Source organism: Rhea americana, unplaced genomic scaffold (assembly GCF_003343005.1).
Source record: "Rhea americana isolate MKP2758 unplaced genomic scaffold, rheAme1 scaffold_24, whole genome shotgun sequence".
NCBI lineage: Eukaryota > Metazoa > Chordata > Aves > Rheiformes > Rheidae > Rhea > Rhea americana.
This window is the reverse complement of record NW_028186357.1, coordinates 26,372-98,094: the sequence shown is the minus strand read 5'-3', so window position 1 is coordinate 98,094 and position 71,723 is coordinate 26,372.

The window sequence follows — 71,723 nt, the reverse complement described above, 5'->3', positions numbered from 1 at the left end:
TCTGTTGCATGAAGCAAGCTGTATAGCGCACAGGGAACTTCCAGATGAAGGATGCTACYTAACGGTAAAGATATTACTGTGATTATTTTTGCAATAGCATATTGCTCTGTGCATTCTAGACTCTGTGGACCACATCCACGCCTGGTGTAACGCCATGTTAATTTGCTGTGGCAATCATTAATTGGGTAAGGAACAGCTGGTGCTTTGCTTTAAGTGAAGCAGATTGGGTCAGTAAGTAACTGTTTGGTTAAATGATGTACAGCAGGTACAGCCCTGCCTCTTCAGCCCTCCAGAGTGGTTTCACTTCTTGTCCCAGTGACCCTTGGAGGAATCAGCAAGATTTGACCATGAAACATTAGGGAGCTTTAATCAGTGCAGTTCCTTTGGACATTATTACCTGAATTTTAATATTTTGAATAATAACRGATTATCTTAAATTAAATTTGCGGGCTTACCATCTGTGTGTGTTTGGCCTTGTTTTCCTCTGCTTTGGCAGTCTCTTGGCTTTTTTCCTTCCAAGTGGAAACAGAAGAGGAAAGGAAGAGAAAGGGGAGGAGACTATCAGTGTAGGAACCTTTTGCTATTCCCTTTGCCCTGTAAGATTTTTACAGCTGCGGGAGCCCTTAATGTGGGTTTGTTGTACAACGCCGAAAGTCCAGACAAAGCTCAGTGGAGTAAGAGCTCCTGAGTGAGCAAAGCAGCAAAGTGTGAGACAGGGATGCAGCACCCAGCACATGGTCAAGACCACAGAGTATGAAGTATATTCGCTCTGTGGCTGGACGGGACAGTACACATTGGGTGGTACTAACGAGAAGTGTGAAGACACTGACATGGGGAGGATGCGTTAGATATCCAGGCATGGAGAGTGGCTGCTTTAGGCTGACTCAGTGCCTGSAGAGAGAAGCTGGTCCTCAGATGAGTCAGGATGTGGATTCATATTACAAGTTGAGCTGAATTCACCTCGTGCTGCTGCAAAGAGGCGATGCATCGCCTCTCCCACCTCTGCTGGGCCACCTGCTTCCAACCCACACCTCAAGCTAGCTCTGATGCTCACTTGCCAGCATGGTAAGCTTTTTTAATCCACTACAGCGTGGCAGAAAAATAACAATCAAGGAATACAAACTAAATGCTTCTTTGCTGACAAGTCAAATTAGCTTTTCTTGTGATCAGACAAATGCTAGAGCTAGTGCAAGGGAGGCTGGGAATTGCACCTGGGGCTGGGGAGGATAGGATGGACTGGTCCCTTTCCGTGATGAGGAGCTGCTGATTCAGCAGCTACCAAGAGAATAACCTCATGTCTTTGCCCAGTCAGGGGCCCTTTGACCACCCTCGGGATAAGGGCTCTCCCCTGGTGCAGAGCACCATCACTGCTATCAGAGATGCTGGGTAGTCACGGCAAAGAGCTGCGGGATGTCTCAGGAAAGCCAAAACCCCGGGACRCGGGGCTCCTTGCGGGAATCCTGGGCCCCCGCGCCGAGCCCCGGGCTGCCCCGCCAGGCTCTGCRCGTACAGGGCTCCGTACAGAACCACGCGCAGCCCGCCTGGTCCCGGGCTCCGGCCCCCCACGCACAAAGCTCAGCGCCGCGTTACCTCCAAGCACGGCGGCTTTCGCTGGCTGAGGCGTGCGCGCGCCGCCGGGACCCATCCGCGCGGTTGCAGCACCGTCGGGCAGCCTGTCCTCGAAACGGCAGCAATGACGAATCCACCAGGCCTCTGGTGARGGCGAGAGCCTCGGACGAGCGTCACCGGGGGGCTCAGCGAGGCTATTTCAAATGGCGGGAAAGGGGGGAGAAAGATTTCTTTTTATTAAGAGGAAAAACAAACCCAAACCACCCAGCCTGACTCAACAGAACAAAATCACCCCAACAAGTCCCTCGGAGTCAGAAAAACCTTTTAAAGCCTCATGAATATTTAGCTTGTCCTCATGTAAAATATATGACTTTATGTAAGGATCAGGCAAAGGAGGTGCATGATTTTTTTCTGATTTATGGACCCAGCAACGGATTATTCATAGCAGAGCAGCTGTGTGGAAAGATTCATCCACTGCAAAATGTGATTGTACATCAGGCAGTGTGAGGGAACAGAGCTATGACTAATGGCTACTTTACATATAAATGAGAAGGTTTGCGCTAGGATCTGTAAAAAAAAAAAAAAAAATACAATCGCTCAGCTGACGGGCCCGGCCTCTTTATCGCGGGCGCTGCGCAGGGGCTGGGGAGAGACAGGAACAAGCCTGCCCGAAGGCGCTGCCTTCCTTCGCATCCTCCAACACGCAATAAATAAGGCAACAGCAGTCGAGGCTTCCGAGGGCCAAATTCGTTGCCGGTGTCGGTCCCCGGGCTGCAACGGCGGAAGGCAGAGGCGGCTTTCGCCGACTCCCGGGCTCGGGTGCCCTTGGAAATCCCTTCTGGCCTCGCCGGGGCAGCGGCGGAAGGGCTGGGGCTCGCGCGAGCCCCGGCGGCCGCCGCGGCGCTGGCGTGGAGCCCCTTCGCTCCCCCGCCCCGCGGCGCTCCCTCCCCCTCGCTCGCTCCCGTATCCGAGACGGGTTGTCTAGACGTTGCGAATGCGGACAGATGTTGGGGCTGTAATTTATAACAATGGCCTCCAGAAGGCAATTCCAATTTGTTTCGCTAAAGCTTTAACTTACAGGCAGCAAGATCTCCTGTAAATACTCTTGACTTACATAGTAACTACATAAGAGAGTTTGCCTGGCGAATGCCCACTTGCCACCGTGGTTATCGCTTTCCCCACTCCTCGGGGGGGCTGGGGAGAGCTGTTACGGCTCACAGGTCCAAAAAGCAACTGCCCTCCAACAAGGACCCAGCACCCACGAGCAACCAGCGGTGCGGGCRCGGGTGACCACACACCTGGTTCAGAGGTTCCTTCTCCATCGCGTATGGATACCTCGGGCTATTCTCGAGTTCCTATCAGCCAGGCCTGGGACAGCTTGTCATAAACACTGCAAATCCTTCTCGCCGCGTCAGACACATATCCCATATTCACTGCCTCCTGCTGCTCTAACCCTCCTGTAAAAAGTGACCGTGGTCTCAGCTTTGCAAATCTGGGCAGATACAACTGAAGGACATATCGACAGCAATGATCCTGTGTCCAGGAGAGAGGAGAAGAGGTCRCCAGGGAGGAGCACAGGTACACCAAGTGGTTTACATCGTTCTGCTAATCAAGGCCTACCAGCTAGGGGCACATCTGACAAGGAAGAGGGTMTTTCCCCAGCACTGTCAAAGGACCCACAGTTCCTCTGCTTGGTTTCAGCACAGCACTTGTATTTTTTGCAAGGTTGGAAAAGACAGAGCAGAAACCCTTGACAACGATTTGCTCATGCAGTCAGGTCCATGCAGAGGTTGTTCYTAAACCAAGCAAGGCAGACATTTTTCACAGCTTCTGAAGGACATGAGGCACTAAGRTACTCTGCAGTAACAATACTGGCACACAGGTGCCTGTGTATCCAGGGAGCTGTATTGAACTTCAGCCCCTGTAGCAACCTCCCATAAATTTGCAAAAGCTGGCACTGACGTGCAGCAGCCAGGCAGGCTCCAGAGATCCCACCCCATGGCAGATTCAGCCATGCTAGGCGCAGTGCAAACAGAGCAGATTGCTCTGCCCTGGAGAACTAGCAAATTCACGATTACTTCAGCCTACATAGACTTTCACATGTGCTAGCCTGTCTATCCTGTTGACCTCTGTGATCCGGATATCATACCGACATTAACCTGCAGAAAAGCTCTGTGCGGGCAAGATCACAGAAGAACAGACATAAGGTTATATCTTGTGTTCAGATGTGAAGGTCACATCTGGAGACTGGGGTCTCCACATAGCTGAAATCCCACCTTCAGGAGTCCCAGCACATGGCTCCAGCAACAACAACAACAAAAAAAAGAACATTTAGATACACACACACGTGTGTGTCTTTCTACACATATATAAATAATGTATTTCAAGGGATCCTACAGTGTGCTATACACAAATAGGACAATGCTGCAAAGAGTTGCACCATGGAAATTCCCGGTTTTCATCTATTTAGAGGTGAAAGTTGGAGCACAGCCAGCCACTGGGGCAATTTCATCCGCAAAGTGAGCACAAAGTGAGGTTGCAGAGACAGAAGACTTTGCAAAGCTTTATAGCCACAAAAATACTTTGATTAAATTCTTTTCCTGTGAGGTTTGGATTTCAAAATGCCCTCCCTTCGGATTTGCAACTGAAAAATCTGCAGCCATGTGACATCCCAGAAGGGTCTGAAAAGAGAAAGCCGCTGGCTCCCAGATGGGTGGGAGACAAAAGCAAACCAGCGCTCTGGAATTTGTCACTTTTGCTCCACAGTCCATGGTTAAAACAATGGGAAAAGGTAGTTTTCAGGATTTTGGCCAAATTAAAGTGTATTCCTCTCCCAACCCCCAAAAGTTTAATTTTAGATTTAATAAAACATTTAATTTGAAGCAATATATCTTAATTTGGAGGAAAGCAACTTTTAAAATTAAAGTAAATAGAGTAATAAATTATTTAGAGTTGTTCTTTAATTTGGAAGTTCTGTTTTCAGCTGAGCAATCAGCAGAATTCAAGGTGAAACTCAGAAGTGTCTCTGTGAGCGCACATTTACCTCAGTCAGCAAATAAATTATTTGCTGCTTGGTTCAGCTATGTTGGGTAGGAGAGGGTCTCACCAGAGGGGTTCAGCCCAAATGAATCAATTCCTGGCTCATCTTTCGGCCACAAACGCACGTTTCCATGTTGCTCTGCACGTACGAGAAGATCAGCGCTGCGGAGGGCCAAAGGCCCTGGGGCTCGTTCTGCTGGCAGCATCTGTCCAAGCCAAGACCGTGAGGTGTGCTCATCYATGGGGATCAGACTTGGAGGCCACYCAGCACCCTAAAGGCTGGTGTGAGACTGAGAGCAAATTTTCTCCCTGATCCCCTTAGCATGAAAAAAAAAATCAAAGCAGGCCACTCAAATTTAAGATACTCTCCTCAAATCGGTATCGAAACTGCAAATTAGCTAGCTCCTGCAACCCCTGCTGAGCCCTGGGCTGTGACGAGGGTGCCAGGCCCGTGCTCTCCCTGTCCTGGGAGAAAACCCAGCAATTTTTTGTGATGTGGGTCAGCGCAGGAGGGACAGGATCTGCATCTCCTACAGCTGCATGCGCTGAACCAGCTCATGCTTCCAGAGTAAGATGYGCACCCAAATACTGCTTTTCTGCAGCCGTTTCAGAGCTGTGCTCTTCCTGACCCAGCCTCTTCAGAGCCTTAGTGGGGTCTTACCTACTGGTGACAGATGGAGGGCTGAGGTTGGGCTGGATAGGTCCTCCTGAGAAAGCGAGCTAGCCCGAGCTTGCCGCTTCCCCGGGCTGGCGGTGGGGTGGCGCAGCTGCAGGACCAGCCAGCCTGGGGAGGTCACCCCAGCTCCAAGCAGCCAGGTACCCGCCAGCCTACGTGGGGTGAGAAGTGCCGTTTCTGGGGAGGGGCCGGACCGGATGGCTCCCCTCCTCGGCTTGCTCAAGCAGTTCCAATTAAACCCCATGGAATTCAATCTCTTACTCTTAATAAACTTCCCTGTTTCCTTGCCAACTCCCCTCCGGACACTGAGACGCTATTACTCCAAACACAACAGGAAAGGGCTATTTTTTTCTGCAAACTTTCTGACTGAAGAGGCAAGCATGATCCCCCCTAGCAGGATCCAAGCCATTAGGATCCGTGAAAATTAACTGCAAATAAACATTTGGGGAGGGGAGGGGGRAAGACAGGGCTGCTGAGCTGAAGCAGAAGGGACATGCGCATACRCTTGAGACAGGCAAATGCCCACAGTTGCTGACCACTGCGTGCCAGCACACAGGGCCCAACGTGAAGATGGTCACTTGTGTTTTGCCACAAGCACATGGATCTCCAGGAAGGCTGCCYCTTATCCATGTACCACCGCAGGTCCCTTCACACACATCCCAGGCATGTAATTACAGGAGSGAGGGGAGGATTAATGGGGCTGCAGCCCCTTCCCCATCGCTAGCCCCACTCAACGTTGCGTGCAGGCTCAAGGATACACAGGAGCTGCACAGCCCCTCTCCTCTGGACTGACCGCATCCTTCCTGGAGTCYTCATCCATGTGCTGCATCTCCATTGCACAGACCCAGAAGATTAATACAGCCATCTCCCCTTTCCCAAAGCCCTGGTCGCAGCTTTGCGAGGCAGGAGCCTCCTCCTCTGCTCTCCTCTCTCTGACAGATGCCTCAGAGCCCGGGGCCGCAGTTAAGGTGACAAGATTCAGCAATTCTTTATGAACATTTCATTCCCGCTCGCTACACGACGTAAATTAGATGGTGTGTTACATTCGGGCAAGAAGCACGATATGTCACTGTGGTGCCGGCCCATTGGATGGAGAGGCTAATCCTGCCGTGAATTTCATTACTGCTTTTATGCTGTCGGAATTAGCTCGGTGACAGCGAGCCTGATTGTCTTTCACTAGGGGTTTGCGGGGCKCAGGAAGGCTTCTCCCCCGATGGGAATGCTACAGAGTGACCCCCGTGCCATAGCCCCCCGATTGCACCTTTGCCATGGGAGGGAGGGAATGGTGTCCAGCTCGGGGGAGGTTTAAGGTCCTTCCTACCTGCTGGTGAGACAAATAAGACTGAAGGAGCCCCCTTGCATGAGGGGCTGGGCTCGCAACAGCAGGGCAGTGTGTCACCCCCCACCCATCTTACCTGTACACACACACACGGTTACCCTGTGGATGCTCTTCTTGTTGCAATGGATTTTTCTCCCAGCACACACCACACCAGCACCAGCACCCAAAAACCCACAGCTCGGACTGAGAGCCAGGGACACAGGCCCAGCCCTTGGCTGGAGAGGCCAGCCCAAGGGCTGCAATCCCAGCTTCCACTGAGGGTGCGGGGCCTGACACAGGCCTCACAGCAGTCTCCACATTTGGTGGTTTTGTGCCCCTGGCCAGGGGAAAAGGGAAGAAGATGCAGAGCGCAGTGCGTTGCCATTGCTCCCTGCTGGGCTCCATGTGCACTGGTGTTCAGGCTCCACGTGGCTGAGCTGTCCCCACAGATGGTCCCAGGAGTCCAGGTGAGTCAGACCTAGTGTTGACTTTAGGTTGAGTGAAGCTGGRTGAGGTGAGCCCATTCTGTTATGTATCATGTTACCTACCCTGTTTCTATCCCTATATACCTCAGCTGTTATAGAGACACTGCTGATCAGAGAGCAAAGCCAGGAACATACAGAAAGCCCCTAAACAGCCAACATTTGCCTAAGGCGAGATTTCTAAGTGGTTACAAATACTAGAGGGATGTCTTCAGCTAAGAGATATCAGTGAGCAATTTGCTAACACCCAGAGAGGCCAAGCGAAACGTAYGTACGTGGGGCTGGATGCAAGTGCTTGCTGCCTCCAGGTAGCCAGTTCAGTTTTACTCTGTCCCTGACACAATGAGGAGTCTCAGAAACATGCCATATACACAGTAAGTCATCCCCTAATACCCCTCAGACTCAACCGTCAGGGATCCCCTGAGCCTGGCCACCATGTTTCATAGACCCCACAGCACCTCTCTCTGCTGAATCTAGCACCTGGAAAGCCCTTCTTGTTCAGGCTGCACGCTATGCCAGTGACACCCCCAATCCATTCCTCCCTTCATTTCCACTTCTTCTGTTCCTTCTGCCCATCCCTGGTTTTACACCCCCCAGCCAAGCTCCTGTTGCTCCCTCTTTCCCAAGTTTAGGTGGCCCCATCCACTTAACCAGAAAACACATGTGCAAGCCTGTGCCTGCTCGTGTCTTACTGAAGCACTTGGTTTTTCTCCTGATACCTCCCAGTGCTGCTGCCATTTACAGGGTTTAAAATGTCAGTGTGATGCCCTCCAGGGGTCCAGAGGAGATTAAGCTGCAAAACACTTGAAGGTTGCAGATGACGTTGGTGATGGGCTGCCAGGCTGATCTAATCRGTTCTGCACCCTAGCATAAGTTCAGAGAAAAAAAAGGTGCAGGAACAGGGACAGAGAATAACTGATCATCACTGCCTACCATCCCACCATATCCCCAAGGCTTAGGTAGCAAGACGGTTTTCCTGCATGGCTCTAGCCTCCCTGTGCAATGCTGAGTTCACCAGGGACCCTCCACCCCACCCCAGGCCTGGGAATGGAGGTTCCCACTGCAACCCTCCAGTGCTGGGTACAGCCACTGGAAAAATGATCAGACTGCTTTAAAGCCAAAGCACCTGAAGGAAAAAAAAGGAAAAAAAAAGGGGGGGGGGGGAAGCTGTCAAAGCATTCCTGGGAGGAAGGTCTAGGTTATGCAGCAGCTTCAGAAGTGCTCTGTACCACCAGGATAGATCCCTTTACTCTTTCTAGCTGTCTTAGTGCCTTGTGGTACCCAAGGCAGCTACCTTTGGGTGATTCAACGCTCAAAGCACCAGCTCACTATTCACTTAAGAGTATCACCCAGCCCTGTTTGTCTAGGTTGCCCTGCACAAGCATTTAATGGAGAAAAAAAAAAAAAAAAAAAAAAAAAAAAAAAAGGCAGGAGAGCTCCTATCTACAGCTGGCAGAGGACCATTTCCTGTCTATTGGGAGTTAAACCTAGCTGATGGGGTGTAAGTTAAGTTTGAAACCCATCCATAAGGGTGCACATGAGAGCAGCAGTGGTCTGATTATATGTCAGATACTTTGGAAGCTCTGACAAGAGACCTAGAGAGAGATGGCAATGCTGAGACCTGTTCTGGGCCTTCTGCCCCTGCCTCTGTAGCTCTCAGGACAAGGAGGATGCATCGCCTTAATGCGCATCTATTAGTCAAAGTGCCCTCCCATTAGGTAAGCACTTTGGGAAGCTTGCCTAGTCCCGCGCAGTAATACTCCATTAGCCTTTCACTCTATATCTAATTAGGGGGAGGAGGAGTGGGAGGGGATGGGGAAGGGGGAGAGGAAGTTAACAAACCTATTTGGGATGATGAACAACATAAGAGGTCCATCAAAGAGAGGGAAAAAAAAGAATAAAAGCAGCCAAATCTCAGATGTTTGCAGGATAAGTGCCTGAAAGGTACGGAGGAACAAGGTACAGGAGGAAAAGGCTCACAGCTCTCACCCAGCCTGGGGTAGCTCCAAGGAGAAGGGGAGGGGGGGACACAGCCTTTCCCCTCAGCCCTTGGGGTGGAGGGCAGGTAGCACTGGGGTCTGAGTAGGGATAGCAGCCAATCGCAGCCAGTTCAGGGGGTAGTTTTGTTGATTTTAACTGAAAAGAGAAGAGAAAAGGATAAGTTAAAAATAAGGATGGCAATCAATACCTTATTCATAGCCTTCTTGCCAGAGATTTTCACTCTGCCATATCCAAGTAGGATACAGATTTCTCCTTTGCCGAAGGGAGTTGCTTGCTCTCAGCATGTCTTCAGTCACAGCTTCCCCCAGTTTGGGAGTCCTTCCCAGGGTAGGTCCGGCAGGAATAAGTAGGTGGACAAAACAACTGTGCAATCAGCACAGGGTGACCCTCCTTCCAACCTTGCTCTATCAATACCTCTTAAGTGCCCCAATGATGGCAGGAAGAGTAGGAGAGTTGGGCTCAAACCCAGCATCCCAATCAAGACCTGAGCCAGCCTTGCTGGCACTGAGAGCGTCATTTTGCTCCCCTCCCAAACCTCTCTTCTTTGCCATGCAAGTCCCCTCTCTGGGCTTCACACAGAACCCATCTCACCAAGGCAGGTCTACCAGAAGCCATGAGCAGTCACAGCTGGATTTGCCCCCTCAATGCAAGGAAGCCTTGGACAGCTCATTCATCGTACAGTCCAGAGCAGCTGAGACAAGGCCAGGAGCTGTGCAGAGCAAAAATAAAAAAGTCATAGGTACTCCCCATATCATATATATATCAGCCAGCAATGGCTCCGTTGGGAACAAAGGTATTCAAGCATTGGAAAGAGTGCTTAGCAGTAAAATAGGTCCTGGAAACCCTCGAGCACTATTTACTGGGGAATGAATCTACCTTGGTGACTGATTGCAGCTTTTTAACCTGGATAAATCAGATGACAGATAAGAGCGTCTCACAGGTAGATCTGCCGGCAGGTACCTCCATTACAGCCCCATCCATTTTCAATGGCTCTGTCACCCACCTGGAGACACGTCCCCTGTCATTTGGAGGGACTATGGTGGAAGCAGCTGGCAGAGGTGCCTGCTCTGTTTGGAGCAGATCTCTTTTCTGGCAGGGAAAGCTATTGCCACTAGCTGCTCAAGGAGAGGTCAAGGCAGCTGCAACAGTGAGGACTCAGCCCCATCTGGCTTCAAAACCCCAAAGCACCCCACATTCCAGCACCAGAGCACTTGGTGTGGAGATGGGGGCACAACAGGTCATTACCCCCATGCACAGTGAAGGTGCACCAGCCCAGTATGCTTTTCTCCTCTGCAGAGAGGATTTTCCAGGCTTTTTGCAGCGTGGCTCATTGCGGTCCCTGAATCAGCCCATGTCACCCTGAGAGACATGGCCATCCCCCAAACCTCCTAGAGTACAGGGACAGTCACTAAGTGGGCAGGAAGCTTGATTAATTTAAGGGCACATACAGGCTGTGAGCATCTGTAGGCAGGAGTGAGCAGGCAGTTTGTCCTAGCCTCTCCTTTTGAGTAATGTCCTGTTGGCTACTCCATGGTACTGGCTAACCAGGAGGGCTTGCAGTATCAGCTTTTGCTACAGATGTCTTTGTGATATGCAGCTTCCCTGCTCATCTTCTCCTGGGGATGGGCTGTGGGGATAGAGTCTCCCATCCCCCTGCCGAGGCATCCAGCAATGCACTTGGAAGGACCGGCAATGCTGCACAGCAGCTTGTCAAACCCAGCCACAGCTGGCTCCATACTTTCAGGCTGAGAGTGCTTAGGGATGGTCTTGCTTGCACCCATCCTGCCAGGTCAGCCATGACCCAGCACAGAGCAGTAAGACATCTGCACAGAGTAGCAGCAGCAGAGGAGAGAGGCTCTGCTTCATGCACTCTGTCGCCCCTCATACATAAGGCATCTGTGGCACATTAGGATGTATCCCACTCCTCAATGACTGTTTCTCTCTTCTGGGACCTCAAAACACTAGACACTGCAAGACAGCTCACTTTCTTCTTGAGGCTTTAGCTACAGTGTCAGCACTCTGCATCCGCTCTCTGCAAAGTGTTGGGGATGCACATGGCTTCATCTAGGCAAGATCCTGCCCCATTTGTGTTGCTAGTTCTTGCTATTTTTGCTTCAGGCACCATTTAGAGGACCCCACCAACCTGACACTTATCCAGCAGCTCTCTTCAGCAGGGAAGCAGTCACATCACCTCAGATGAGAGCAACACCCACATTCCCACTGGCAAAGCATGGCACAGAAGATGCCCAGACTCACCAGCAGCTGCTGGGAAGGAGAGAGCACAGATCTCCTAGTTGCCAGCCCAGGACACTGCATTGAGACCTGCTGCTTCCCTCTAGCCTCAGAGCAGACCTCCATCTTCAGCAAGGGAGAGAAAGAGCACATGCATCACTGCTTGTTCATCAAAAGCACAAGACAGAGTAGCAGCCACTGGTATCTCCGCCTTGCCTGTGCTGAGCAGCCCAGAATCTCATCTGAAGCCAGGGCAGAGCTGCCCAGGACAGAGCTACAGTCAAGCTCCGCAGTAGCTTGGGGCAGAGCAACAGAAGGCTTACAGCCACAGCCCACATCCARCCTCACCAAGCAAGTCCTGGTCCTGCACTGAGACCACAGCAGCCACCTTTCCCTCTTCTTCCTTTATGGAGCCTAGGGAGAAAACAAGAGATAAGAGCAGCTTTTCTTGCACCTTATAACCCAGTTCTCCCCTATCCTCCCTAGCACTGCTGCCCACCCAGAACCAGCTGCTGATGTTCAAGGGAATTAACTACCCACCTTTAGATAATAACTCTAACCAAAGCACGGAGTGTAGAGGGGTTAAAGGGACAGCGTCTCCATTACAGTATGGAGCCTGAGGATGCGAGTGAACCCTAGCTTTGGCTTTGCACATTGAATGGGCATGTTCTGGAAAGGTCARACCTTTCCCAGTTGCCTGTGCCTTGGCTTGGCGGTTTGCAGAGGGAAGAATGGGAAAGAAAGTCAAACCAATATCTCTTAAGTTCTTACATACTGGAGCCCTCCCCACCATGCCATCCTCATGCCAGCTCGGTGCCAGCTCTGGCCAGAGAGCCCACAGAGCAGGCACAGGGCATTTGCTGGGGCTGAAGGCAGAGTACATGGCACAGTGGTGCTTCAGTTACACCAGAGGATGCACAGTGATGCTCTATGTGCTACAAATCACAGCTGGTTTTAGCTCCATCAGGCTGCAGCTCTGGATCTGTAGAAATGAGCAGGAACCCTGATCAGGACCATTACCTAAAAGGCTGTGAAAATGTTTTCTCCTCTGCAGCAACCTTTAAATATCTCAGGATCCATAGCAGGATGGGTCTGATCCTGCATATTGGGTTTCAGAGGGGGCTCACCTGATCCGAGGGGCTCCCTGGAGAGTGCTGGGACAATCCAGCTTGGTTCAGCTGGGAATTAATCATTCTTTTGTGATGGGGTAGTTTTCAGCTGGATCTTTTCCATGATCTGGCCTCTGTTGGGGACTCCAAATCCCCAGGGGGTTAGAGCAACAGCCTGCCTGAAGCACAGGAGTGAGCTCCTGAAGGCATCGTYGGACAGGATAGACACAATTCCCACGCCCCACCCCACTCCAGAGACTCAGAGTGGAGACAGAGCCCTGGCTCCAGGGAGTGGGGCAGAGGCTGGCTGCTTTGGGGGCCAAGACACCCCTTTATGCTCACAGCCCCATGCTCACAGCAGCATGTCTCTGCCCCACTCCACATGGACACCATTGCCAGGGCCAGAAGGCAGCTTCTGCCTTTCTGTCCAGCCAGGTTTCACCTATCCTGGAAGGTAAAGAGGAGCCGAAGGCCAGGCACCAGCCCTGAGGATCCAGCCAGAGCCTGATCCTCCCTCCATCACAGATCCTACCCTGGGAGCCATATTCAGTCATCATTAGTATGCAAAGACTGTGATCTGGGAGAGGGAGAGAGAGAAGGAGAGAAAGAGGGAGGGGGGAAGAGAGAGAAGGGAGAGAGAGAGAGAGAGAAAGCCAGTTGTTTTATTCATGGCTGGTGATATTATAGACTGAGTGAAAATCACATTATCGTAATGGGAAAGTTAGAGTTGCCGTGATGATGCCCTGAAGCTTGTGCGCTGATTGGGGTGTGATTGCTATCTGTATTTATATGTAGAAAGCAAAGTTCACTGCCAGTTCAAGATGGTGGAGCCTGCTTCTCCATGCTACATAATTCTTCAGTAGGGAGAAGCGACGAGCAGCTGGGCCAGCTAAGGAGTTGCAAGGGGGATCCCTGGGGCGTGGGGCTGCAGGCAGGCACAGTGCGCGGTGTCTGGCCTCAGGCTCCCCAGGCACAGCACGGGCTGCTGCAGCACCATGAGCAGGCTGGAGGCAGCGCCTGTGAGTGCCTGGATGTGCTTGCGGGATGGGGATAGCGTAAGTCGGTCTGCTCTGCTTTCCAGTGATACTGGGGGAAATGGAGCTGCCATTCTGGTTTTGGGGGGGGGGGCAAACGGATGCAGTAAGAAGAGGAGAGCAGTGCTAACATCACTGGTAGGTTGCACGRTGCTTTGAAGGCATTAATTAATGATGCCTCTCAGGCCTTTCTGCAAGGCAGAGAGTCAGCAGGACAACCTGTGATCCCTACACTTTTCACTCGTCACCTGGCTTTCCAATACAGCCCCTAAGGTCTTCATGGGGTGAGGAGCAACCTTGGACCTTCCCACTCCAAACTCAGGTCTCTGCTGCTGCACCTAGCAGGGTGATGGGTTTCTGCAGAACAGCAGGTACTGGGGACACAGATAAGTCTTTATTGCACAAATCCACCTGCAGAAAAGGATGATGCCCAAGGATGATGCCTAAGGCGATGGGAGACCTAGCCCAGCAGAAGATGAAGAGGTGCTAAATCTCCAAGCACACTCTCCTTCTGTCACACCTGGCTCTTAGGTCTGGCTACTGCAGGCCCTGTCTCCCATCCCACCTCGGAGCCCAGGAGAGCTGGAAGCCTGTGACAAACCTCCTGTCCAGGCAGGGGTGGAGCCCTGAGCAGGCTTCTCTCCTCCAGCAGCACTTGCTCAACATCCTCCTGCAGGATGAGAACTGGCTGCGGCCACCGGCTCCTCCCAGCACTCACTCAGAGCAGATCCAAGTTGGAAAGTTCCTGCCCTGCCACAGGCCCATGCAAGTGTCCTAGCACTGCAGCACAAGGAGACTGTTCACCAGTCTGTTTTAAAATCCCAAAGTGACACAAGTTAAAAAGACTGACTGCTAACTGCGCAGCTGTCAGCAATAACTGCTGAGGTTGCACCAGCATCATGCCACCTCCTCACCAGGTCCTGCACACATACCTTCCAGCAGAGCCTCCCGTGTCTGCAGAGGTGTGTTGGCATCTCAGGGAACACATTTGTCTCCTGTTTTCGGCGTCTATTTGGGAGAAAAACAAAAATTTAAGCTTGGTGGAAACAGAGGTTTATTTATTAAACCACAGAATAGAGCAACAAAAATAACCAGCATTGCAGAAGAGAAGTGAGACAGATCATTGAAGAAGTGGGAGAGAGCAGAGGAATACACTAAATCCTCTCCTTTCTTTGCTGAGTTTCGGTAGGGTTTATAGTAAGCCATTAAACTGTGCTTTTATGGGTTGTTACGACTGCTCACTACATAAGTGTTCATACAGGGTGTACACAAAGCAAGCTCCTTTGGGACTCAGCCAGGCTCTGCTCCYGCTAGAGAGCCTTCTCCACAGTCCGCATGGCCAAGTGCCTCCCATCTTGCTGCTGCAATTCCCTTTCAACCTCCCAAAAGGCAGGCAGGGGTGCCCCTGGGAGACCCAGACATACGGAGTAACCCGGCTCACGCAGGAGGTTTGTGGCAGAGCTGAGAACTGAGCCGAATGCTCCATGTGCTTAGCCACAGAGCTGCCTTTGCTGGTGGGGCTGCTGCATGGCCCTGCCTGCCCAGGGTACCAGGGCTCTGCTCAGGYGGGGGATGAGGCTGCCAAGAGCCCTTGCAGGGCTGTGGTGGGAATTTATTGTGCGTCTCCCGGTACAGTCTCTTTGCCTTTTGATGCGACATACAGTCATTTGCAAATGTGCCTYAGGGGCATGAAGTCATCTTCCAAGCTCCATGTGTCACACCTGCATTTTCCACTAATGCAAGTATGGCACAAGGTGCAGGGTCTGGAGCACTGTCCCCCAGATCTACTGCCACAGTCAGGGGCAAAACAGGGTCTGGAAAGAGCCTGGGAGAGGCCAGAGTATCCCCTGTCTGTGCAGAGAGCTGCAGTGSAGCAGAGCGATCTGGGGATGCTGCATGGTTCAGGGGTGCTGTGAGCACCAGGGATGCTGTGTGCTCTGGGGATGCTGCACGATCCAGGGATGCTGTGTGCACTGGGATGCTGTGTGCTCCAGGGATGCTGTGTGCTCCATGGGGATTGCTCAGCCCCAAGGTCAGATTGAAGGACAAAGTTTCCTTTTGCAGGCAGAGCTCAGCTCTGGCCCTTCCAAGGGCACCTGGCGGCCAAGCCAGCTCCTGGGTGCCAAACCCCCTGTGCCCTCAGCGCACCAGATGGATGCTCACGCTCCCGAAAGMGCAGCCATTACTTCACCCGCCTCCCTCCCACTGAGGGACTCAAATGTGGCTCCAAACTGTGCCATGCTGCAGAGCAGAGACTGTCTCAGGCCCCACCTGTCCCATTCACCATCCGGCGCAGCGCGGCTGCCAGCCAGCACACCCCGTGTATTGGACACCAGATAAGCTGGGATCGAAGGACAAAGAGCTGGGCTGGGGAGAAGGCAGCAAGGGGCTGCCAGGAAGCACTTAGAAACGGGAGAGTGTGGAGGCTGCAGGCTGGGGTGGAAGGCAGGAGAAGAGGAGCTGAGGGGCCAAGCCTGGAATAAAGCCATGCTGCGAAGAGGGGGAGCCCAGCCTGGTAGGGGAAGTGCAGAAATTCTGCTAGAAATCTCCAGTGCTAGAGTTGAGAGGAAGGAGTTTGTGTGAGGTTTGGGAGCTTGCTCAGGACCAAAATAACAAGGGGTCCTGGCAGGGCGAGCAGGGCTGGGGAAGCAGCAGAGGGTGCATATGCTTGGAGCAGCAGTGGGCTCTGCAGGACCAGGGGTGCCAGGAGTCAGCACAGCAACGTAAAGCTGAGGACTGGGCTAGCAGAGGCAAAGCAAGGGTCAGGCCACGGGCAGGGCTCGTTGAAGAGCATCTGGGAGGGGAAAAAACAGCCCATAAGTCTGCTTCAGTTTAGTCCTCACTCCCGCAGGGAAGGGAAATGTCCCCAGCAGCCTGCCAGGGCTCAGCCTGGCAGTCTTCCTGTCAAGGCTGGGCCAGGAGGGAAGGTCAGGGAGCACAGGGAGCCCTGAGGACTGGGGGACTTTGCCACGACGATAGCTAGCAAGGACTGTCTAACTAGGTGCTCATGGGCTGCCACAGTAGGGCCCCACAGCCCGACTCCCCATCTCTATGCATCCCGGTCCTGCCGTCCATGGGAGCCAGGCATGTCAGGGCCCAAGCTCTGGGCTACCCCTCTCTTCTTCCCCAGCTCCAGTGGACTGAGYGGGGTGTGCAGAGAGCGGCTGCCCTGGGCCACTTTTGTGCCATGCGTGCTCTGCCACGGCCAGCAATCCAGTCATGCCAGCTTTTTGGGACCATGGCTCACCCCAAATGCCTTGCCCAGGAGTCTGCGTGCAAGACACACACATACTGTTTGCACACATGTGCCCATCAGCAGGGGTGTGTACATGTGCATGCAAGCAGAAGAAGCTTGAGCTCCAAAAACCTCATTTCCCAGCCTGACTGCCCCAACATTTAAGACATGGTGTCCCGGTTCACGCCGCTTGCTGGCGCAAACCAATAAAGAAAATGCCCTGCAGACACAGACCTCAGCAAACACCTACACAAAACTCAAGGTTTCCTCCCGCCAAACACATGCACAGGACTCTGTCACACACAGAAACATGCTGTTATCCCAGCACACCCACGCAGGACCAGCTCAGTGTGAGCCAATTGCCACACAAGCATCCCAACCCAAACCTACACAGGGCTGGCTCTGTGTGCGAACATCACCTACACGCCTGCAGACACAACCGCAGACCGGGTACCGCGCRCGTGGAGGCATGCAACACGCTAGGCACACGCTGCACACCCTGCGGCGACCCAAGTGTGAAGGTCTGGGTATTCCCATATCTGGCACACAAGCACATGTGTGTGCACATGTGTATACACGCATGTGTGCGTGCACACACACACGCACATACTTTCTTACCCCAGATGCCTGCGGCAGGATGCCTGAGGCTCCTGTCTTCCCACGACACTGCCTCCCTCCTTTCTCCGCCTCATCTGTTTTTCACAGTTTAACCAGAATCAGCAACTTCTGTCACCTGCTGCTACCTGGCGCGTCCCTTCCCTGTGCTGGCTAAATCTGTTTGAACCCACAGATGTGTGATTAAACACGGCGCGCGTTAGCGGCAAAGCACCGCTGAGCGCTCCCCGTATGGCTGATGAGCGTGCAGCTGGAACAGAGCTCCCTGGGGTACCCCTGCTGCTCGGTACAACACGCGGCAGGTTGTGGGGGGAAGGTGTCGACATGGCGGGGAGGGCATTTAAGCATTAAGCCATTTCTTTTCCCTATGAGGATCCTGGAATTGCAGCTTTTCCTGCCTGGGAAAGGCATYAGATCTTGACTGATCTGATGGGGAGACTGGAAAAACTTTCCCTTGTAGGAGAAACTGAGAGGACAGAGAAGAGATGGATGCAAAAGCAGAGCAGAGAGCCAAGCACAAGATTGCAGAAGATTCCTGTGAGGCTGGTCTGAGGGCCATAAACATAGGAACACACTTGGATGATGCAGYAAAATCTTTCTGTCACAGCAAAGAAGTAATTTCTTGTCTTCTCTCAGACCCCTGCCCGCTGGACCCTCTCCAACTTCTCCACCTCCCTCCCAAACTGGACGTGGCCACCAGGGAGACCTTCCCAGTGCTGTGCGAAGGGGATGACTGCTCCAACCTGCTGGCCCAGGATGCTGTTCACTTCCTTCCTGATGGGAGCAACTGTTGCCTTGCACCCAGCCTGAGGTCCACTGTTGCCCACAGTGGTTACAATAGTGCGATGGAGGATTACTACTTACACACCACTTAGGAGTGCACTCTCTTTCCATTTTCCTGATGAAACCCTGGGGAATGCCCTGGAGAGGGGAGACGAGTGAAAAATGCTGATGGAGCAGAGGAGCAGCATGAGATACAGCAGCCTGCCAGGCCAGGAAGCCAGTAGTGTTGCTCACCTCCAAGGGACACAGAGGATGCATATTGCTTCCTCTCTTATTACATCTCCTGGTGCTCCTCTGTTCCCTGGAGGACCCCTTCAAGACACTCGACCACAGTATGAGCCCATCTGCTCACAGCATGGCAACTGCCAACTCTTTGYTCCTTTCATTGCTGCTCTGGGCCCATTTCCCCATGGAAAAAGCCCCTATTTCTCTTGTCCTGATTGCTCCCCACCAGGTATCTMCTATCAGCCTGCATGCAGCAAAACTAACCCTGTCTCTCTGCTTCGCTCTCTGCTCTTTTTTTTTCCAGGTCCTGTTGGCCTCATCATTATCCTCCTTGCTTCCTCGGCCTCCTCGAGCCCTGTTTGCCTTGGGAGCAGGCAGGGCATAATGCTCCTCATTCCCTCCCGTGAGCAGGCGCTGCACCAGGGAATCACTAGGGTGGCTCTTCTGCTACATGCAAACAGTTAACAGAGAAAGTGCAACTAGAAGACCTACAAGACCACGAAGCATCATTCCTGGGGAATTAGTACCGACACAAATTGGCATTGTGCTCTGCAGCTGGTTTCCTCTGTGCAATGCCTTGTGCCAACAATTATGCAGGCAGGAAGAGGAAGATAAACAGATGAATGGGTGGTTCATGGAAGATCCATGGATGGAAGGATGGATGAAGGGAAGCCCAGATGGATGGTGGGTCCAGTGAAGGTTCCGGTATAAACTCCCAAATTCCTCATATTATTTTACTTTCCCATCTGCTGTAGTGAAACCAAACACCTCCAACGTTTCCTTATTCCACAGTTTTCCCACTTTCTGACAACAACTTGATGCCAGTCTGTTGGCGTCTCGCTTGCTGATCCCTTTGTGCATGGTGTAAAGCTCTGTAAAGAAATGGCCGGGATTAACAAGGAGAACAGGTTTGCGTGATACCCCCACAAGTGTACTGTCCTCTTGGGACCAGATACATGAGATACCCGAGTCCGTATTATCCCATCCCATCTGTGTCTTCACAATAGCCTGATCAGCCACCAAGATCCTTAGACCAATTTCCTGCACCCTGAAACAAGCATAAATGCATAAAGCCTCAAGGGAACAGAGCAGGTCATCAGTCCCTATCTCCCCCAACCACTACGCTAACATTAATACAGTGATTTGCTCACCATTCAGAAAAGGCTGTAGAGCACTGGGATGTGAAGCTGATTTTGCCCCGTTTTGCCTGGTGCATCTGGAATTGCACAGATACATGGGCTATGGGGACAAGGCAGCAGCAATCCCACACTTTATTGGATTTCAACCACTCTGCTCTCTACGTATTGCCTCTTGCGCCTGTTGTTGGATCCAAGCCTGGTCACAGGGCGCACAGAGATCCTGGAAGGGCTGCGCTTTGCATACCACAAGTAGTTTTGGTGCAAGCAGCAAGGTATTATTTGGACAGAGTCAGTGCAGTCATAGCCTTATTTTCCTCACGAGATTACAGACAAGAGAGCTGGTGACGCTGGTGTCTTAGTAGGGAAGGGCAAAGGAGGACCCTGTGCATGAGCTCTGCACGGGAAGGCAACGCGCTCGACACCACGYCTGCAGCAGATATATTAGGTGACATTTTGGACAAAATGTTTCTTAAAACAAACTGAGCCCTTCTGCAGAAACTTTTCACTTTGGTAGAAATCTTGTTATTTATCTATAATTCTGCAAAGCCCATGTGTCCAACCTGGTTCTCAGCAAGACAAAAGAAACAAAAAATGACAGTGGGGGGGTTTGTTCTGATTTTTGGAAATCTCAGCACATTTAACAAAATCTGTCTTCAAAAGCTGATTTAGGGGATAGAGGGAGGGTGGGTTGCTTCCAGCCGTTCAACCTTGAGAAAAAAAGGAGAAAAAGTGAAGCCAATGGCAGGTGTACACAGACTTGGAGATGCAGAAGGAAAATGTCACAGCTCTTGCTGTTATAAGACGAATCTTAGACAGAGTTCTGAAAGGGCTGTTTGGGATCATATACCCTCTGATCCATAAATTATGGGTCAGTTGAAGGGAGTAGAGCAGAGCTGGGCTGGTCCGTGTTTTGGGGGAGGAGGTTTCAACCGGTTCCTATTTCATCCAAAGTGAGTCACCTGTCCCAGCTCTTGTTCCCTCTCGCTTTCAACCTTGGCTTCCCTTAGTAAAAGTCTTGGAGCACTGGGCATCTCACCATGCCGCTTCGGTTCTGCTCAAATCTGTTTTTGATCTCGTCCCGGTGCCTCGCAAGCCCTTGGCTCCCAGGTGCCATTYGGGGGGAGGGGACCCTCACCACACTCCACCCCGCAGCGCTGAGGTCTCACTAGGCAAACGAGTGCTGGCACAGTGTGGCCAGGCAGCCCATCCCGCGGGCTGTAAATCATGCCCGCGCATTCCTCCAGTGGCATCCTGCTCAGGACATGTTCCCCCCACCAGGAAAGGAGCAGCAAGCACACACCCCCCTCACTGCCTCCCCGTGCTGGCATAGCCAAGCTCTCAGCAGTCCCCGACCCTGGGGACTGATATTCAGTCCCTTCTTGTAATTTTGGAGCACGAAGCAGCATTACATTGTAATCCACCTCCTTGGCACTCTTTCTCCTTCCCTCCTTCTCCTTCTCCATCCCCATTCTCCTCATCCTTCTGGACCCATAAATCTTAATTGTGTCTGTGACTTGGGTTTTCTTTTTCTCTCTCTCTCTTTTTTTTCCCCTCTCTCTCCTTTTCCTTTTTTTTTTTTTTTTTTTTTTAACAATGTTAATTAATCATGTTTAGGCCTGGACCCAGCTGTTACTACAACAAGAGTCGTCTGCCAACCCCCTCTCCCCACCCCCTTCCCAGATGCACGTCCGTCACTTTTGGATAAATCCAGCCAGTTGGAGATATTCTTTGACTGTCCAGTGGTGGAGACACCAGCTAATTCATCATGGTCCCCCAACCACCTCTCCCAACAGGCCGCTTGCAGCTCTGCTCATCCAACCTGTTCCCAGCCCATCTCCAACTCCCAGAGATTACTGCCCTTGCAGATGTGAGARTGAAGCTGGAGGGAACGGAAAGGTCTCTCTGTCCAGAAGGATGCTGAGAGGCCTTTTGCAAGGAAGACCTGCCATCCCCGCTGTATGCAGATGGCAGCAAGATGTGATGCAGGACTCCCTGTCTCCCTCATCTCTGCCAGGAGGGATGCAGAGGGAGGAGCCAGGCTCCCTTGTTGGCAAGCTGTATGCTGGGCAACTTTAGCAGAGCTCCTGGAGGGGTMTGAATGTAAGGTCAGGTCCTTCGTTCAGCCCTCCCTCAGCTCTCCAATCTCCTCCCTTCTCTGCACCAACTCGCAATCCGCTGCATCCTTGCCCGGCACCGCTCCCCAGGAGCAGGAGTGGTGTTTGCATCAACTGACGTGAYTGGCACTTCTCCGTGCCACGTGGCACCCTGTCTCCGGAGGTGACCTTGTATCTGCCATGGCCAGGGGAAATGGGGACATGTGGAGGAGGTGGCCAGGGGGCAGGGACAGGCAGCGGAGGGTGCTCGCTCTCCCCAGAGCTTGCTGCCAGGGGATATTCAGTATCACAAAAAATGGAAAGATCCCTGCGTATGCTAGTTAGGATGGTTGGAAGTCTTTGTTTTGGAGAAAGAAGGGGCTAGAAAAATAGGGCTAGGAAAGGTCACCCCAGCCATAGCATGGATGGTGTGCAGACCTCACTGAGCAGGGCTTGAGAGGCCTGGTGGGGTGCAGGGAGAGCACAGGGGTGCGGGAGAGCAAAGGGCCAAGCCTGCCCAGGCTGGCAGAGCCACAGGACCAGGGAACCCTAGACGAGCAGCAGAAGTCATGAAGGGCATCGGCAACGGGGCAGGGCTGGAGATCAAAGGCCTGGACTGTGCACTGGGACTGACGTGAGATTGTGGCTAGGACGTGGATTTACACAGCTTCCAGCCATGCCGGCCTGGCTCTAGCCCCCACCACTTCCATGAATGCTCGCCTGTTGAGCTTGATGTTTTATTGCTCCCCAGTGGGTGACAGCYTGTCACACTAGGGATCACATGGGCCAGCAATACAAAAAGCCTGGGAGCTCGTGACCCTCTTGGCCCTCACACCAAGTGCATTCCCCAACACACATCTCAGGCACCTYGTTCAGTCTATTTTGGGGTCCCGGGCTGTGTCCCACTGTTGCTCAGATGAACGCATCCCATTTCCTATGCTCCTGGTTCTCTGGAAGCTTTCTTGAAGTGCCTTCTTCATTTTGTTTCCCCTCCCTGCTGCCTGTCCCTCTAAATTGTACTCCCCCCAGGCTGCCTACTGTGCTAATATTCTTCAGATATTTGCAGGCTATCATTGTGTCCTCATTGAGTCATCGTTGGTGCTGGGTACAGTTTACTCCTTTAATCTCTCCTTGTAAATCTGTCCCTTTGCACCTCTGCTCATTTTCATAGCTTTTTCTGAATGTCTTCCAACCATGCCGGTGGCTTTCAGGTCATAGGCTTGGAAATGACACTTGTGACTCTACTTGGACCATAGGCAGAGCCACAGAGGGTGTTTCCARGCCAACCCTTATTTCGGCAAGTCTATATTCTGTCTCAAATTATATGGGCATCTTTCCRATGGCAATCTCCTCTCTCTTGCCTACTCATGGCTATACCCAAGGGTGCTGTTCTCCCACTCCCTCCTTCCCACCAACTTTGGGGCTTTCATGTTATTATAGTGGGCTGAAATACATATGATAAATTTTCACTTTATGTATTTGCCTTGGAAAAGAACAGCCTTTTTTCCTGTAAGTTCACAAGGGAAGAGATGGCAACTCACATGAAAAGTGAAGCAGGTGAAAATGGATCACAATTTTTTCYCCCATGACAAGCCAAGCCACTTCTGGGTATTTTGGGTTGGGAGCCGGAATGAAGCTGATGGGGCCCATCTGTTACTTCCCTTTTTGCAGACCTGCTGCGTTATCCCAAGCTGACCTTCACCTGCTATTTCAAACCCCAGGTCAATATTCCCATGGGCTCTGCCCAGCTCCCACTGGGAAGCAATCTGGGTGCTAAATGTTTTGGTGTAATTTCACTATCTGGTCCTGCCTTTACTATCATCTGCAGGCTTCAGGAATGAAGCAACCTCTTCCCATATCATTAACAGCGAGTTTAATTAAGACCTGTCATAACTCCAGGCACCATTGCTGGAAAACAGTAGTCCACTTTGCAGCTGGGTGACAGGGTCACACTTTTCATTTCCCTGTTGAGAACATACTTTCTTTATCACTGACTCCAGGATTCACATCTCCAGCTCTTTTTTTAACAGCTTGCCCCTTCTGCAACCTTTTCCTGTCCTAGTTAAAATTCTGGCCAATTTTCTAAATAGAAAATGCTGTTTTGAAATAAAAAGTCCAGAAATGGCCAAACAAATTGTTTCAGGTTGTTTCAGCCACATCGTTGCGGCCCCTGAAGCATTTACCACAGTAAGGCATTGTGGGGTTTTAAAGCAATATGCTCTCTAAGGGGTTTGGAGAGGGACGGAAGTGATTTACCTGTTTCAATCTGAATAAATAAAATAAAATAAAATAAAATATAATAAAAAAGCTCTTCACTGGGGTTTAGATGGGGGAACCAAAAGTCCCCTCTCTGACTAAGCCCCCATTAGGAAAATCCCAGCCAGAAAGGGGCTGGGAATCGCAAACTGCTATTCCTAATTTTGCTTCTTGTTTACTCATTTTGAATGAAAGCTGCCAAGGAGACCCTGTGCAAGATGTTTGGGGTTTACCTGGATGCTGGCCCTGCTTTGCGCTGTGCTAGCCACCCATTAGCTGGAGGCAGGAAGTCCTGTGGCGCAGTTTGGAAGGAAAACTGAATAGGAGYAAAATGTTCATCTCTTCACCAAACTTTTCCTCTTGGCCTCTTGTTGAACCCAATTACCCTAACTAAAACAAATGTGCTGTAATACGACAGACTTTTCTCTTTGATTAAGGATTCCCATGCGTCTTGAAGGTGATGCACTACATATCTCGCTGTTAAGACGGCTTCATTTTATAACCAATGCGTTTTGTGGAGTTTAGGGGCTTTTTTTTTCCCTATCTCCTCCTTCTTTCCCGTTTCCTTGCTCTCCAGTTCAGACCGAACTGGGTTTAACTAGGCCTGAATAATTTAATAGAGTCATTATGCTCCTGTGTTTTTCCCTTACTGTCAACTGTAAAATCCATACAGTAGCTTCGGGAAATGGGGCTAATTTGAATTGATAATAGGAGACTCTGGAAAAAGTCATCTATTGCCATGCAATGGTGGAGCAGATGCATGCTAAATCTTGTATAATGAAAGAATATGCTGGTGTCAATTATGTAAGAAAACGACTTTACAGTGGTTTGAGGCAATGGGTTAGCATTCTGCTTGATATTATCACATAAAGAAACACCCATCAAAACTTCTCATAAATATGGAACGGCAAGTAAGATTACATTATAAATTTGAATGTTATGAATGTGTATGAGAGAGACAAATCGAAGCAGGAAACCCACCTCTCATAACTGGAAGTTAAAAAGAGCCATATTTCAGCATTTACATAACATTATTACCGGAAGAGCAGGCCAGGAGAGTGGGTCATGGCCGTGTCCCCACTCTGAGTTCCCCATAGGCACTGTGACYGTGTTTGCCTGTGAGATCACCACCGTCGGGCACCGGTCGCTGTTCACCTTTCCTTGGCATTTGGGAGCCTGTGTGAAACAGTACTTTGTCACTGGGCAAGAGGTCCAGGAAGGTGGGGTTGCTGCTTTAGGAGTGTGGTGGCGTCCACCTCACAAGACATTTGCATTGGGATCTGAACTTCATGGCAGGCTCCAAACTTGGGAGAGAGCCCTGCTCTCAMGTTTCAGGGCTTGCTGCCACGTGGGGACCTGTTGTTTGGAGAGGGGTGTTATGTGCAGATAATAACCCTTTCGGATGCTATCAGCCAAAACTGGTATCCACAGCCACTGAGGAGAGGACAGTGCATTGCTGCACATGCGTTTGACTGGAGAAGGCCCCAGTAACTCCTGTCAAGCAGGTCTGTGGAGAAGGGACTGTTTGCCCAAGTGGAGAATGTTATCTGCTTGAAGCATTGCTGGGTGGAGTAAGGCAGAGAGGATTAACAGGTATCAGGGAGGTTGGGGGTGGACTAGATGATCTCCAGAGGTCCCTTCCAACCTTACCGAATCTGTGATTCTGTGCTCCAGAGGAGATTCCCAGCACATGCCAGATGAGCTCGAGGCTAGGGAATTCCAGGACACAGGTTCAACGAACGACATCACTAAATTCAATTCCAAATGAAGCACAAACTGCATAGGGTGTAGAGGAGACAAGGAATGGCTGGCCCAAATAGATAGCAGGGACCAGGTGAGCTAGGTGGTCAGCTGCACAGCTCGTATCTAGCCTGGGGCAAAGCAGGTCACCTAGTGCCAGCCTGCAGAGCTTGCACTACCCACTCCAAATTCCCATGGGGCCAAACCACCACCAGAGCTGCTCACAGCCACCCCAGGRCCTCCAGCACCACTGTAGATTTGTCCAGCTCCAGAGGAAGGCAGAAACTGAAGCAGATCCAGGTCCCTTGTGCCCAGCTGATGGCTGAAACTTGTCAGTTTGCTCTACCCATGCTCCAGCTGRCTGGCTGGCCGAATCCGCCAGGCTCTGTGAGCATGGTGCACTCGAGTTCCCGATGCAAATGGCAAGCACATGTGATACATCAATTTGCAGCCATTCCCTCATGCTCTCCCTGATGTTGCTGCCCTCTGTAGCTGGGACAGCTGAATGCATCACAAATCCAGTCCTGATCTATGTCTCATCCACCACAAGTTTTTAGCCACTGCTGTACACACACAGGCAGATATCAGCAGACAAAATTCACACTGTGTTTTAAACTGTGGCAGTTCAGGAGCAAATACRCAGCCATCCATGGCTTCAGTGGAAAGGGCTAGCTTTGGGGCTGGGGTCAGTCATATAGCTAGGGGCACGACCTGTCTGCCATCTGACCTTGACCYGTAGCCTCTGGGTTGTCCTCTGAGCCATTGCTCTCCCTTGCTGGCTGCCCTGACCTGCTCGACGTTATTATTCTTGGAGCAGGAAGGGCAGAAGGGAATGTGGCCCCACTTGGCACCTGCAAGTYTATCTTCCACAGTGGCGTAAGCAGTGCTTCCTGCTGACTGCAGCAGGCTGGTGCCTCCAGAAGAGGTAGGGCAGGTGGTGGCGGCAGCATGTCTGCAGCAAGATGCACCCAAACTTAACTGTACTGAATAATGAGGCAGTACCCCTCCAGTATCAATACCTGTGTCAGGCTGCAGGATCCAATGCAGAGCCGTTAATCTGCAATGTATAGGCCTGCTGATGACTGGCAAGAAGCTGCGGTAGCTCTTAAACCATGCAAAAACCTGTTGAGACCACTGTAAGCTGCACCAAGCTTAGATGTGAAGGTTGTTTTTAAAACATTGGTAAATACGGTCAGTGGTCACATTTAGTCTGGAAATATGTTACCTGCGCGTACTCTTCCCGAGCCTCGTAGTGCTGGGGGTCTGCACTGGGGCAGGAGATGCAGAGAGGAGGGACAGAGCCAGTCACAGGAAGCCCTAGAGCTTTGCACTGGGGCCRAATGTGGGACCAAGAACATGGCTCCAGGCAGTCGTTGGTGTTATTGCCACAGACTGTAAATCCTTGAGCAGTCAGTGCAGAGCAAAGGGGCTCGARGGGGCGGTCACGTATCACTGGACCTCTCCCACATGCTGTAACATCAGAACTTTGGGCAACAGACATTGTCCTCTCAGGAAAGGCTCCTGTGAAGCTGTGTTTGTTCTGCCATCTCTGGTGCCTACAGCACTACTGTGAGACAGGGCAGTTCTCATCTCTGTGTACAGTGGGGACCCCACATCTCCAGAAGACCAGGCTTTGCTGGGCTGGAACCACTGGGCTGTACTTCCCCTCAGATGTTTGATGCCTCCTGCTTCAGTGGTAACGTCTCTATTACCTGGTAGTCTAGTCAGGACTTTCTTGTCTATACGTGGAGCCCCAGTTCATCTAGTACACCCATAATGTTACAGTTAAGGGTAACTGCTATCATACCAGGGGTAACAGGATGAACAAGCTCCATGTCCTTGGGATGAGGTGTTTCTGAGAAGGGGACACACAGGCTGCAAAGGAAGATGTAGAGGAGAAGTGAAGCAGACTGAGTAGAGCTGTCCTACTGCCATGTGCAGGGGAAACAACCAGTTCCTGGAAGCTCAAGCAGCCCCAAATACGGATGCCAGCATGCTCTTGTTAACACAGAGTATGGGGACACTCCACATCATGTCTTGCAGGGGTTGGATCTCATGTGAAAAGCTGGAAATTCTTTTTTGAATTCAGCTTTTGGGGGCCTAAGAGCCAGAGCACACACCAGTAGAGAAGCTGATCCACCTGGCTGGGGGGACACAACTTGAGGAATACAACCTCTCTATCAAGAGAGAAACACAAGCTTCTCTCCAGAAATCCCTGACTTTTACAGAAAGCAGAACTGGGGCTGGGGACCTGTCACTTTGAATACATCCAGCATAGCAGCCCATTCATGGATACAGCAGACCCTGTCTTACACAAGCATCATCTCTGGCCTCAAATACCCTGGTGGGATGGCTCTTCCCTACTCTCCTTGCTCGGATGGTTACAAAGCTGCTGCTAATTTCCAGGCTACATTTCTTCCCTTCTGCTTTAGCCCTGTTTGCTCCAGTGCCAATGTCTTCTTTTAGCTTCAGTGGTTCCTCCCTGCTGTTAGCCCTGTTGACGTATTTATAGACAGCAATCAGATCCCCTCTCAGCGGGTGTCATGCTGGGCTAAACAAGCCGAGCTCTTTCAGCCTTCTTYCTCCAGGAGTGGTAAGAACATCCTGCACCGAGGCAGTGCAGCTGCTTTGCTTCTGTGGCCAGGCAGGAGCACATCTGGGCCAGATTCACACCGCTCCTCTCTCAGTATCTCGCTTGCTGCCATGGCCTTACTAGGAGTGGGTAGATGCTTTTCCTCACCCGTCTTATCCAGGACAAGAGATGTGCCTGTAAGAGTCACGCTAACCGAGAGAGGCACTTCCAGGAGCTTCTCTAGGGACTTCCTAAAGYCTTGGTCCTTCCTGGAGCAGCTAGGCAAGGAAATAGGCACCATCTGCACAAGCTAATATCCGTCCTCCCAATAGCAAAGGTGTCACCTGAATATTACTTTGAGTATGGTCCCTTCTCTAGCTTTGTGGAGGGGCTGTGACTTCTTGTGAATGGCTCTGTGTTTCCCTTTCAGACCTTCTCAGCTCCCCACCTTGGCTTTTCTAAGAAACTCAGGCAACATCCTCATCTGGGAGATGAAAAATGCAGTGGAGATCCCACCTCCCCCACAACTGCTTGCAAGAAAAGCACCATTTGAAAATGAGGCATGAGGAGGACATATTCCCAAACCTGTCTACCGGAAGGCTGGAGTCACCAGTCTGTGCCACCTGATGGAGCAGAGCAAAGTTGGCAGGAGAGGAAGAGCATCCCCTCTCCAGTTGCTTAACCCACTATTCCCTTCTGATATAACAAAGATATTGGCTTTTAAATGTAGCTAACTTAGAGAATGACTGCTTATCTGTCAAGCTAAAATACAACCCTCTGTGCTGGCTCTTGCCAGCAGCACTATACTAGATAATTTAATATTCTAATAGGATTTGAACAGCCCTTTAAACTAACAGGGTAACAACTCTATTAACTGGTACACAGGAAAGGAAAATGAGGTGCTGGAAAAGCAGAGGATGCATCAAACTTAGACTTTGATAGAGGGGTTTACATCACCCTGACATTCACTTTGTTCCCCAGTGCCTGAAATTTATTGCCTGGAGAGAGAAAGCAAGTTTGTAGGGCTAGCTATGGGCTGTGAAGAAGATGATAAGAAAAGAGGCACAGTGATCCAGCCACCAGGGCTTATTTCCTGGTACAGACCAGTCTTTGGAGGCCTACAAAGATGCTCCAACTCTGTTTGGTCTGATCCACAGCTAGTGCTACCTCCCTAGAAGCTTGCTGGCTGCAGCTACTGACCTGGGCTGTTGTCTTCAGACTAGTAACCTGGAGTTTAGATGCAAGGAGGTGAGGATCTGGTCCAGTGGATCTGGTATCTTGGTGTGGGGTTTTCACCCATATTCACATGGCTTGTGGTGGTTATGGCTGCTGGGACAAATTCAGCTTCTCTTGACTTAGTGCTTTTGCTTACAGGAGATGTCTGTGCCAGGGTGTCTCTGCTGAGGTCTGTTCATACAGAGGAACACTCTATCTTCCATCTTCACCAATGACGTGGCTCAAAAGGGCCCCAAAAATTAGCCCTAGGGCCAGAKGGCTAAAGAAATTCATACTGGACAACACATGATCACAACGGGTCATTCTCCTGATCTTGAAAAATTTTGCCAAAGCAGGTTGATTTTACCGGGATTTCAGTCTGGAAGACAAATCCACAGAAAAGTTTAGTTAGTGTTTAGTGATTTCACTTCTGCATTTTCAGAAATCACCTCACTTTGTGTTTCAACTTGACTTTCTGTTTTAAYGTTTAAAAAGTATGATACTTTTAAATCTTGACATTAAAATGAAATTAATTAATCTGATCTGAAATGAATGATCCTTGGATCACACTTTCCTTTGCAAAGAGTTTTGAAACCAGTGGAAGGAGAGAGGGGAGGAGATGGACATTTCTAACTAAGAGTGTTGCAAGTCTGGAAAACTCAGACTTCCTTCTCCCTTCCAAACTTTGCAAACTACTGTTTGCGGAGTTCTGATCAGCCTTCTATTGCCCTTGAAGCTGTACAAACATTTAAAAATAGTAGTCTCAATGCCAGCGCAAATTCTCGTTCTGATGTAGCCMAATGTTTCTGATTTATGAGCATGTATTTTTTTCCTAGAAAGCTGTTTCTTGCTATATCTTCATGCAGCATCCATTTCACTTCGGTCTGCCATCCCTAGTCTCCTCTAAACGCTGCTTTGCTCTGCCGCAAACTCCTTGCACAACTCAAAGTTCTTTGACTGTAAAATAGAGATTATAATTCTGCCTTGCCTAAGCCCAATAATAATTTATTAATTTTAATCTCCTGATTTGCTTTAGTAAACTATTCAAAGGGTTGGTTTAGACATACTTCCTATCTTACAAAAAAGTGTAAACATTTTGAAATGATTAAAATGCTCTAAAATGAAAAAAGTGTTTTTTTCTRTTTAAAAGATCTTTTAAATTCAAAATGTATAATAGTTCAATGAAAGAATGAAAATTGAAACCAGGTGGCTGACAGTGACACCTACAAAAATCCAGGTTTCTGGACACACRATTTTGGGGATGGAAAGGGGTCTGCTGCGATTTTTGGAGTTTTTTATCCTGACTTGAGCCAGGATACTTTTTGAATTCTAACCCCCCCCCCAAAAAAAAAATAGATAGAGACATTTTCTAACCTGAATCTCAACCATATTTTAAGGCCTCAGACTGTAAAACTCGTCAAGATACAGMCAGATCTTTACGCGAGCGTTGTCCCTGCCCTAAGCCCAGAACTGTGGAGGCCAGCTGGTTTCCCTGCACTATTTCGCCTCTTTTGCTTGGCTTTCAAGCTAAGAAAGACGCGAGCAACCTCTCGGCGGGCCGCGAAGCCGCCCCAGCGGTCCGACGCCGGGCGGYGGGTGCCGGGAGGAGCTGCCGCCCGCGGGAGCGCTGCCCACATGCTGTTCTCAGGGTATTTATAGCCGCCGATGCCTGGAATCCGGCAGGGCCGGTGCCAGGGAGGATAACAAGTTTCTCTTTAGGAGGAATGTTCCACCCCGACCGGAGGAGCGAAGAGCAATAAAAGATGATTTATCTGCTCCCAGCCGCCGGCGGCCCCGGGTGCGGGTCTCCCTTCCCTTCGTCGCCGGGTGCCGCTTGCGGGATCTCGCCAGAGGTCGCAGCGGGCTCTCGGGGGCTGCAGCCTGGTATCCAAGCGCGCTCCCGGGGCCGGGCGCCTTGCATCGCTTTAGCCGGAGACGCGCGGGAAGAGGAGGAGGAGGAGAGGGAGGGAGGGCTTATAAGACCGTCTCTCTGGGCCTTCAGGCACTTTCTATTTACATTCTTTGGAGTAAATTACCGAGTCTTAGAAATTTAGAGGGAAATCGCTTTGATTCTTAAACTATATGAATGAAGCTGCAGATGGAGAGAGTAATGGCTTAAATTTATTAGTGTGCATAAAATTGTTGATGCTAATTTTCAGCTGTACACTAAGCAAACAGTCGCTGGGATTAAACTGGATCCCTTATTTAAACAAACTCACAAAATGTAATTTACATCTAGTTATTGTTTCCAACTCTTCTCAGACCCCTTCCCAAAGCTCCCTCTAATGTTACCAGGTCTGTATTGCATCCACTCCCTTCTGCTCCTCAATCACCTCTGGTAGGACAGCTACAAGACCACTGTGGGACCTTGACTGAGATATATATATATATTTAGAGAGAGCAGTGCTTTCTAAGCTTTCTTCCTCAGATGAACTGGTTGGATTTTTTGCACTAGACATGCAAGGTTTGAGGCACAAGTCTTGTTCCCACTTCTCTGGTTTAGCCTTTTGGGTTAAATCTTCATCACAAGCCTTTCCAAGGAAGGGAAACATCCATCACAGCATAGCTCAGTGTTGTCAAGCCTCAAGGACAAAGTTCAGCCTTGCAATTCTCTTGTTCACAGCAACAAGTGTTTCACCTGCTTCTTTTTACCTCTGTCCCTGGTACAGCTGTGCCTGGTGCACAGCATCCCTGGGCAGGAGAGAGACTACAGGGGATCTAAGAGCAAACAAAGCTTACAGCAACCATGGGAGAGGTTCCCTTGCCAGCAGCAGCCTTGTGACTTGCTCTTTGCTCCACCACCTGACTTGGCATCACCTGGATCTTCATGCATGCCATCTTCTGCCCTGGAGAAGGAGAAAGCCCAGCAGCTGTCCCTGAGCCAGCTGAGATGACTGGACAATCAAAGGACACACAAAGGACACTGTGCTTCTTCCTTCAGCCTTGCCTAGAGAAGCTTCGCTCATTAGCTGTACAGCATCTAGCGCAGAGAGCCTGACCACAGCAAGGTCCAAAGGTGCTGCAGTAACGAAAGCTAATTAGATGGAAGAAGTCTGTCCATCCTCAGCCCCGAGCAGTCACACGAACCTCATTTGAGTCAGTATCCTTAGTGTAAGGGCCAGTGGYAAAACGCAGAGAACTGGGTGCAAAGATATTCCAAGTTTCTTATATCCACACCCATGGGCTTATTCCCTGCACTCTGGTGCCTTCCTATGAGAGGAGCATGTGTTATGGAAAGTCTGGGTATTGCTGGAGGGTAGGAAGGCTGCGGAGGAATAACAGGGCTGGCAAAACATGTGGAAATACAAGGATGACACAGGAGCAGCTAATACTGTTCCTGACGGGGAGGACACGGCTGTTAGAGCTCTGACAGTGAAAGCAGCATGCTGCTGTCCTGCGTCTGCCAGCAGCGGTGGGGGGTACAAGAGCCAGGCAAGTGCGGAGTGCAGAGGTCATTGGAAATGCCTGCTGATGGGGCCAGCTAGGAGCAGGAGGGAGGACAAGGCAGTAAGGTCGGAGGGAGGATGGCAAGGGGATGCTGGAGCCACCTGTGCTTGCAGAATAATCTCTGTGTGTGGCACTGCTCTCGCTTTGGTGGTCCCAAGATGGTGGCAGGGTCCTCTCATGTTTCTCTGTATCAAGTCAGGGAAAAATGACCATGGTAGAACTGATCCCAAGGAAGGGGGAGGTAAGCAAAACCAGTCATGTTCACATGCTCAGGATAGGGCTGCACTTGGAGATTTCCCTCCCTAGCTGCCAGGCCAGGGCTATCTTCAGGCCCTTGTGAAGCTTTGTCCCCTGCACTGGAGTGTGCAATGGTTAAGCTGCTTGTGTGAGCTCAGCTGGTGGCATAAATCTGGCCCTGGTGTGTTCCAGCAGCAGGACAGACACAGAGGGTTGAAAGCAGGAGCAGGTTTTTGTGTTGCAGAGCATTCGCGGAAAGGTGACTGGGGCATGCAAAGGGACTTCAGTTCTTTCCCACAGATGGACACATCTGTGTTTGAATGGCATCTACCTCCCTCCATAAGCCCACACACCTCCAACTCTTGAGGAGACCAGCTGGGCTTGGGACATGCAGGAGAGACTAATCCTGCCCTTCTTGAAGGGAAAGGACACAGAGCTAGTCCCAAAAGGTGGGTAGTAGATAGCTGCCATTCCTCCAGCTCCAGTGGGGACAGGCTTCTGGGCTTGGGGAGTGAATGGACAAAAGACCAAGGGCAGAGATGAAAAGCCACTTCAGCATCTCCCCTCCCACCACATCACTGAGTGCTGATCAACCCCGTGTCACCTTACAAGCCACTTAATCCCTTCCGTCATGCTTCTCAAGGAAGGAGGTGTGTGGGCCAAACTTTAGCTGCCACCAGCTGCCCCAAAGTCATATGCCAAGCGTCTGCTGGAGCATGTGCAGGAGTACATGACTGATACCTCACATCAGTCCCCCACACCTGAGAACTGCCCAGTTCTGCTTCCTCAAACCCAGCTGGTCCTTTGATCTCTGCAGGGGCTAAAGCTTGTTCCCTTCTGCTCCAGCTTTTGAAAGGATCATTGTGATTTTTTCTGGACACCTCACATCCTGGCAGGTGTCAGTCTTGACTTCCAAGATCCCTTGGAGGGGAGTAGGACAAAGGAGAATAATAAAAACAAATTAAGTGTTAAAAACCCACTCTGTGCCTACTATCCTTCTTAATTCCTGTGTTGGGGCCTGCACRGTCTTGTTCAGTCTCTGGAATGACCCTCTCCACTCTACTGATGTTACCAGCCTGCTGAAGAGCAACTACACAACTTCTCCTGCAGGAAATGTCACCCCCACGCTTTCCGAGCATCTTGAAAACAGAGGTGTGGTGGCCTTACCATCTGGGTAATCCTAAAACAGCCTGTGCCCTGACTCAGTGATAGACAAAATCATCCATGGCCTTTATTGAGGAAGGGGTCAGAGGGACCAGCAGGCACACACAGAGTCAGAGGGGAGAGCAAACAACTCTTGTTCTTCTCAGCTGCCCTGCATGGGCTCCAGTCAGCTTGTACTTGCACCAACTCAGTTGTGTGGTGAGTCAGTCTACACTAACTCCCCTAAGGAGCTGCTGTTGCAGGAAACCATTTACAAATCAGGACCCTCAAAAGCCTTGAGTGTCCTCCACATCCAGCAGGCATCCTTCAATCCAGCCTCTGAGGGCTCTTTGTCAGGAAGGGGTCTCTTGCTCTTGAATACTGGCCCAGATTTAGTAGCAGTGAGAAGTGATGTGAGTAACCCACAAGTCACGTTCTTTCTATGTGTTTAGGCTTAAATTACAGATGAAAATTCCAAAAAGAGATCAAGTTCAGTCTACCCCAATGTGTTTTAGAAAGGTACTGGTGCCATCTCTCTCTCTCTCGTCTTTCTCTCTCTGAGATTTTTCTCTCTCCTTTAGTTATTGAGAGACCTTAGATTACAGCAAACTGTGTTCTGCGATGGCCAACAGAGGTATGGTGCTGTGTGTCATGATGCTTCTCCAGAATAGTTCCCCAGTCTTCAATAATCTTTGATCAGGGATGTCTTCAGCCAAAGACTGTGGCTTTGTATTTAATAGCTCTTACAGATTTTTATCCATGCATTTCTGGAGTTYCTTTTGCTTTTAAATTGCTAGCTTCCACATATCCTGAGGAGAGGATTTCCACAGTTCAGCTATATATAGTGCAAAGAATTTCTCCTTTTATTTCTTCTCCTGTTGCTTTTACCTGGGGGCCCTGGTTCTTGCATTGAAAGCAAGAGCGAACAGTCATTCCCTGGTAACATTCATTACGTTATAGACCTTTCACTTCCATCACCCAGCATGCCTCTATTCTTTCACTGGCTGAAGTGTGTCAGTTCGTGTTTTATACAGAAGCCACGTTCTCCCTTTGAACATCCTTGTAGCCCTTCTCTGTTTCTTATCAAGTCTTGCTAGATCTCCTTTAAGGAAGAGACCAGAACTGTACTCTGAAGCCAACTTCATTACTTCAGTTCTTCTTTGCTCACAGTAGGTGGGACATCCAGAGGGCTGTGTGCTATTCTTGGCATCACGCTGTAACAAAGATAAGAGTTTTGGATAACCTGACCTTGGGAGGAAAATTGAAGGAACGAGTTTTATTTAGTCTGAAGAAAAAGGACCAGAAGGCAGCAAGTAAAAGTATTTCAATGTGTAGAAGGTTTTTATAAGAGGACACTGATGGATTACTCTTCAGATGCACTGTGGGGACAGCACAAGGAGAGAGAGGCTCCCTTTGCAGCAGAGGTGATTCAGGTTGGATGTTAGGAAACTCCATCAACCCCAAGCATACAGAAACTCTGAAACAAGCTGTTGGGAAGACTCTTTCACTGGCAGTATTTACAAGCAGGTTGGATACCCATCTGTTGGGAAGGTTTGGGGAGAGCTGTCTTGCAAGACTATCTATCAGAGTCCCTCCAGCCTCACATTTCTCCCCCACGTTCCCTCTGTCAAAACATTCGGCTAGGACAGACCGTGCCATCCGGGGGCTGGGACACTCTGCCAAAGGCCCCGAGGGAATGGAGAGCACTAAGAGAAAATCTGTGCAAATCTATTATCTGTACTCTCTGCTGAAGTTAGGGAGGGTCTCAGTATCATACACATCCCCAGTCAGAAGAGCCTTGCCACCTCCTCCTGTTCCCCCAAAATGTCACTGCCCTAATTACAGAGGAAATCAACAAGGAAAACTTGCTGTCGGTGTTTGGATTTTGGTGACTTACAGCCTCATGATGCTAGGCTGGCTTTTCTTCCTCAGTTCTCAGGGCTTTTTTGGGAATGTGAAGACCACAGGCAGCTAGTGACAGTTACGTGTCACAGGCTCATCCTCCTTCAGGAGTCACAGAGGCTGGATTCAAGCTKCAGGACTTCATCCTTCTCAGCTGCATCAGCACAGAGGTTCCTGCTCCTGAATCTGTGCCAGGACATGTGAAAATGCTTCCAGATTTGCTGCTTGCCAGGCCACCACTGCTGTTCAGACAGTCATGCCTCAGCTCCCTGAGAAGAGGGAGTGCACAGGCAATGAACCTCCATCTGCCCAGTGAACTTCACTGGGGAGGAAGTATACAAGATATGGGTTGCATGTGTTTAAGAGTTTACACCAAAGGAGATTGTTCATGGTTTCTTTCTCTATTAGAGCAGGGTGAGTTCTCTACTCATTCATAACTGGCTGAGTTTAATTAAGGTGTCCTCCATGGGCTGTCAGGGCATTTGTTAGGTTTGCCAGTTCCAGGCTTGTCCACACAACAGATGAGGCACTGTCGTTGCCTCATGCTCTCCCTCCTCTCTTTCCAAGCTCWCACAATGTATGGCCACAAAGCAACCCATCTTTTTGCACTTGTAAATGCATTTTACAGAGTTGTAAATGCTCCTATTGATTTCTCAGCCTTATTATCCTTACTGCACAGCCAAGAATTAACTTCCATTTGAGGATAAATTATTAATCAGCCTCCTCTAGATCTATTTCATAATCATTTCCACCACTCTGGCTGTCACATAAGAAGAATTTGCATATTTATTCTGCCACTTTTCCTCAGAACTGTATGTAGGAGCCCATGTTTACCTGCAGTCTCTTAAATCACTTGCCCTGCCTTCTGGAAGCATTGCTTTTAGACAGAATGGACAGTGCAGTCCAAGTACTTCTGACTCACTCACTTTGTGGCATATTTTTGCAGGCAAATACTTCTCCTCTTCACTTCTCCACTTATTCATTGCTTATTTATGATACCCTGTAGGGTAAAACTGTGCAGTTTGTTCAACAACCCATAACAAAAATACACAAGCTTCCAGCCTTGTACTCACTGTCTTTGGTCCCCAGCCCAGCTTGCACAGGAAAGCATGGGGAGGTGATATTTTGGCTTTTGGCACAATTTTCCCCTGTTGATCAGTGACAAGCAGCTGTTCTGATCAGTTCAAGATGTGGCTGCATTCCTGAGATCAGTGAAGTGCTGCTCAGCTGCAAGGCATTTGGGCCCATGGGGAGGAATAGGGTTGGGAGCATGGAGATGCCAATGGCACCTCTCTAGGAAGGACCAACACTTGGGTCACAGTGAGACAGGTGGAGGGGACTGAGGAGCACCAGCAGTTGGTATGTTAAGCAGTGCCGAGGCAATCGAGGCACAGGCAAAACCAACACCCTATCTAAGGCTGTGGAGGGAGACAGTATTGGAGCCAAGGAAGACCCCAGGAATCCTAGCTCCAAAACTACATGCACTAGGGYACAAACTAGGGAGAGAAACCCAGGCATCCTAATCCCCCCTAGTGCAAAGGTTGGGAAGCAAACAGGCAGGTCAACTCTAACACTGCCACTAGTCCTTGTACCATTCAGCTGGAGCCTAGTGATGCCATTAAATTATCACTCTCAGCAGGATTTCCACAATGCTGGCAAGTGCGCAGGGCTGATTCCTTCCAGCAGATGGTAGCAGGAGCATGCAGGGGGACAGCACCACACCACGACCCTTAGCCAGACACCACTATTGCTGCACCATYGCCTCCTGGCAAGGCCACCATCCATCCAGTCAGGTAAAAGACCATGTGGGGCAGCACCAGTCCAARAAGAGCAGCTTCTGAGCAAGCAGCGCCTGGAGCAGAGGCACTCAACCCACACACTACAGGCTTTCCTGGTAAGCAGGCTATGGACAGCACAAGTTTACTGAAGAACTCACTGCTCCTGCAGGAAATTTGGGTGTTAAACAGCAGGGTGTTAAACAGCAGCTGTGCTCACASATGTGGCAGCCCAGTAGCAGGGCCAGTTACAGCGGGTCAGCCAAAACAGCCACTGTGGCACCAGACAGGAAYTGATTTACAGCACCACTTGAAGCTGGCCCTGTTGTCCTCCAGTTGCATCTGCCGATTGGGTCTCCTCTTTCAGACCTTACATCCTGGACAGCAATGCCTGTTTGTTCTTCTCTCACTAGTTGATATAATGAAGAGCGCACAAGTCCTCAAGACTGCTGTGGTGGCAGTAGTGTCACCTGTGTTGCTGAAGGCAAGCATGTCTAGCACTTACTCCAATTTCTCTCTCATTTTCCTTCTTTCATTCTCCCTCCTCTCTTGTTTATAYCACCAGCTCTCACGATTTATCACCAGCTGTGTTGCTTTTAATGCATTTCTTCAATTCCTAGTTCTTGGCACTGAGATAGTGCAGGGAAATTTCAGTGTCTTTTTTGCTCTAAAGTAAAAATTTAGCTCTTGTGATTGCAGAGAAATCTTGAAAATRTGATGCAAGTACAATAGAAAGACTAGAAGCCGAAACAAATTCRGCAGAAATCAAGAGGTACCATTAAAACAAGCAGCTGAACGGAAAAAGCTGTATGGTTATGATGAGTGCAGTGCACAAATCTGGTTTACAAGCAGGGACAAAAAAGATTCTTCATCAAGCTGAGCAAGAAGAGAGCAAAGGGGAAAGATCAAACTGCCCTCTGCAAATGCACTAAAAGGGCAAAGGGGAGGAAGGGCAGGGAGCTATCAGTGCTAAAGCACACAGATGGCAGTCAAGCAAAGAGCCAACACTAGCAAAACTGGTTTAGATACCTCTATGGGCAGGACTGGATGCCAGCTAGTTGCCTAGCAAGCCTCTTCAGCACCTGTGTCCACCAGCTCCTTGGTGGGGCTGGTAGGAGTGAGCAGGGTTTGGTGCAGCTTTCCACCCACCTAGAAGAAAATTTCAGCCTGGTGAGAGGTGAGTATTTTCAAGTCTGYCCACAGCAAATGGTTCTGGTCCTCAGATGGACACAACCAGCCCAGAAACACTAAAAAAGAACCCCAGTTAGCATGCCATGGCATCCACAAACCCACTGCTTTGTGGTGGAGCAAGTTGGACTAGGATACAGCCTGGCTGGTAGAAAAACAGATGGCAGATGATTGGATCTAAGGGGAGCTTTTGTTTCACTGCAGAGCTAAGTTAGCATCTCAGCAAACATATGAAGATAGTTCCTTCAAGAAGCACAGCTGGGAATATRCAGGTATGTGCTCTTCTATATGCAGTACATAGAGAGAGGTGTTGCCATCTGTCAGAGGGCTTCATAGTAAGTCTGTTCAACTAGTTAGTAATACCTCTCATTCCTTTAAGCCTACTGCAGTGTCTTTTCCCCTTTAACCAAGCACCAGATGGGCTCCTGGGGTCTGTGAGATATTGCTGCCTGAAGGGCTGTAGGTTTGGGTTTAGGATGGTTTCCTATGGAAGCATTAGGCAACATGTGTGCATGTATGCTTGCCCATCTCCTTAACTAGACAGCTTTAAATAATTCTGATAGAAGGGAAGAGGCCTCAGAGATGTGAGGCTCTGATAAGATTTAGGAAAACAAGTGTTTCTGAAGAGGAGAGACACCAAATTATCCCCTTCACTGCGAGAAAGGGCTTGATCTTAAGAGCCRTAAAAGAATCCAAAAAGGAGACCAATATCCCCTTTGCCTTCTTTTTTTTGCAGGGCTCACAGCACAGCCTATCCACCTTGGGACAGATAATTTGGTTACCTTGGAGCAAAGTTAGGGGAAAGACCCCAGTTCATGCAGGGCAGAGCACAGTGCAGTGAAGACACAGCTGCAGCACACAATCTTCCCAGCCAAGGGAGCAGCACCAGYGATGATGAGAGATGTTTGCTTCAGTAGTCCGTATACCCAGGCTCCCACCAAGCTTGCTTGCYGATTCACAGCACGCACTAAAGCCATTTTGCTTCATCTTTTTAGTAGTTTTCCGTATCCAGGAAATTCAGCTCCCATTACTGTGCCTGCTTTCCCAAGATAGCACGCATGGGACCAGATGAGGGTGCTCCTCTCATGATGTTGTGGGATTCACATCTGCCAAGTGCTGGAGGACAGGTCAGTGAACACAGGGAGCCCTGGGCCCTGGTGCAGAGGGAGCTGTCAGGTGAGTGTTACCATRTGTGACATTTGACAGGTCTGCAACATATGCTGCGTCCCACTGCAGGACCAGGCTGCCCTCTGAATCAGCTGCCAGCCTGTCTCGACATGAGGTTAAACCCTTGCTCAGGAGCAGGAAAGGAGAGAAGCAGCAGATGGAACCAATCAATTTGCCATCCGAAAACCGATCAATTTGTGGGGACCCCTCCTCATGCAAAGGCAGGGTGGGAACAGGCCCCAGCCGCTGCATACACACAGAAAGATCAGTGGGCAGCCCATAATAAACCCTGAATGTATTTCCAGCCATAAAATGCTTGACATGGCTTCAGAGAGGCTGTTGAAATCCCTGATTTGCAGCTGGCACTCATTTTCCATCACAGGTAGTAAAAAGACTCAGCCAGAGCACTCAGATATTTCTTAGCCAGGGTCTGCTCCCACCCCCCTACTCAATAGCCAGATTACCAGGACTCATCTCCTCCCTCTTCCTTTCTTCAGCTCTCCTTTCCCTTCAAACCAGGATCTGGACCAGGTATAGATGACAGGATGGCAAGATAACGAGCAGGAGTGACAATTTCAGGAAGTAGCCGGGCCTTGTAAATCCTCACCGGGGCTTCCTCTGGAGCCATCCAGGGAGCAGGACATGAGCGGGCCAAAGTCACGCCTGTTAGGGAGGTATTTGTTCTTCTGGCCCCCACAGCCGAGCCGGGTTGTCGTAACATCCTTCAAGTGGGGATCTAGTTGCAGCAATAAAGTTGGGCAGGTCGGGTTCCTTGCTGGGCAGSAAAGAGTTATTGATCAATGCCACAAATTCTTCCCACCTTCCTCCCACCCCCAGGGTGGATGTAAGAGATACCAGGAGATAGGTGGGAAGGAAAGCACAGGAGATGCTCTCGTCAGGAGCAGAGGGTGGCACAGCTGGGGAAAGGACATGAAAGGAAGCTAAAAACAAACTGAGCAGAGTACAGACCTTTTGCGACTCACTCTGTGGCTGAGCCAATCCATCTGCAAACATCAGAGGAACAGGATTAGTGTTTCTCCTGTGCATTTGCTCAGAGGACAGCCCAAGATCCTGGTCTCTCTCACATCCCCCACCTGCTGGTAAGGGCTATAGAAGTTACACAGCTCTTACACGCCCCAGAGTTCAGTGTTGGGGGATGGCTGCTGGTGGCAACACTCAGCCATTCTTTCTGCAGGGCATGTGCCCAAAASCTCACTGCTACTTTGTTTGCAAGCACATTCCTGCTGGAAGTTCAGCTGGGAGCAATTCAGAGGCTGATTTTCAGGCCCTGGGCTGTAGGAACAGGAGCACCCTGATCCAGAATGGGAGCTCCACCACAGTAGGATAATGTAAGTGAAAATCAACTCTAAAGGAACAACATACTTGCTTCTAATTTTGCATAGGATCTCCAGGGTCTACAGGTGGAGATCATCATTGGTAAACTATCCCTATACACCTGCTGAGGAAGGTTCTGGGGTACAGCCCAAGACCAACAYCTCACTCCAAGGTGCCAGCTAGTCAAGCTTCATCATTTTTGATCCTGGCCAGACATTATGACAGATTTATATTAGTAATACCACTAACAGTCATGGTCATGCTGATAATATTGTACTCTTCCATCCAATGAGCTCAAAGCGTTTTAARAAAGATTAAGTCTCATGGCATGCATCCCACTTCAAGGAAGTTATTTAGACAACAGCAAAGCCTCCTACTTAAGAGCCTCCCCACCTTGAGTGCAGCCCTCTCCAAGGTGGAGCATAGCAGCTATTTGCAAGTATGCAATAACAGTCTACAGCAATCTAGGCCAAGCAGTGAAAGCAAATACCATATTCAAGGCAATTAGAGGGACTACAGAGGAGACAATGTACCAGGACACTTGGCTCAGCTGCTTATGTTTCAGGAAATATATTTGGGCACTTTCCACAGTGTTCAGGCCTATGGAAGTCCATCACTGAGGGCCCCTGGCTCCAGCAGTAGTGTGGTATCTCACTCTACCCTGGGGACCCATCTCCTCCTGATTTGGAAAGCAGAGTCCTGCCTTGCTGTCTCCACTACATTCCACTTTGGCACTCTGCAGACAAGATTTCTCCGTGCACTATCTTGAGGGTGTGCGTTGAGACCAGCAGCTTGGAGATGAARAGCTCCATGGCTTTTGAAAATAGAGTTCCCCTTCCAAAGCTTGYAACCGATCTGTGTCCTTACAAGCCTGCCAGGAGCAAGCAGTCCCCAGGAATAAATTGCATCAACAAGAGCAGGCTGGTGATGACTGAAGCCTCTGCAAGCCACTACCTTTTCTTTTGTGGCCTTGCTGGAGTCTGTCCCCAGTTGTCCCCAGCCTAGCAGGAACATCTCCCCTGGAAGCTGCCCCAAGGCTTAGACTCACAAGGTGTTTGCTCAAACAAGCCAAAACATTTCTGATCATCAGCACAGGATCTGCKCCCCTCTGCTCCTGCAGGCTCCAAAGAATGCAGAACTACTTAGCAGCACTGGTGTGAGTGAGTCCAAGAGGTCATGCTGAAAAATGGCACTTTGTCAAAAATGTCATTTCAGCAGCATTTCATTGCAGTTTTCTTTAAATGAAAAATTTCAGAAGGAAGTGAAGTCAATGTGTTATTTTACTGTTATTCGATTTTTTTTTTGGCTGCTGTTTTAAAACAGCTCTTCCCCATGCTTGGACTCCTCACCTTTCAGTACATCATTTATAGTCCAGAATAGGTTTTTGCCATTCTTCAGAGTATGCAGCTTTTATGCCTTATCACAGGAACTYACAGCATTTCCTTTGGTTGAAGATCTATAAAGGCAAAAGGAAAATTTRAAGTTTGTAGCTTTGATCCTGTACATGCTCTTTTAAAACTAAGCAATTTTCAAAGAGTTACAGAGTGAAGAAAAAGAAAGAAAAAAAATAAAGGGGAAATCCAAGATATTAACACTGTATTGCATTTAGTAGTAAAAGAAAGAGGAGAGGAGGGAGGAAAAGAAAAAGAGAGAAAATGAAGGGAAATCATTTCAAAACACTAAGGAAAAAATCTATTAAAAAAGGTGTTTCAATTAATACTGAACTTGAAGAATTCAAAGTCCACTTCTGTGATTATTTCTCTCCTCCACCTGCACCATAGCTACAAGAAGTACAAGCATTTATGCACCATCACAGCACTGAAATAAACTGCATTATTCTGACCTCAGAGCTGGTGTTTCAGGAAGACTCCAAAGATCAGATATACTCAAGTACCATTTCCAAACTTCCTCCTCAGAGCTTTCCCCAGGCATAGGGGGTAAAGCTCTGCACAGGCTGCTTTTGCACCCCTGAAAGATGAGCTGCCCGTGTGGCTGGAGGGGCCACAGAGACTCTCCTAGCTGTGCCAGGGTCAAGGGTGTCTAAGAGGACAAAACTGCCAATGGATCAGAGCCTAGAGTCCTGCAGAAGAAAAGATAGCAATGCTGTGACTTGATCTATTTAAGGTATCTCATGTGATACCAGCTGATTACAAGGGTGTTGTCATGCAGGTGGTGTTAATTGGTCAACCCTTGCTCATTGCTTCAGAGAAAAAATTTTGGAGACACTGTTCTCATCCGGAGTAGCAGTGGACTGATGGCTTTCCTTTACAAGCACAGAGAGGCCTTCCTGATCACTGAGGAGGATCACTTGTGGACAAGCATTTGAATTTACTTTGCACTCCATGACAGCATGAAAAGTTAGGGGCAGCAGGCTTCTGCCCATCACAGCAAAGACATTTAATAGCATTTCTAGCAATGCATACTTTGGTGCTATGAGCTTGGGGAATAGACAGTAATCTGTACAGACCTTCCCTGAGCTGGATAACTTGGGTGGGTGTAGCTATCCGGGCACATTCCTCAGCACAGAGCTGCACAGATGTGCTGGTACCAGTGTGACATATCCCAGTTCCCTCTTCTCATTTGCTGCCCACAGCCTGGCCAGTCCATGACTTTTATCAGGTCTGGAGTTTAGCCACTGCTTTCCACTGAACCCAGATGGCCATGCTTCAGAGTCCCTATGCAGGAGGCCAGGCCTTCTTTCATGGCCACCAGCGGAAACCCAGAGATGTATGCAGAAACAGGGCAAACACAAAGCCCTGCTTGTCCTGGCCCCACTCTGCCACTCCCAGTCTGCCTGTGCGCTGCACAGGCTGGGAAATTTCAGCTGATACTCAACTGCATCATCTGTGTTTGGCTTCCCAGAAAACATCCCTACCAGATCCAGGGATCTCCAGAGGTGTAACAGCCACCCCTGCCTTAGATATGAGCTCCAGCAGCTCACCCTCTCCTGTGCTTAAAAATGTGCTCTTTGTTGCTCATTTGAAGCTGACTGGCTTCATCTCCCAGCCCTGCATTAACCACCAGAGTAAGCAATAAGCTGTGGGGGCCCTCTGGCCTTCAGCATCATGGGGAGAAGAGAGCTGAGAGTTAGGGCAGCCTGTCCTAGCCCTGCTCCYCACCCTCCCCTATCTCTGCCTTCTTGCTGCCTGGAGAAGAGAGAGCAAGAACTCACCTAGGACCCTGGAGACAGTCTTACAGCAAGGAAGAGGCTGCTGCTGTGCATGTCAGGAATGATTTGATCAGCAAGAGAGATGAGCATCTCTACCACTGACATCAGGGGACAAGCAGAGGAGAATGCGAAAAAGCTCGTGATGGACAGCAGGACTGCAGTGAATGGTGGGGTGTGCAGACCTAGGGGTGGGAGGAGCAGCCCCCAGCCCAGGCACAAGTCTCTCTGGACACAGCAGAGCTTGGAGGCGCCTTGCTAGCTGAAGAGACTATTTGAAGATGTGCCGAACTGGCTCTCCCTCAAAACCAGTCTCACAGCTCTCATCTGGCATAGCTGTTCAAGAGCTGTTACTACAAAACTGTGTCCTTACACGTCCTGTGCTGGCTGGGAATAAAACCAACCGGATGGAGCAAGGGCACTTCACTTTTACACACATGCACCAGTATTTACCCACGTGTGCAAACACACCATATATTTTATATTACTACGAAAAGCTGAGTGAATGTGCCAGTGCACACATGCACAGTTGAGTGCTGGTACTCAGTGGTGGATGGTGCCCACCTGAGCGCCTGAGAAGCAGCTCTGAGTTAGGCTGACCACCACATAGAAGTCTGCTGAGACTCTTCCTGACAGGCCCTACCATAGCCTGTCCTCCTCAGGACTGTGGCCCTTTCCCATTTTAAAAATGTCTTTTAAAARTGAATTTAATGCTGGTGAAAGGTGCTGGATTGACAACCCTGGACAGCGACATACCTTATTTATCCATGGAGCAGAAAAAGCAAGGGCAGTCGCAAAGCAAGCTCGCCCTCCAACACACATTTGATCTCTGAACATGTCAGGCCAGTACTCTTGCAGCTCAGGGTCTGTGTGCCGACTCTTGCTGCAATCCCAGGGCAGCATGGTGGAGTCATTAAATGCCTAGAAAGTACTGCAGAAGCCATGTCRCAGACTCGCCATGTGAGTGGAGACAGATCTCTCCTCAGCGGTTCCCTTTCTGTAAAATGAAGTGGATCATTAATCCACCACCTGTGTTTGTCCATTTACATGAGATCTTACTATCCCCCCCAGCACGAACACAGCAGGGGCCCTGGGTTAGCTAGAGTGGTAAACATGGCTCTGTTTTGAATCTGGGTTTATGCAGAACCTACCATACTAAGGCTTGCTCACACGTGGAGTTTTAAAGGTCCTGCAGTAATGACAATAACGTCTTGTTGTTCTTAGCACCAGACTTCCACAGGTGAAGTCCTAGGAAGGTTTTCAGGCTGAGGTCAGTTGTATGACACCCCACATGCGCTGCTTGCACACGTGTGCTCCAAAGCCCACGGTGATCTGCCTGTTCCTGGCACACAGAGCCACCACCACCCTCAAGGTCCTTCCCTGGCCTCTCCTGCTCACCTCTCTCCAAGGGCAAAGCACCAACTGCAAATTGCGTTCAAGGGCTCCAATYGAGCACAGCCCAAACCCTGGTGTTACAGCACATCCTAAAGGACCACGGACAAATTTTTTCCTGCCATCCGGACAGCCAGTTCAAGGTCTATTCTAATTCAAGGACTCTCATGAGAGACAGGCCTTTGGGTAATAACCCCTYTGCCAAGGTAGTTCCCCTCCTTTAAGAACCAGACAGTTTCTGGAGCTTTCAATATATCTTGCTCTCCCCTGCTCACTCATCTTCAGAGCATTTTGCCATCTGTTTGCCTTTATTTCCTTTGGGAACAACTCTTTTTATTTTTAGATTCCAGGGGCAAAATGTAATCAGGTGGCCATGAGTGGGAGCTAGCCTCACGTATCCTCTGCCTAAAATAATAATAATAATAATTAATTAATTAAAAAAAAATAGAAACACACACATACCATGAAAAACCCAGCAGCAGCAACCTCAAAACAAGCAGAACACCAGAAATCCTGCGGCGGGCCACAGCATGGTATTACCTCCACACCTACAGTCTAGCCCCCCTGTCAAAACCCCACTTTTCCCTGCCGCATGTGATTCTCAGCCGTACAACCTGCTGGTGTCTCCTTGCCTCTATTTATACTAAAGCCCTTGCAGAATAAAACATCCATGTAAAATCCAATTTCCTCTGAATCTCTCTCGGAGACGAGGCCCCGAGATTGAGTAGATAACCTCTGCAGTAATTGCCTGAACCACTCCTGTTTGCTGGAAAGGTGAGATCCATTTTTCAATTATCTATCTGCAGTGACAGCAGCGAGCAACGGAGCTAAGAGGAAGGAGAGGGAGAGGGGGAGAGAGAGAGAGGAAATCCAGCCAACAAGAGCCGTCTGTGTCAATCCTGGCAAACGGGAGGTACGATAGATGTGGTCACAGTTCCTGCCATCAATATCCTCTAATATAAATGTCAGCGATGCCATTTTACCCACAGTCATTTCCCACAATGCTGATTACATTATCGTATAATAGAGGGGCGCCAGCCGCACCGCTTTCTCTCCTAACCCTCCTTGCGGTAATGTGTCAATAGCCTGCCTCCATGAAACAAGTCAATTTTCTGCAGGCTTGGCAGCGGAATAAATCTGCCGACTATCTAGAGAGCTGGAGATATTTATACACACTGCGTCCTCTCGCGCGCGCGCTCGCTCGCTCTCTTTCTTTCGCCCTCCCCCCCACACACACACTTTCCCTCCCTGCGTGTGCAAGCATAGATGTGTGTCCTCAGCAGAATTGAGTGATTTTCAGCCCAGACTCAATAAGAAGAGAATTTAGGGCAGTCCTACAGCTTGGCTTCCAGTAACAGCCCTACACGTTTATTTTCTTTAGCTTAACAGGAAAGAGAGAATTATGTTTAGATTTATATGACAAGGGCAGTTCTACCAAAACGCTCGTGATAAGCACGGTGGAAGGGGGAGGAAGGTGTGTGGTGAAAAGCAGGCAGTCCACCAGCAAGAACGGATTGCAACACCCTGAGGATCACAAGATGGGGGGKTGTCCCTCCGGAGCTGGAAAAGCAGCTCTCATTTTAACCTACAGCTCCTTTTTTAAATGCGTCCAAATCAAATTCCAGTGGGGGAAGGAGGAGGGAGGCCATGGGCTCCTTTATCCCCACTGATGGATGAGGCTGGAGATATTTGGCTCCGCTCTCTTGACTCGTGCAGGTGGATGCAGMAGAAAAGCTCGTAGGGGGACAAGATGCTCAGGTTGCCTCGGGGCTCGAGGGCTGCTCCTTCTCACGGGGACATCCACAGGACACACTGCGGCCCGCGCTGCGCACATCTATGCTGTGGTTTCTGCTTCCCACCAGTGCAGAGGGAGCTCAGCCCCTCTGAGGGCCCCAGTGGCTCCCTCTGCCAGTCGACGTTGGCCACTGCTGGGACCAGGCCACGTGGAGCTCCCCGAACAGAGGCGAAATGGCAGCTTCTGCTCACACTGATAAAAACAGAGATTCTGGCATCTTATGGAGACAAAGGGGCAAATTGGAAGTGCTTTGGAGAGCCCCTGATTCCTCTGGGAGCTGGTCAGAGAGAGCTGGACCCTCAGCAAGCTGTCTTCAATTCCTCTTGGCCTGAGCCAAGGGAACGGGAAGGTTTGTCCTTCCTCTCGGCTCCACTCGGTACAGCAGACTGTGTATTTACACTTTATGGGGGAATTTTGATGATGGGAAATGTCTGTGTTCGCTATGTTTTGACAAGAAAGGAAAAAAGCCTGAAAAGAATAAGAGCAATTATGAAATTGCCTTCAAATTTTCAGGGTGTTTGGTTTTTTAGTGAAAACCTGCAGATGTTCCACCTCTTTTCATCAAAATTTTGTACAAGAGGCAAATAATGTTTGAATCATTATTTTGGGCTTGGTTGCTCCATCCTCCTGCTCCAGAACATACCAGTTTCTGGGCAGGGGGCTGGTTTTTCCTCTACTACCCCAGGACTGAGAGAGTCCACCRCCTCCCACATGGTGATGGAGAATGGTCCATCTTACAGAACACCAAAAATGCCCAATTTGCCCTGAAAGGACTGCCAGCTCTGTACAATCACTCCTGGCAGCTTTCAGAAAGGAGCACTTGGAAAGGACGGTGACCTCCTAAGAGGACCCCAGAGACCTGGTTCTCTCCCTGGTCCTGCCTATGTGCCTCAGCCTTGGTGAACGTTATGTACCTCCTTGCTCAGCTCTGCAGTCACTTTGCTACTGTAGCTTGTGCACACTCACCCAACACTGCAAAGTTCATTTTGAATACAAAGCAGGTTGATCCTGTTTGTGCAGGAGCAGGCCCAGTGGGTGCAGTGGGTGCAGATCATCCTCGCATGACAGGGTGACTTGGCACCAAGGGAGAGCCAGTCAGTACGTGGTAGGATTATCATGGGTTTGGGGCTCTGCGGTTCTTTTCCACCAAGCGAAGGCATCCAGCTGCCCACCAGTCCCTTCTCTTCTGTACATGCTTTTACAATGATGCCSGTTGCTTTTTTCTGCCCTGGCAGCTGTGTCAGAGATTGACAACAGCTTTACAAAAATGGAGGGGAAGTGAGGCTCTGTGTCCTGATAAAGGCTTTATTTAGAAATCAATGAAACCCACAGCTCCACCACTCCAACCCTCCTATCCCTTTCAGCCCTGTCTGCCTGGGCTGCCAGTCGTCAGCACCTGTCAGAAAGAGCAGCCTATGCCAGAGGTATCTAAGAAAAACGAGGCATCACAAAGTCTTGCAATATGAGGAACCTTAAAGTCCTTCCATGCTATCTATGCTAGAAAAGATTTTGCCTGAGGGAGAAGGTTTGTATCAGCTTGGAAAGGCTCTACCCRTATGTGGAAGAAAGAAATCTGACTGCAATGGAAAAGAACCAGAGTCAGAGATCATTGAGGCTGCCTAGTCCAAGAGGTGCCAGAGCCAGCAGGATCCTTGTCTTTGACACCATCAGCCTTCAGATAAGTCCAAGAATTGGGCATTCCCTGGATCACAGCCCTCCTAATGTTAGGGGCTTGGGTCATTTCATTGCAAGGCCAAGAACAAGCTGCGAAGGAGCGATACGATGTTAAGCTACATTTCTCCAAAGTGAGGAAGTGAGGGCTGACTCCAGGCTTCTGATTCAAATCCTTGTCTGCATATGTGGTATGTCGTTAAGGGAGAAAAGCTGGCAGTGAGTTTCAGTCGCTTACTACTGCACTGGCAGGAAAGACAAATGCAGAGCATAAGATAAATGAGGCACTTCCAAGTGCGAGAAAGTCAATACTATAGAGACCTTCAAACTGGAGTCTAGGGAACAGCTTGCAATTCAGCTTGCTGGTACAGGCAAGGAGACATCTCTGTTTGTATGCTGAGAGCTTCTGCATGCTTCGGACTGGTGCATCTCAGTGAGATGACAAGACAGGCATCCACATGGGACTGGGCTTGAGCACAACTCCTTGCAGAGGCCCGTCAGGAGGGGTTGCCTATGGACCATCAGTATTATGGGGTTCTTGAAGGAAATCAGAATAGTTGTGCATAGCACTATACCACTTAAAAGGCACTCAGTCCATTTGCAGGACAGTCTCCAGTGTGAACAGACATGGAGCAAGAGGGATCAGAAAAGAGACTTGCCCAAAACCTTATAAGATTGTTTCCCCTTCCCTGCTGTGCTGCACGGAGCAGATGCACCATCCACATGGCCCTGCAAGAACCACTGGCCACTCTGGGCACCAGCTCACCGTGCCGTGCATCATCGCGGCATGGCTCTGTGTGAGACTGGATTAAATGTGGCTGTGTGCGCGCTCGCACGAGCTCCATCCAACAGCTGAACAAAATGCAAACTGATCTACCCAGGAAAAGAAAGGAGACGCTGCCCTTCTTTTTTCAATTATATCCAGGTCCAAGGTCAGTGACCTCTTCCCTCCTGCACTGCAGTATCTTGTCACACAAAACCCAGAGAGAAAGGGAATGTGATAAAGATGAAAGTGATGTGGCAGGCTCGTATGTGAAAGCAATCACCCTTCAATTAAGTGTGATTGATTTCCCAAATCAGAGATGCATTCAGCTTCCAACAGATAGATATGAAGGAAGGCCAGATGCTGGGGAATTCAGCACACGTGCTTAGGCTAGGACACCACAAGGAAACAAAGTGGAGAAGCTATAAAGTACCAAGTGGCTTGAGATGAGTGTGAGAGGGACACAAACTCGAGCCAGAAAAATTCCCCCCCTCAAAGCAAAGTGCAGTGGCAGGGCAGGTGGGCTGAGAAACAAGACACAGAAGAAAAGATATTTTCCTATATGCTGAAACTACTGCCATGTAGTAGATTCTCTGTACAACAGCAACAGCCAGGGACAGTTCAAAAGAGCGATGACATGGAGCTGTTTCTGTATAAAATAGGTGGGGGACACAGCCCCTCTCACCGAGGTGAGCTGGAGGCAGAGTGGTGCAAGGCGCCTCAGAGATGTCTCAGGAGGTTGTTAAAACACCTTTGGCTCAACTCTTCCACTGAGACATGGCAGCACAAACACACCAAAGCATCCCCGAGGTCTTGCCTGAATTAAACGCGAGCACCCTGAGACAGGCTGTGAGCACAACCCTGGGCCGCCWCTGCAGGGCTGAGAGATGAACCCCAGGCCAAGAGCTCCAGGCTGGCACCTGTAAGCTGCTGCTGTCCCTGCTGAAGCACTTGTTGGTGTTGAAGAGCACAGGGTTCAGCCCTGTTGATGAAGAGCTCCATTCAGAGGACTGGCTTACCTTCTAACCCACACAGCTGTGCAGGGCAAGRGAGAGCTGCCCTCTTCTACCCCTCCTTGGCACTTTGAGATCAAGAAGGATGAGGGTCTGCCCTCTCCTGCAGCAYTGCCCCGCTGTGGTTTTCCTCAGGAGTCACTGGCATCCAGCTGAGGCACACACAGTACTCAGGAGAAAGTCCAGGAGGAGGCAGGTTTCTCAAGGGCTTGGTATTCCCCAGGGCAGCTCAGCACTGCCAGCTCTGTTGACTTCTAATGACCTGAGCTCTGTGCAGCTCAGTACAAAGGACCKACATGCACCAGGACTGACCAAACTGTCTGCTGTACTTTAGGGAGGGGGAGGGAAGCTGGGCACCCTATACCAGCAGTGCTTTGACCAGGAAGGAGGAATGTGTCACGCACTTGGAAATTTTCTCCTCTCAGCTGTTATATCAGCACCCATCATTGCAGCATCAGGTCACCAYCGTTCTCCTGTGCACATTGTCCTCCTCCTGCGTTTGTCAGAGGTAAGCAAAGGCAAAACCAGCAGTGTCAGGSAGGTGTTCAGGCAGGGAGAGGGTATGGCAGCACTGTAGATATAACATGGTTCATGGCAAGAGAGCAGCTCCCAAAGATTAGTCTGGGCTACTGTCCCATTTTCGCTATCAGCCTCATCCATCTCCCCTCTCTCCCCCTTGTCCCTTTCAGGCTCTGAAAAGGAAGGATTTCAAATAAAGGGTCTGCACTTAACCCTCCTCCTCCCCGCAGGGAGAGRGGAAGGCCGTGAATAGAGAGACCCTCATGTTTGCAGAAGTGATTTTCACATTAACGAGAGCATATGTTTGCATTGATTCCAGCCTACGGGGCCACGCGCGAGCGCGTGTGAGCCTGTGCGCATGCTCGGGGCAGGGGGGTGGCCGGCAGCCCCACATGTGGGTGTACCAGGTGCTCGCTGTCAGGCTGAACAAAAAGAAGTGTCAGTGCTCTGCACCGGGAGGCCGCGCTGGCAGCTCTCCCCTGCCTCCCTCCGGCCCTGTGCTCGGAGCAGGCTGCCTGTGGCTCACATCAGCAGCCTCTTGCGTCAGCTCCTGAGCTCTCCTCCCCTTCGCCTCTTCCCAAACGGTGCGGCACAGCAGCCCACACACGCTGACCTTGGCTTTCTGCCATCACCCATCCTTGCTCCCCAAAGCTGGAGCATCCTCTGGGGGTGCTTTGGCCTCCTGCCACATCGGTGTATCTCATGGCCCATATAAAGTCCTGCGATACTCAAGAGCAGAGCAGTGAAGTTGCTTGCCCCATGGCAAAGTCATCAGTGACAAGTTCRGTGGATGAATTCACATCTCCAGCTCATGGCTGGCTGCAGCCTGCTGCCTCCTCAGTTCTCCCGTGCCTTCTCACCAAGGTAGGACACTGCAGGACTTGCTTCTTGTGCCAGGATACTTCCCCACAGCCATGCAGCTGAGCGTTGCAAAGGGGAGGCCTGACCCTGCTGCCCAGTCCACTCATGCCCAGGGAATTTGCCAGTTCATGGATGCACTCCAACTTTTGTCAGCAAAACTTTCCGGAGAAGACCAGGCCTTAATCTTTCTTTCTGCTCCATTTCTCCCRTCTCTGAAATGGGAGTCGCTGTGTTTCTTTTTGCTGCACTATGCATCCATCTTGTCTGCTTAGATCCTGACCTGTCTGGTGCCCTGGAGATACAGAGCAGCTCCAGCAGCAGGGCCTGCGCCTCCCTGGGGGACTCCAGGCACTACTGCAATCACAGTAAACTCATGAAGAATAAGAATTAGGCATGATCCTATGTGGACCGCAAGGACCCTCAGGGGAACAGCTGGAGTGAATGGAAAGAGCAAGCGTGTGGGCAGTGCTGCTGCTCAGAGCGTGGTGGTAAGAAACCTCTTTTCTCCCAAAGTGAGCTCGGGTCTGGAAAAGGAGTCTGTGCCATGTAAGAGAGCTGCCCCATGCCTCTAGGTGAGCTCAATTGCTGAAGGATCCAGCCCTGAGAATGGCAGAAATGAGTCATTTTCCTGGGTAAATTCCTCTGAACTGAAGTGTGGATGCTACAGACTTTATGTCCTGTGCCACCTATTTTGCCCCTTGATGAACAGTACATTTTCTTCCACCTGTTGTTTTATCTCCATCGCCAGTGAGGAATGGTGTGAATGGAGACACGTGTGGAGTTTGTGGTGTGGAAATTAGTTTTCTGTAGGACAGCAGCGTGCCCCTGCAGTGAGCCGTTCTGCAGGCAGAGCTCCCCGGGTGAGCAGTCGCAGGGCACCACCTGCATCTCCTTGGAGCTGCGCATCCTCGCAGAGCTCGCTCGGGACGGACCCTGGGCCCTCCAGGCAGCCAGCGCCACTTCAGCACTCGTACAACCGTGCCCAAAGCACTCCTGATGTTGRCGTAACCACATTTCCCACTGAAATAAATTCCAATGCAAAATAGATCCTTTTAGGTACAGTCAGACTCTAATCTTCAATTTTTCTTCATACTATTTCAGCTAAAAGTACTCTTTGATTTTTTCTCTTTGAAAGCACAGGCTCCCATGTAATCACAGAAGTCAGGAGACAAGGCTTCAATGAAAACACAAGATGCTCCAAAAGGGCCAACACTATACATAGTCCAAGCATTGCACTTCTATAGACCGGAACACAGGGAAGAATTTGGTGGATGCAATAACTTGATACCTTATTTATAGCATAAAGCTGTGGAGCYGTGGTGGGCTGCTGAGCTCCGGTTGTCACTTCCCTCTCTGTACTTGCACTCAGTAAAATAAAAACATGTGAGACAGTGTCATCTCAGAAGAACACCCGCAAGACAGGCTATTTTAATCTGCCTGGACATACTCTAGCCACTGCTGTATCCATGCATATTTCCGCCTTTTCCACTTGTGCTTCACATACAGAATCACAGTGCAGATTCACTGTCTCAGACACTTGACATGATCCACCAGTTCAGTTGCACCGTTGGTGCTTAGACTCCTACCAAGCTTGGATGTGGAAACCAAGCAGGTGATCTTGCAGCATGCGGAGGTTTCCTTTGGTGATTTTGGGGCCAGGCATACCAGAAGAATCTGAAAACATCATAGTTTGGGGKTTTTTTTGTCTTATCCCAGCACAGCCCGGAGTGAGATAGGCCATTCACAGAAATGAAAGATCCCRTGAAGAATTTTAAAACTTGGATAGGTCAATGCAAAATGCCAACCCAGCTGCTGTCCTCTGAGACCACACTGTAATGCCCAGGAGTGGTCGAGCAGTGGGAATTGCAGGTTGTTGGGCAGGGCACRGCTGTGGTCACATTCACAGCAGGGCAGAGCAAAGGAAAGCCCCATGCCCACATGGAATAAAACTCCTCTAGCTTTGGAAACATGTGGAAGCCTTTTCCTTTAAGACCTCAAAGCAGTCCTGATGTGCAGCCATTCTGATCAGAGCAGAGATACAAGGGTRTCTCACACAAATCCTGCAGAGCACAGCTCACTTTAACCCCACAATCCCAAATGCATGGATAAAACTGGCTTGCTGAGCACCTGCCCCACAGCATTCCTGCGCCGTGCTGCTGGAAGCACACTCCTGACAATCCCTCCTGCCATCTCAGGGCTGCAGGGATGGAGACTGAAGTGAGGGCTTAATTAATCAGTTAATTAATCCCAAACATTTTAACCCTCCAAATCCCTGCTGTGCTCTAGTTTGGCAGTTTTTTCATTAGCAGAAGTTTTTGTTTGTGTTTGAACTTGGATGATTTGATTTTTCCGCCAGGACCAAAGCAAAATATAATGTTGTCATTAGGCGTGTGTGTGTGTGCGTGCGTGTGTGTGGCTTGTGTCAGGAACAAGCTCTGCTCGGAGTTTGCTTGTACTGTCTCTGATCTCTCCCTATCTCTGATCTCTCCTYGGATCATGCTTTACACTGGACATTGCAAGGCTAAAATGCAACCATGCAGCCATGGTAAAGCTCCCTGGTCCTCTCTGCACAGGTGCCTAAGCCACCCCAAATGCTCAGGTTGTGCTGACACAGGCCATAGGGACATGGGAGACCAGGGAGCAAGAGGAGGGTCAGAGAAGCGATCTGAGCAGAAAACAGAAAATCTGCCTTCAGACCTTTGGGTCTTTCTTGAGAGAGGGTCTTGGTGCGGCTTATGCTCCTAGTCATCAGGAGCAGAGCACTGACTCTCTTCCAAGCCACAGGACCACTCCATGCAGCAAAGGGGTGAAGACATGCCCACTAAGCTTGCTGGAGGAGCAACAGTCAAAACCATGGTCTCTGTCTTACACATCTGCAAGGAAAAGGAAACCTGCCCTGCCGGGATCCTGCACTGCTTGTTTTGGGGGGATGTGATGTTTAAAGCACASAGACAACCTGTCCTGTCCCCCGGTAGGCTGAGATCCCTGGATGATTTTTTATGARGCACCAGACTCTTCCTCCACCTTTTTGCCTTGCCTCTGCCCCTCTCCCTGGCTGAGCTAGAGATCTGCTTGCCCTACCCAAGCTACCTCCCTAGAGCCAMCATTTTTAGACCTTCATTTCATCCCCACCCTCCACCAAGAGCCTCTGCTCCCCTGAGCACACACACTCATTACCCCTTGGTGTATCTGCAGCCTCCCGCTTTGAGACAAAGCCAGCAGCTGGGCTCAGGTGCCCAAACTCCAGTAGGACCACCTGGGAGAAGAACCTCTTGGCAAGTGAGAGGATTCACAGCTCCAGATCCTGAATGCCACATCAGGGCTGTGACTCTGCTGGTGCATATCCCTCTTCCCTGGGTTTTTACAGCRCATCTTTGTGCCACTTGGCTACAGTAATGAGGCTCCACCTAATTGCTACTCGATAAACTCCAGTTAAATTAACAGCTCCATCCGATGAACACCAACATCTGCTGTTCATCAAGCAGCCTTCCCTCCCCTCCTCCTCCCTGCATCTCCTTAAATCCTGATGCCCCAAAATTCAGCCCATTGGTCCCCCCTGAATGGGCTGTGAAGGCTGGTCTAGAAGTCCTCCTGCAGCAAGAAGATCCTGTAGCGTGCAGAGTGGTCTGCATGGGTGAGAGAAAGGGGGAAGGTTGTGTGTGTGCCAGAGGGAACGGCATGGATGTACAAGCTCTGAGAAAGAAACCGAAGCACCGTGTGACTGTAGCTGTGATCTCTGTGCTTAGGCGGGGTGTATTAGTGATCTGTACAGGTTACATGTACCTCAAACATSTTGTCTCTTGCTTGGCTGTGTTTGGCTACGGTAGGTACCCACTCAGGTGTGTGGGAGCACTTGCTTGGCTGCACAGATGGGAGCGGGTGAGCAAGATCAAGACGTGTTCCCAACAGCACACGAGCACCCCTGTGCCCCGTCTCTCGAACACCCGCTACCCTTTTGTCACGCTGGCGATTAATTTGCCCAGCTTTGTGTGCAGAGGAGCTAGCAAAGAGGGGAGGTGGCTCATGCTGTCGACACAGACAGGGACACCGACCTCGCAAGAGCTTCACGCTCCTTCGACTTGTAGTTTCTGTGGATTTAGTGTTGCATCGCCCCAGCTATAACTGAAAATCGAACCCAAATCTGAGCTTTGCAGGTAGGCTCGTTCCACGTTTACACACAGACGTGCGCACGCACGTATGAAAGCCTGGGCGTACGTCGTCCTCTTCAATAGCCCCAGAGAGGCTGGGGAGAGGGGAGGTCACCTCTCCGATCCAGGGGTTAACAGGGTCATGCTTCTCTTGTGGAAAAAACTCTTGCCTAAAATTAAGCCTCAGTCTTCAGAAAGGCAGGCCAGACAAACCATTAAAAAAAGGTCAAAGATATTATCAGCTCCTAATCCAATTAGATACTGATTATCTGGAAATTCAGCACAGCCTCACTGTTAGAGCTATGCTTAGGAAAATGAACATCTCCAAAAACCAGCTGGAGATCAAGGGGGCTCCGAGAGCTGAGGCAGCCTTACRAGAGATTATGCCACTGCCTGGGGAGTGCTGGCTGCGGGAAGGGCTGTGCCGGTTTTGTGTCGCTATCACTCGTCGTACAGGGCAGAGCATCCCTGATGGGTGACATTACATCGCTGGCAAAGGAGACAGAAAARTCTGTAACCCTCCTTTCTTCTGAATACAAATTTAAGAACAAGAGGAAACAGGAATTTCTGTATTCGATTTAAACTAATGATGCAGCAGCTTGACTTATGGGGAATTCTCCAGAAAAACATTTTTAATGGAAAATATCATTCTGGCAAAACCAAGAGTTTCCACAGGGAAATAACATTTTTACTGTTTACTTTTTGCAGGGTTTTTTGTTTTTGTTTTTTTCGGTCAGCCCAACAAAAAGCAGCACATTTTAAGGAGGTTTCGTACTAGCGATGCTTTGGAAAAAAGCTTTCAGCAGGGGTAGAAATCTAGCTGGTTTTAGTCTGGAACTTGATTGCTTTATTAAGGGGATTATGTGATACAGTTCTGAAATACCAGGGGAACGGATTTGCTCCCCTAGCAGGCGGTCTGACTTTGAGCAAAGAGAGCTTGTATGTTGAATACTGGCTGAAAGAGCTATGGAAATTACCTCCTGTGGTTTCATGTCCCTTGTCTCCGGACAAGAAGGTCTTTGAGTTTTTTGTGACAATAATACGGCTGAAGCACGGCCAGTTTCTCTCCCTAACTGGAGCAACCTGCAAATCTTGCTGTGCCAGACTTTGATTTCATAGAGGTGTGAATGCTTTGGGGTATTTTTTTCACCCAGAAAAGAGAGAGGGTCTCTGAGCAGGGCCTCTGCTGTATGTGTGCACCAAGTTCGGTGTACTAAGGGCTGGGTTTCCTTATAGGCAAAGGGTGCRTTTGGAGACTGTTTCCCCCTGCCTTTTGCAGCTTTCCCTTCCTGAATCAAGCATCAGCTTGGTTTCTTACAAAAGGCAACCGATTTAAACCTCTTTCCCTGTGTTTTACAATCTCCCATGCCTGGCTGGGCAAAGCCGGACAGCTTTGCAGTAAGGAGCTGAGCAGCTCTGTGGATTTCCAGCGTTGCTGCTTGGCTGCAATGACGTTTTAGTTGTAGCTTGTGGCCTTAGGAAAGCGATACTTTGCTGAAAGCAAACCCATCCATCCGGGCAGAGCCACCTCGGGGCAGAGGATTGCGGATGCTCCCACGCGGGTGTCCGAGGCGGCTGGCTGACCATGCCACAGGCAAAGGAAGGCCAAGAGGGCAGCATTCCTGCTGAAGCTGAGACTTAGGTAACCTCTAGGAAAGTCTGTAGATCCTAGATAGGTTCATCTGCCTGCTGAAGCTGTTCAGCRCTGTGGTAGTCGAGCTGGTCCAGGGGCTGGGTACCCACAGCATTTCTTATCGATGACACATATTTGCTGCCTTGGGAAGACAAAACTACACTTTCCCCTCAACATTTTCACTCTGAGAGCAGCTCTTCGGCCAGGCAGCAGCACTTGGGGTCTGTGCTTTGAGTTTACATCAGCTGAATATCCGGGCTAAAGGGTTTAGCCACGCAGGAATAGTCACACGCATGCACTTTTAAAGGGCATCTATTACATTGCATTAACCCCACGCGGACATGTGCGAACGGGATTAGGAGGTTATAATCWCATTCAGCTTGGTGGGCTTTTGAAAGAAAAATCAAATTGAAGGCTGTGAACAAGGGTATCCTCATGGGGGTTTAACGCAATTTGGCTAATCCGCTTGGAGTGTAAATGGTTTGTTCAACTTCATTTTCCTGCAAGGAGGTATGGACAAGCTGGGAGTGAGYGCACGTGGGTCTGGGACTTCAGCAAGCTGAGTCAGGGTAGGTGGTAGGGCTGCTGGTGGGGTCTTACTCCCTTGGACTCCATTCCTTCCCATTCCCCTTGTAGTGGGGTCCTTCTCTGGGAGTCTGAAACAAATAGAGGGAGAGTGCTGTGGGCACAGCCGTGGGCAGGAAATACTAACCTTGGTTAAGTGAAAGACAGAGGAGGAGATGTTGGTAAATAGGCTATTAACACCTGGTGTCACTCCATTAACTTCAAAGAATAAATCTCTCCTTTCTTCTTCCTCTCATCTCCCATGGCCTGAGCTGGAAGCTGTTTGCTGAGCTCAAAGGGAGGATCCAGCACGAGACTGAGGCTTGTCCACCTCCTGGAAGCTCAGCTGGCACTAGCACTGTGCCTTCACTTTGACAGAGGTGAACTGCAGTGGTAGATGCTCTTCCATGCCAAAAAATTGACTAATCTAATGGTATTTGCTGTCCTCTTCCTTTCCCTAGAAAAACACAGATGCCCTTCAGACAGCACCTATACAGCTGTGCACACTCAGGGAGTACCTGGCTCTCCCTCCTTGTCTGCATCTTYTCAGCAAGGACAAATCTCACATAAGATGGGAAGAGCTGCTGACCCTGTCTCCAGGAACGTGCTGGGCTGCTGGGGTCATGGCTGTGTCCCCCAGACYAGGCCACCACAGAGAAGTGGTCTCCAAGACTTAAGACAGGAGGTGCAAATACTCCCTGGGCTGTGCCAAGAGGCAAGGCCCTTGCCAGAGGAAAAGCTGCAGCTTGCCTGCACTGCAAGGGGCTCATACACATACCTTCGYTGGCAGCTCCCTAAGATCAGGGTAAATGCACGTCTCTAAAACACCATCAACAGCTTACCTTGAACCCACTACAACACCGAAGCTCAAGATGCTGCCACTGACTAAAGAAGCAGCTCCATTAGCATGTCAGAAATTAGGGGATTTTCTTCTCCAAATTTCATTCACTGGGCCATTGTGTAAAATACACTGCCTGACAAAGCTATGCGTGCAGTAGATGTAGCATAGTTCAGATTACCAGTAACAGTAAATGCCATCAGGAACAGGTCTGTGTTGGGCATTTTACAGACAATCAGCACAATCAAAACATGAAGTCAGCATGGGGTGGAGGAGAGGGAAGAAATAAGARATGAAGCTCACCCAGTGATCATAACCACCCTTCAGCAGTGGCCAGGCTCAGGGATGTGAAGTATTTCCCTCCTACAAAAGTGGCCAGAGATGTGTCCCTGTCTCTGGCCCATTGACCTGCCTGCCTTCAGGAAGATGGAGTGATTTTGCCAATGCTGTGAAGAGGAAGCTCACGATCTCTAACCAGCCTTACTACCCGAAGTCCACAGCAACTCTCTAGTGTATCAAGAGTTATGCTGCCTTAGAGCCCAGGGCTCATGGTCACTTGCATGCTCAGTGGCACTGGTCCCTTTGCATATCATGAGGGAGGAAGATTCTTGACCATGCTTAGTGGAGAGTTTATTATATACGTCCTTTCTACTCCCCAGCGCTTCCTGGGCTGTAGTCACTTCCCTCTTTCAATATTTTGCAGATGCAAAAGGTTTCTGAGTATTTGCTTAGAGCAGCAAGCTGGTGGTGACTTGGCTGGATGCGATCTGATCTTTGTAGGTCTATGCCATCCCACCGCAATGGAGAAAAGGAGAGCAAGGGTGCAATGTCCTGACACAGCACCCTCACAGCCCTGTGCACGCAAACCCATGTAACAGTCCAGAGCTGTGCTTGCATCCACATCTCAGCCTGTGAATGGCTGAAGCAGGCAGTGCTCCCAAAACCCAGCACCAGCAGCTACTAGCTTGGTCRGGAGCCCAGATTCAGGCTGGGCTCAGGGTATTCACAAATGCCATCTCCTCCAGTGGCATCCCATGACTAAACAGGTCTAGGCAGGGCCACAGGCCACCCCAGGGTTGGTCATGCTGAGGGACAAATGAGAAGTGTGGGATGGCCAGGTCAGGCAATAGCAGAGAATTACCCCAGGGCTAGGGTGTGAGCCATGAGCATCTTCTGTGGCTCAGGTACCCTCATACATCTCCCTCCCAGTTACAACTCCACAGCTGCTCCTGATGGCACAGTAGGCAACAGAAATCACGTYCTAGGGCCCATCCAGCCAAAGGAGCTCTTGGAACCATGATCATTTAATCCAGAGAAGGCTCATCCAGAGGTGGTAAAGCAAGACAGAGGGGAGAGGCAACAGTAGATGTTTCAGTTTCAGTCGTGCCTGGTCCCATGGGAAGCCAGGGAGAAGGTGAGAAGAGACCATGCTCTGGCATGCGTCCTCCACATCCCCCTTCCCTCTGACTCTTGGGCAGCTGCAAAATTCACCGCTTTCCCAGCACTCACCCAGGAGGGAATAACGATAATAAAAAACAAAATTAGAACAACTCCCTTTCCCTGGCTAGGGGGGTTGGGAAGGGAACAAGCTCTTGGGAACGGCTTGGATTTCACAGTCTCTCCTGGCAAACGTGACTTTTCAGAGAGAAAGTCGCCGCCACCGGCTTCTCCTTTGTGTCTGCAGAAATGGGGTCCTCTCTCAGCCTTTTACTTGTCATTGGATCTTGTCTGAGTGGCTGCAGTCCTGCCAGTTCCTTCATTTAAAAGAGGCAGATTTTCTGGCCCTGCTGTCAGCTCTGCTTTCCCAGCCACTCTGCAGCTCCTTGCCTCATTTAAAGAAAACATAGGCCCCCACCCCCCACCACCAGCGCAAAGCTTGAAACCTTTTCTTCCCACTTGGTACTTCATTACTGTGATTGCTCTTTATTGATTGACAGAACTGCTTTTGCAAACCCCCAGGACCCTTGGAGAATTACAAGCGGTCAGCCCACCCCACTCTCATACACATGCGCACACTCTCTCGCACTCCAGCAGCATCTCCAGCACAAGGCCATTGCTGAGAGTATTATAAATAATGGCAAAATTTGTTTTTCTCTGTTCACTAAGGGCAGGCTGTGGCTATCAGGGAATCACTGAACAGGGGCACATTGYTGCATCAGTGACACATAAGGCCCTAGCAGGATCTTTGGTTTCCTTTGCATCTTGGAAAAGTCTTTGCTTCCTCTAAAAATGAGGATGGCTCCTTCCTGACCTCACATGAAGGGTGATTGTAGTTTTCCAGCCATGTTCACATGGGATCRTGCAGCTACCTCAGCCCCAAGAACACAGCCTTGTGAGCCCAGCCTTCAAACCTGTCTGCGCCCTGCAGACAGCTCCAGGGCAGCCTATGCTTACCAAGCAGCCCAGAGCCCTGGCTGTGGAGACCCAGCCCCAAGTGCTTGTGAGCAATCAGATTTCAGCTCCTGCCTCTTTTGGGAACTCAAGGAATGGATGGATTTGGGGGGGGGCAGGGGGAGAACAACTCTAGCTGCAGGTAAAAGAGTTTTCCAGCTTGTTCACCCAAAGGGGAAGGCTTGTTCTGGTGTAAGTTCTCTAGATGCAAGCAGAAACGTATGCACTCAAATGGTGTCTACACAGAGCTACCTGCCATCTCAGCTAGAGGAGAAACCCTGGCCCAGCCAAGCACTGGCAGTAGCCTATTCTGTCCCACTGGAGGGGGTCCAAGGCGCAAGGTTTAGGAGAAGAAAGACTAGTCTAGGCAGACAGCAAAATCGGCACATGGGGCAACCAGATCTCTTGAGCTTCCTGGTTGGAATCCAGTGTGCAGTACAGGGACACATGTGGTCTCCTCCTGCAAAGCTAGATGAAGGGCAAAGAAAGACACCAYGCAGTGGGACAGCCTTAGTGTCAAGTGTCAAGCACTGTTACTGGTGCTACAACMCAGCTGTAACTGATGTAGCTGGTCCAGAGCAAAGCAGCTAAAGGCACCCAGCTCTGAGCTCAAGGTGCCATGTGGCAGAAAGGAGGTTAAGTTGTGCAGTGGCTGGGGTGGGGGGGGATGTCCTCTGTAGGACACAAATCCTCCACAACCTGCCATGTAGCACCTTGGACTCGCTCCTGCCCACAAGACCCCACATGTGAGGCACATTTCCAGGGTGTGGGCTGAGACAGAGCTGGGCTGCAAATGTGTGAGGTCTCATCCTATCCATGAGGTGGGAGAGCTTTCCCTCACACATGAGACAAGCCTGAGTGTGCTGGGATATCCCATGGCAGCAAGGACTGCTGGACTCCAGGGATTTAAAGTCTTGCCAGGGGAGAGTCAGAGCAGCAAGCTGGAGGGCTTCTGAGAGTAAATCCTTTCCCTCACTCTGAATTTCTCACTATGAACACATGTAAACCCAATTAAGCACAGYGTAATGGTCAGGCTTGTTAATAGTAGGGCTTGGTTGGTTTCATTTCTGTCTGCCAGCAGGCAGGAACGGGGTGGAGGAACCAGCAAGGCAGTGAAACYGCACAGCATAACAAAGCTCTGGCAATCTTCCTGCTCTCTCTTGATAGGATTTAGGAGGACAACAACTCCCAGCAGCCRGAGCTCCCGAGGTGGTCTGGAGGATATGTCTGCCTGCCCTGCATCTTCAATCAAACCTGAAGATGCTTTCGTCTCCTGACTTTCTGAGGGCACATTGCTGGGAAAGTCAGAGACAAAATGCGACTGTCAGAATACAGATCTCAGCYGTGATGTATGGGGCAGCGAGATGGGCTGCTGCTTGTTATCCCGYGCTCTGCCTCGGCGACAGACAAGGGGACGATGTGGCGAGTTGCTACCAGCCGGCAGGCAGATCGCAGGGAGCCAAGCCATAAGGAAAAATGGCCTGAAAGGATCACTTGTAAAGGTGAGGAGAGCACTAGCTATTAACCCGCTGCAGACACTGATTAAAGAGGCACTATCCTGTAGATTACATTCAAGGTTTTCTAGCCACACTAGGAATAGCAATAACTCGTAACCTGGGGCTTCCAGTGCCRTTTCCAAGTGTTTTGAATTTTAAAGCAAATCTTTTCTCTCCTTCCTGTRGGAGGGAAGGCTATCAGTTTGCCCCAGCAGTGCTAACCCAGCCCTCACTTGCATTAGACTAGCACTTCAGCACCTCTCAGCAAAATGACTTAGCACAAACACAGGCTGGAGCTGCCTTGCCTGGTTGAGCGAACCACTTAACTAAACCAGCAGGCTAAAAACAGGGGACRCAAACTGAGACCGTTAGCAAGGCAGCCTGCATGTGCCCTCACCTGCACCACCACACCAGYGATGCTTTTCCTTCCTACCAGCTCCATTGCACTGTGATCCTTTCCCGGTTCCAGGGCACTGGCCCTGGGGAAGCTCTCTGTATGGGGATCAGCTTACCCCACCGCTGCTCCTGCGGCTGACATCCTCAGGACAGGCAGCTCTCCATCCTCACCCCCATCCTCTCAGCAGTAGTTTCCAACCTGGGGCCATAGAGCCATCCTAATTTTCTTGATGGGTGATTAAAGCAAGATTGCTGCCAGGTGGCTCTCCTTTGCTCTGTGAAGCTGTGCATCTCAGCTGGGAATTTGGAGTGATCTGTAAATTGGGAATGTGTGGTGGAGAAGAGGAGGGAGGAAGCCTTGGTCTTGTCTGCTTCTTAAATGGTGGCACGGGGGCTGTCCTCACACCTGCCTGAGACCCAGGAGAAGAAGGATCCCAAAGCAAGTGGAGTGACAGCACCACAGGCTTCCCAGCCGTGCCAGCAATGTGTGCTTCTTGCAAGGGTCTTTCGGTCTCGCTGTCCCCAGGATGCCTCTGCCTGCCTGAGTGCTGACTGGCAGCACCTGCAGACAAGAGAATTAAGCTCACTTTTCCCCACGTCCTCGGCAGGGGGTAGAAGGTCAGTGTGCCCTAGCACACCCCACAGGCAATGTCCTGGACAGGGAGGTCTCAGGCCTCTGGCTCTCTCCTTGCGTGCCAGAGAGGTAGCAACCGCTGACACCAGGGTGGGCAGCCCTAGAAGGCTGCGCTGCTTTTCCCGGTCTCTGCCCAGCCATTTGCCCGGATCACCAGTTTAGAGCTTCCCAGACAACTAATCTGGAGTATTTCCATGTCAGACCAGATTATCGAGAGAACCAAGCCACCTMCATCCACAAGGTCATGGTTCCCCCAAGGCTCAGCCCTGGACCCATCAGCCCTGAGGGAGCAAAGGAGAAAACTCACTGCATGTTCCCTTACAGAAGCAGTTTCGAGACTGCTTTGAGTTTCTGGAGCCGCCAAAAAGGCAGGCCTGGCCCTGAGGCCATGTTCCCACTCCTCATGGTGCTTCTGCAGCAGGATATATTTTCACCAACATTTTTGGGCACAGTCAGCAAGTTGGCCTTGATCACTGTTGCACAAACACTAATGTGTGCTCCTGGAACAGGCGCATGTCCTCAGCTGGCCTAACCTGGAAGTGTCACCCTGCCTGCCCCGCTGGGATCTCCTGCCCAAGAAAAGTCCTGCCCAGGCCAAAACGACTGCAGCAGGGATGCTCAGTGCCAAAGTGTGGCTCCTTGTCCCAAAACCCCCAGCTGAGCCACGCTGGGATCTCCCACCAGAAGGAAGCACTGGCACAGGATGAAACCAGGTTATGGCAATACCTGTGTGATGCTACTGATGCTCTCAATGCCTATTAGCACCCCTCTTCCCTGCCAGGGCCCAGCAGCACCCCAGAGGCAGCCCTTGGCCCCATTCGGCTGCACAAGGGCCAGCAGGCAAGCCCCAGACACAGAGCACCCATGCAAGGGGCAGAGCTGCCAGGCCTCCGTGTCCGCAGTGCCCAGAGGCTTGGCATTCAGGAAGCTCTTCCCCATGGAGGGGGCGGCTTTGTGCTATGCCCTGAAGCCCTGGGTTGTTGGAAAGGCCTTTTCCCTTTGTCTCATTTTTCTTTTTCCAAATCTAACTTAAAACGGAGATCAGGATGACTCACAGCAAGCAAAGATCCCATGACTGTTTCCCCAAGAGCCAGGATATTAGTCCTTGTATCCTGGCCATATTCCAGCTTGGGAAATTACCTTCTGCCTCCCTAAATCCCCCCTGCGGTTTCAATTGAATACAGGCTTCTTCACTCTCTTGCCGAAACTGCCGYGCAGGGTTGCTCTTTGCGGTTAAGCAGCTGCTATCAGAGGTGGGTGACAGGATTAATCTCTGGGGTGCTGGGGTCAGAGCTGGGAGGGAGCAGCCAGTGTCATCTGCTGAACTGCTGGCGCAGCATCCTCTCCCAGGGGCTGCCTTCCCGCCCCAAACAAGGCTCCTCTCGCAGACCTGCCCCTCCGCGCTCTTTACACAGCCTCAGCGCCCTGCACCGTCCCGGGAATGGCGGCGCTGAGGCTTCCCATCGCCACGTGCAATGTCTCCGGCTAGCGGGGGGCGATGGGACGGCACCCATGGGCAGCTGGAAGCGGGAACTTCTCTTCTGCTGTGAGGACGTGCACCAGAAGGCACATGCAAACCCTCCCATCCCTTCAGTCCAGGCACAGAGACCAGGGCAGGGTTTAACGGCGGGGCCGAAGGAGAGCGTAGGCTGGCTGAAGCCTCTCCCAAGGATGCTCCTGGGGAGCAGTAAGGGCCCAGCTCTGCCCCAGCCTGGGGCTCAGCCCRCAGCAGGGCCCCATTTCCAAGCCTTCATGCTGGGGAAGGCATCAGCGCTGTCCCCTCTCCAGCGTCACCCAGYGCTGGCGATGCGGAGCGAATCCCAGGAGTCAGGAAGCCCGGGAGCTGTGCAGACTGAAGTTGCTCAACCTCAAGTTAAAAAAGCAACGCTGTCAAGCAGACAGATTTTTTKTTGTTGTTGTTGCCAGAATTTATACAAGCAAATTACTCTGCTGTCAGGAATACAACAGGAGAGAGAGAGAAAKAGAGAGAGAGAGAGAGAAATCCCCTTCCCAGGCTGTTTGGAGACATACCTTGAATATTCTAACACAGCCATCTCACTGACATCCCCCTGACGTTTGGGGAATAATAATAAAAATCAAAAAAAAAAATAAAACCAGAAAATCCTTGAAGTCATTTAGAAGATGTGATTTGTGGACAAAATATAAGGGATATTGAAARGTAGGGACAAGACCAGCCTTTAATGAGGTATCGTGGAGGAAACCTTGTATGTATGGGTGTGTACACACACATCTATAAAACATCTTGCCTGTGTGTTGTATGTGTGCATGTATAAGAGTCTCTGCACACGCCCGTGTGTGTCGCCGGCAAGAGACGTGCCGAGAGCAGCGAAACTCCGTTCCCCCGCGCAGAAAGCGGCTGGGCCCGGGGACGGGCGGCCAGCCTCGGCTCTATCTTCTCTCCATGAATCACAGCGGGTGGACGAGGATCAGTGCGGATGTCGACTCCGGTGCCAGCTCTTCCTCCTCGGCTCCTCCGCGTTGGATTGCCTCCCCTCCCCGCCCCCCGCGCCCCGTCCCCGCTGCCCCCCCCTTCCCCTCCCAGCAGGGTGACGTTCATCCATCATCGGCGYTTTAGGTGCTGGCACGTCACTGAGGCTCTCAGCCGCCCTCTTTGCTCAGCGCGAGGCGCTCCGCTTGGCGACCGCTTCCATTCGGAGCCTGTAATCCCCCTCCCAGCTCCACTCGGTACCGCGGAGTGCCAGACGGGGGGACCCCAATGGGACAGCAGTAAATTATACCGAATAACCCGGGGGGGGGCTCGCCCTAGTAACTCTAGTAACGGTGGGCACCCGCACACAGGTGCACTCCCAGAGGGTGAATGCTGCAACCTGCTGGAGGTAAATCCCCAATAGCTTGCCTTTACCCCCTTCACCCCCCAAACCCAGCAAGCTGGGCACTCCAGATCCCATCTCAGAGACCACCAGGTGTAAATCTGGAACTAACTCTCCTGACTTCAGTGGAATTACTCCAGATTTATGGCTGTGAAACTGAGCTTGGGATCCGGCCCAAGCTCAGATCCAGCGGGTGTAAACTGAGCTCCAGAAACCTGTCCCCATGGCCTTGCTCAGCTGAAAAATATTTCGACATAAGGAGAAGGGGAATGGAGACAGGGTTACTTAGGAAAATCAGTGCAAGGTGCCAGGGAAAAGTCATGTTACTACCTCACTATCGCTTTACCACAAGGCTGGCATTCCCTGGAGGTCTGTTTGTATTTCATCTCACCAAATGGCCACGTCCTGATATCAGATGTGCTCTTCAGAGCACACGGGATGTACAGCCGAGGGTACCACCGAGGGGCATGGTCGCCTCCTCACCTGACCACCTCTCTCCTCTCCGATCCGCAGGGAGCTGTTYCCCCGGGACTCATCAGATACCCGGATGAACCCCACAGAGCCCTAAAACACCTACGCTCGCCCCACGGATGCCCAGCCTGGAGGGTGCGCTCCAGGTGCCGTTGCAGCTAAAGGAGGCTGGAGAGATCTTCCAGCTGCCTTCCCAACCGCGATATGTCATGCACGGCTACTCAGGTTTAAACAGGGTGTTAGAGGAGACTCTTATTTTAGAAGCAAGTTGTTTTTGCAGCATGCTTAGTCAAAGTAAAGGCGAGAGGGAGGAAGGGAGATTATTTAAAGGGAAACTCACAGAGCCTGGACCCAAGCATATGGCTAATTTTAGAAGCCAGAATACCCTGGAGTTGAGACAAGTATCCCCACGTGGGGATACTGCTTTCAGGTGAGGTTGCTGAAAGGGACACCTCCCAGGGTCTGCAGAAGGCAGAAAAGAGTGATTTATTCCAATCTCTTAGAAAAGCTTAAAGGGAATCTGTGAGGACTGGCTTGTGTTTGGGGGGTCATCTGCTTTTGGCCAAAGCTCTTGGGATAACAGTTCACCACAGCTCTTGGGATAACAGTTCACCACAGCAGGGGAGTGAGTATTTGCAGGGAGGATGCAAGCTGCAAGGCCAGGCCCTGCTACCAGGGCTCCATGGAGCCAGCCTGCAGGCTTTAATTCAGCATCTGCAAGCTCAAGATATTGGCCTTATTGCTGCTACTTCTGGCAGTGCCCTGAAGCCCTGCCCAGTTACACTAGGCAATGCAAAAACCAGGAGCAAGCTTCAGCCTGCCCAAGGCAGCACTTAGCCAAGGCTGTGGACCCTCCTGGGTCCRCAGAGTCACCAGCCCAGCTGATCTGCTCACGTTGCTTTTCATGCTGGGCATCAGCAGACCAGCACTTGCCAGGGGATGTGTGTGCATGTGTGCGCACCGTCCCCGCAACCTGCCAGCCTGCTGATCTATAAGCTAATCCTACCCCAAGCTGATCTATAACTAATTCACTTACAACACAATTGCAATATCGATTCCCAAACTGCTTTGCAGACAGTGCTAAAATGTGCATGTGCGTGCAGCAGGGGACAAGGGAGTCAGCTGACATAAAGCTACAGCACAGGGAGGGCACGGGTCAGTGCCGGCTCTTCATGGGGGAGATTTGAGAGCGCTGCAGAGGCAGCTTTGTGCACAACCTTTCGGAAAAGCGAAGCAAGTGCCTCCTTTTGTCTTTTCTGCTGCCRAGGGCTGTGGCTGGCTGCAGAGACCTGAACTGCCCATCACACCAGTGCATCCACCGTCTTTGCATCAGCTGAGCCAGGCCTGTGTGTTACAGAGGGAAAGATGGGATGTTTTCCGCCTGTCCCCACCATCTCAGGAAAGTAGGCCCAGTGCCACACTCACTAATTGTTATGGGAATCATAGCAGTGCAAGTGGGCATAGCAGGGCTGGAGATGAATATTTGGAGGAGAAGTACATGAGCAAAGAACAACTTCTACGAGGTCGTGCCTGCTAATGGGGGAGGCAAGCAACAGGCCATGTTTCCAACCTGCCCCAGTCCCTAGTGAGGGTGAGCTGGAGCAAGAACTGTGTTTGTCTGGGGAGGTAACAGCATCTGTGGCTTCTGGTCCACTTCTGTAGGGAGACGGCCTTGAGAAGAGGGCAGGGCAGCTCACCCCGGCACACCAGGAGCCCCTGCCCCGTGTGAACTGACAGTGCTTCAGTGCCACAGATGGGCCAGTCTGAGCCTTGGGCCTTTGCAACAAATGTTGCACGCATCTAGCTGGTTTGAGGTCAGTCTAAAGCTACAAAATCCAGTAGAGCCTGGGAACAGTGAACCTGGTACCTTCCTGGGCTCCCAAGGCAAGTGTAACCTGTTTCTGTGCATTGCCTCCTGTGCCAAACAGCTCTGCAGAGCGTGGGGAGAGGCCTCGAGGGGCATCACTAAGTGTGACCCTCTAGGGACTCTTGACAGAGGCATGTAACTTCCGTGCTTCCTCTCAGATTTTATCTCATTTACACCAGCAAAGCRTGAGAAGGCTGAAGCCATTGAAAAAAGCCCCCTGCTTCAGTCAGTGGTTTCCAAGAACAACTCTTCATCCTGGGAGCCACGTTTGAAAGGTTGATTTATGCGGCACAAAGTAAAGAAGACGTATTTAATGACAAATGGAAATGTCATATTGATCCTATGGACAAGCTGTGAAATACTGTCGTATACAGGCAGTCGCAGACTTCACCGAGCAGGTGGAGGAGTTTCACAGGGGGCAGTCAACATGGGGAGCATGCTGCCCCCGGGTTTTTGCACACCTGACAAGCGTCAGCCAACCAGACTGGAAATCAGAAGATAGTGCCTAAACAACAAAGGATAGAGAAGATCTCAACAGACTTCCCAGTCTACCCAGTGGGGGACAATTAGTATTTCTAGGGTGTTTGCAAGCATCTGCATGCAACATGGCAGGGCGTACTTCCTTTGGGAACAGAATAAAGCCCAGCCAGGTTTAGGGATTTTTGCTCTATCCTAACCATGGGTGCGAAGCACATCGGTCAGGGTCTGTCCTTCCACAGTACATGTGTATCATAAGCAGCACAGTGGGGATCTGTCCGAAGCTATTGCAGCTCCAGCATTAAATAATATTGACAAGAGGCAGGACTGCAAGCAGCAGAAGGGCATGTACCTGAGTCCCTCACCAAATGCAGCTCTGTGATGGGCCTTGCGTGCACAGTCTGTAGCTCCAGAGCACGGCGGCTGGAACAGTGCTACCTGCATGCATCCTATGTGTGCGATTCTTTCCTCACAAAAAAACATGTTACTGCCAGGGGACCCAGTGCTCTGGCAAAATGCCTTGCATTGGAAAATGATGGGGCAAATGCTGCTGTTAAGCATAAGGAGCGTTTGTGGCATCCTTTGGAAAAGGAAGCTCACAACCACATAGCCATGAGGATCCGTCATGTTGTTGTATCAAAGGCTCAGTTTGGCAGGAGGCTTCCACTTGGACAGAGCACAGCAGAGGGGAGAAGTGATCTTAAACTTGCAAAAATAGAGCATCAGCCTCATATAATTTCTCTGAAAACAAGATTTATTGAAGTTCTGTCTGTGGAAATCACTGTAGTGTGGAACATTCAACGTATAGATTCAATCACTGACTCATACCCTACTACATTTTTCATTAGGAAAAATATTGGCTGAGAAAGTTTGACCTCATAATCTCTGCATTTTAAACAATAACCAAGGAAAACAAAAGTGACGGGCTAAGGAAATCTCTTCTACTACAGCACTTCCCTCGACAGGAGACAGGAGCTAATAATTCACTGCTGTGGACCAGTCGATCTAAGCTATCCACTATGACTGTGCGTCCAGACCCCTCAAGACATGAGAGAAATGGTGCCCTCTGGCCACACCTACCCAAAGAGTCTCTGAAGCAGGTACATGGTGCAACAGCACATGCTGAAGGATTGATCCATGCAGGCTCTGCACTCAGAGTATGGAGGATTTGGAGAAAGGATGGCAATATTTAAGAAGACTGGATTCAGTTCTCACTATAATTCAGGGCCTGGGTGTGCCTGAGCGGGGA